Below are 72,089 nucleotides of genomic sequence, written 5' to 3'. Positions count from 1 at the left end.
TGACAAGTCGGGAATCGATGTGACCGTCACCATACCTGGTAGAAGTCCTGTGGATTAACTCCACTGGTCCTGATTTAATTAGGACCCAAGAGACGCCCATGTGAGGCAAGCCTTCAGGTGCTTAGGTCACGTGTGAGTCGAGTTTAACACTGTCTCAGGGGAGACACCTGGACTCACCCCTATGTCTTGAGAGCCTGTGTGGTCCAGCATCTGGCTGCTCCCCGCTGAGGACACCGCAGACGGCCCTGGTTGGAAGAACTCACTAGGGACCCACCAGACGTGGCCACCTCCTCACCATGGCAGCTCCCATGTGGAAGCCTCGGGATGGACTCCTGTAGGTGGGTCCTCTAGGATCAACACACATTCCCACCGCTCTCATCCAATGCACACACACAGACACACACACACACGTCCACACCTCTGCACACACACGCACGCACACACGCCCATCCCTGAGGACACGCCCAGCTTTCTCCACATCCTTCTGTGCCCGTTTCCACGTGAAAATCAATGAGTTGTAGGAGTCGGAAGCCACCAGACCCTCGCTGTGCAAACTCACTCTCCAAACAGCTAAGTAAAAAGGAGGGGCCACGTCTGTAAATTCATACATATTTTTGACTATTTTTTGCTTTTTTATACAGATGTTTGGTATCATAAAGAAAGTTTTGAGAGACATATTTCCAAGCTCTCATAGGAAGTGGGAACAAGGGACAGTGCTTCCTCCTGTGACCTTCAGAGGAGCTGCCCAGGAGATGCCCTGGAGACACAGTGAGTGGGCTGGGCTGTGTCCACATGGTCAGGGTGACGTCAGTGTGTTGGACTGAATGTGTGCAGGCACTTGCCCATTTAGTCCTTACGGTCGTGTAGAGACTCGCCATGACTCAGTTGTATAGTCAGGGGACCGAGGCGTGGAAAGCTTCCTTAAAAAAGAAAAGTGTTATTTTATATTAGAGTATAGTCGATTTACAATGTTGTGTTCGTTTCAGGTATACAGCAAGGTGATTCAATTATATATATATATACTTATATCTATTCTTTTTCAGACACTTTTCCTATTCAGGGTATCACAGAATATTGAGTAGAGATCCCCGTGCTACACAGTAGGTCCTTGTCAAATCCATCTCCGCGGAGCTCACAGACCACACAGGCCTGAGAAGCACGAGGGGGACCCGCTCAGCCCATAAGTTAATGGCAGGGTGTGCCAGCGTGTGTCCTCCCCTCTACGACCACTGTCTGTCACTGAGCACCCAGCCTGGGCAGAGGCTGTGGGTCGGCACAGAGAACGCAGGGCAGAGTCCAGGGAGAAGCGCCAATAAACACCTGCAGGAGTCCTTACCCGGCGGGGCCGCAAGAACTCTCGGCCAGCGCTGAGCAAGGCAACATGGGAAGGCACCCCACCAACGCAGCAGCCGCCAGACTAAGAGGCCTCTGCCTTGGACCTCAAAGGGCAGGTGGAGCGCGGCCACGGGAGCAGGTGGAAGAGGATCCCGTGTGGGAGCAAAGGCATCCCTTCCTCCCACGTGGGAGAACCTCCCATGGTTCTCCGCTCCGGGCTGTGTGCCGGGGGTGCGGGACCAGTGCTGACCTTGAAAGGCTCCTGAGGGCAGTCGGGCAGAACCCACGGTGGATGTGGTCCCTCTGCGAGCATCGCCTGGCTCTTCCCTCCTGCCTGCTGTTCTGGTTCCAAGCAGAGGGGAGCCAAGGTGGACGGGCGCCTCCCGTGGACGAGGCACATTCACCCACAACCTCCACCCGCCCCTCAGGGACGTTTTCACCAACCTCCCGGCAGACGCACTGCCCCAGGCTCTCTGTGCCACGGGTCTTGCCAAACGTGTGGGCAATTGTTTGCTGCTGTGGGTCCCTCACCAGCAGGGCTGCGGGGGCACAGGCATCCCCCATCCTGACGCAGAGCCCCACCTCCCAAGGAGTGTCTCCAGGGACCCTCGGGGTCTCTCCTCGGGTCTGCTGCCCTGGTCCCCTAGAGGTCCTCTCTCCATACAGCTGTTGGTCAGCACAGTTGGTCCGTGCCAAGCTCATCTCTCAGACAGAGCCTGTCGCACACCCAGGAGCTGGTTCCAGAGGCTCCCAGGCCATGAGCTCTTCTAAGTGCCACGGAGGCCGGCCCCTGTGGACTTCTGCCCGGACCCACCCCGGGCTCTGGGCAGACACATCCTGTGGTCTCCATCCCACTCCGTTACAGTGGGCCAGCTGAGTTTTGAGGCAGCAGGATGGGTGCTCCCTTAGCTCCTTGTTCACCATGGACCTGGGCCAGGTGGGTGGGGGACAAGTGCCAGGAAGCCCTATCTTGTCTCTGTTCAGCCCCTGCTCCCTAACCACACCCAGCTCTGCAGGAAAAGGCAGACTTTGTGAGCAGGCCCCTGAACTGATCCAGCATCCTCTCAAAGGGCTGGACTCTGACCCGCACTTCTGCTCAGTTCAGGAAAGTCTCAGCTGTGCACGGAGGCACGGAGGGACCTGCCCAGGGACCCAGTCCTGAAGGTGGTGGAGGGGAAACAGAACCCAGCTCTGCCCAGCTGTCCAGCCCACCCCCTCCCCTGGGAGATCCAGGCCGTGGTTTGTAGAGCACGTGGGTGTCATGTCCAACTCCGCTCCCTTTCCTGGGCCTCATGGGGAGACTTCCCAGATTCCCTGTGGTGAGTTGGAGCCCAGTGACCACATGTGACCAGTGAGCTGTGATGAAAACAATGCCACTTGGGGTGGGAAACGGTGAGCCTGCAGGATGAGGGTCCTTGACAAAGCTCCTGGGTCCCTGAGTCACTGCCTGGAAGGGAGCTGCCCTGACTGTAGCCACAGACCTGCAGTGGACTAGCCAGTGAGGAATCTGAAAAGTGGGGCTTACTCATTACCGCAGCACAGCCATGCCCTTCCTGGATGATGCAGGCTCCAAAGGAAAGAACCCTGAGCCCTTCATGAACCCCAGGAGGACCATGTCTGAATCTAGGGACCCATCTGGGAAACTGGGAAGCAGGGTGGGTCCCAGGAGGGGAGCCAGGGGTGCAGATCATGGGACCCAGGGTCTAAAAGCAGACCTCCACGAGGGTGTGGAGAAAAGGGAACCCTCCTGCACTGTTGGTGGGAATGTAAATTGATACAGCCACTGTGGAGAACAGTATGGAGGTTCCTTCAAAAACTAAAAGTAGAGCTACCATATGACCCAGCAATCCCACTACTGGGCATATACCCAAGAGAAAACCATAATTCAAAAAGACACATGCACCCCAATGTTCATTGCAGCACTATTTACAATAGCCATGTCATGGAAGCAACCTAAATGCCCATCGACAGACGAATGGATAAAGAAGATGTGGTACATCTATACAATGGAATATTATTCAGCCATAAAAAGAAACGAAATTGGGTCATTTGTAGAGACGTGGATGGACCTAGAGACTGTCATACAGAGAGAAGTAAGTCAGAAAGAGAGAAACAAATATCGTATGTTAACACATATATGTGGAATCTAAAAAAATGGTACAGATGAACCAGTTTGCAGGGCAGAAATAGAGACACAGATGTAGAGAACAGACGTATGGACACCAAGGGGGGAAAGCGGGGCCGGGGGGGGCGGGGTGTGGTGTGATGAATCAGGAGATTGGGACTGACATGGATACACTGATGTGTATCAAATAGATAACTAATAAGGACCTGCTGTATAAAAAAATAAATAAAATAAAAGTCAAAAATTAAATAAACAAATAAAAGCAGACCTTCACAACCTTGGAGCTGCCCCCTAAACGTCAGCTGATCGCCTGCACTCCCGACAGCCTCTTGGCCAAATCAGTGTCCCAAGTACCATCTGGGGTGACATTCCTGACGCCACAGACGCTGCGCATCAGGGCAGCACTGAGCACCTGGTGGTGTCCAGGTGGTTGTTCTGGGGAAGCTCTGTTGTTGGTTGGCGCCCAAGGGCAAAGAGGGCAAGTGAGGGGCCGGGGCACTGGTCCCTCCCAGAAGCCTGGAACCTGAGTCACCTGCTTCGCCCAGCACTGAGCCCGAGCGGGCCCGAGGCTCTAGGCCACCAGGCTGCAGAGGGTGTGGCCAGACGGCCCGTTTGGCCAGTCGCTGACTACTCATTGAGCATTTCAGGGGGCAAAGGTGAATCCAGCTTCGCCCCTGCCCTGCAGGAGACCCTTTCTGGTGGGAAGCAACTGGAGACGGAACTTCCCCCTGCAAAGTAACCCACCCAGCCCCAGCCCCTGCTTCCCCTCAACTCCATGCCTTGCCCATCTCCCCAGGGGAGAGCAAATCCGGTAAATCGTCCGGCTCAGGAGATGCAGCTCTCAGAGGCTGGGGTCTCAGTTCCAGACCATCCCCCCCAGACTGGAGCTCCCCCCGCCAGGCAACGTGTGCTGCCAGCACCCAGGATGCGTCTGGTCTCCACTGGTACTTATATGTGATGTGAGCTCTTGAAAAAGTCCACATGTGGAGTTCTTATTCTCGATTTGGGGTCCTTAAAGCTAGGAACCGAGTTTGCTGTTCCCTAAGCCACTCACAGGCCCTGACACAGGCTCAGAAAACACTGCGCAGTCAGTCTGATGGTTATGTGACTGGATGGATGGGAGAAGAAATGAACGAAGGAACACTAACAACGTTTCCCCTCAACTAGCCCAGGCTAATGAGCTGAAAATGTCGATAGAGGAATGTACCTCGGATTTCTGAGCTACCACGAAAGAACGGGATTGCAGATAAATGAGAGTAAACCTGGAAAAAAAAATCACAGCCTAATCCTTCAGAGAGTTTATTTTAAAAGACAGACAAAAAGCACATTTAATTTAATGTTATACTAAAGCAGCAGCAATGTTCAAAGGCCGTGCATAGTCAGAGAGCAGTTGCTTCTGCGCCTCTTGAAATACTAAACCTCAGGGAGAATCAGCCAGCTCCTCTGCGTGTTCCGTGCAAGCATCCTTCTCCTCCACTCCCGCACGCCCATCGCACCCCGACTCCAGAATATCCCTTCCCTCAAGGCCAGCGGACCCCGCCCCCTCAGGAGCCTTCATAGGCCAATCCCTAAGCATCGCTGACATCAAATGCCTCCCATTCTTCAGGGGCCTCCCTTCCCCTCCTCCTCTCCCTCCTCCGGGGCAAGAGATGTCCAGGAGCTGTCTCACTTCTTCCTTACACCAGCCTCCATGCAACCTCTCAGCTGTCCCCTACAGCCAGAGGACAAGTTAGATAGTGCGTTGAAAGCCTCTAGAAGAGGCACGGCCCAGAGTAGGTGCCAGGAAATGGCAGTGAAATGCAGCCGCGGTGGTGGCGCAGGAGCAAAGGTGCCAGAGGCGGGTGGGGGCCCAGCAGGGATGGAGCCAAGTGCAGAAGCCCCTGTTCTCACGGAGCTGAAATTGTAGAGGTTCGCTCACATTCTTGCAAAGAAGTTCTCGCTGTCCCTATCTGGGGATTAGAGATCGCTTTCCCCAGACTGGGGCATCCTTCTGGAGGTTCTCGCGCTGACATGTCAGCCTCTGGAGGCTGCTCCGGATGTGGAGAGTTGGGTCGGGTCTGATTGATCTTGGTACAAGTAGGCAGCTTAAGTAGACGGTCATTGAATGTTTCACTGGGTGAATTAGTCCAGGGACCGGCTGTGGCCGCTCAGGCAGCCGACGCCAGCAGACAATCGACTTTTTCTCCAGTGACTGCCCTGCACTGAATTCCTACCAGGAAAATTAAACTCCAGCAGCTCTTTGTTTCAGTCTGGGTTTAAGTGGTTAGTAACCTATTAGTCAAAAATGGTAGAACCAACATTCTGTGATTTGGAAGAAAGTTCAGACCTGAAGAGAAAAACACCTTGGCTCTACCAGACCCTGGGCGGCCAGGGTCACGTGGCTCGGAGGATGCTGACAATTTGGTACAATCTTTAGCCTCTCTGGTGCTAATATTACCTCAGCGAGATCATTATTTGATGTGTTCTTGTACATTTTGCATATATCCTTCAGTACTCTAATACTTAAAACAAGTTTTTGAAGCTGCGTAGGTTTCCCTACATGATGAGCGTCATAAAATTTATTGGAACCCCTGTCTCATCAAAACGCCTCATAAGCAACAAGCAGCTTTGCTCCAATGTGTTTGAGGTGGGAAGACCCGCGGGAAGGGAGTGTTGGCTGTAAGGCTTATAGATAATAGAAATTGACACTCTTGGTGGCCTGGGTGTGCAGAGGAGATCTCTCTCGGCGAATCAGTGTGATTGTCTTTTAATTAACCTTGAAATAGAAATATGCTCAAGCATGGAAGCCATTTCCGGTGAACTGCGACAGAATGGAGGTGCTCTCTTACTATAATAACATTTTAAACTCGATAATGTATTTAACATTTGTCCAGTGCAAGTGTCTATACGTGCTAGAATATGCTGGTTGTGTTAATAAAATCAAACAACAGTCTTGAGTTAAGGACGGTGATGAGATGAGGACATGTCACTCAGGTAAGCTCCCCGTCTCTCCTCTCAGGGTCTTGAAGCGGGTCCTGTGCTGGGAAAGTCTCTACCTGGCCTCCTTCCAGCTTTGAGAGGCTGCCGTGCTCTGCACCGAGCCTGTGGAATGTTTCTGAGCCAGGCTGTGCTCCTTCACAGATATCAGCAAGCTGGGTGGCCCGCCCTCTAGGGTCCTGCCAGCAGGGGTGGCGAGGTGTGTCCACCGTGGCAAAGAGAAATCCAGCCTCCCCTGGAGGGAGGGCTCTGACTCTTGCCTTCATCTCCATCCTGGAAGAGCGTCCTGACGTTGCTCAAATCCCAGTGGCTCAGCTCCAAAGCCAGTCACAGCCCCTCTCTGGCTAGAGCTCGGGGAATGCTCTCCTCCACCCGGTCATTCAGGGACTCGGCCCCTGTTCTCTCATGCCCCCTCATTCTCCCAGGAAGCCCCCACTTCGCCCTCTGCAGCCAGCTGGCAAATGGAGAAAGAGGAGGCTGCGAGGGGCAGTGTAGGGGCAGGTCTAGAAGTGCTGGACCCCACCTCTGCTCTGGTCTCTTGGCCATAAGTCAGATGTTCAGCCCTGTCTGTTCGGAAATGTGCATCCAGGAAGAAAACGTAGGGTGTTCTGTGGACCAGAGCATCTTCTCTCCCCCTCGACGCCTGTGTCTGTCTCCACTAATGGGTCCCAGCCAAGGCAGGAGCGGGGCCCATCATGTCTCTACCCAGAGGCCCAGCCCAGGGAGGCATTCAGTCCAGGACATGTGAGTCTTTACGTGGGCGAGTTAGTAAAACAGGTGTCTCTGATAACAAATAGAGGGCAGGGAGGGAAATGATGGATATACGAGGCTGTCCCAGTCGACTCTCTGCAGTGTGACAGGAGACATCAGAGCCCTGAAGGAACTTGCTAAGATCACGTGTGCCGTCCTTGGTGAAGCCGAGAATGGAACCGGAGCGTTTGCCCTTTCCACCGATGTTCCCGCGGCTGAGCTGAGCGCTGTGGGGAGAACAGCTGCCCTGGGGAGGCCCCAGGAGGAGATGCAGCATCTCGGGCACCCTCAGAGAGGCAGTGATAAATTGCTTTCCTTCCCTCTGTCTGAACCCAGAGAGACCCCTGCCCCCAGCCCACCCTCCACACACCTGATGAAATGCCAGGGCTGCGTCAGCCCAGGCCCCCCCAGACTCCAGGCTTCTCTTGGGGAACTTCAGTCTGTTCTGTGCGCTAATTACGGCCTGTCATCTGGAACAAATACCTCCTATGACAAGCGAGATAATTAATATGCTGAGAGAAAACTTTCTTTTTTTAATTAAAGCACGCAATTCCCTTTAAACGCCAGAAAATATATCTATTGTCTCGAGTCAGCGCACATATGTATCAGAGTCTGCGGAACACTTCTGTTTTATTATATGGTGCTTTCAAGGGTTTTTTTGGACATACATAAATAGTTAGCAGTTAACATTTTTTTGGAATAATAATCGGCCCGAAATTGTCAGAAGAACAATAATAATAACGATGACTATTGTTATCATGGCTATTGTTATATTGAGGGACCATCTAATATGTATGAGACATTTTGCAAACATTATCTGTAAGGACCAGTCCCTCCACCTGGAATTGGTATTATCCCAAGTTTACATGTAAGAAAGTGGGGGATCAGGGAATTTTAAGACCGTCACGTTGTTATGAGCTTGGAAATGGCAGAACAGGACTCAAAGCACAGATGCTCGAGACCTGAATCCTGGTTCTTCCTTCCAGGCCATGCTGCCTCTCTGGGATTGGCACTGAAGCAACTCAACAACCCCAAATGCTTTGGGGCTCCGTTTGGTGCCAGGCGCTGCTCTGCTGTCTACCAAGCATGTGAGCAGACAGGCCTGTCCTCCTGGGGGGTGTAGGAGGCATGCATGCAGCAGGAAAATGAAGGGCCAGAGAACCAGAGCTCTCCCTCTGACCCTGGGGGTTACTGACTGTCCCCCTAGGGCAGGGAAAGGCTCTCTGTCCCCATGTCCAGCACAGAAGAAGCCAGGGGAAAGTGAACCGGCAAACAGCCGTGCCAGCAAATCCCAAACAGAAGATCACACCTGTCACTTCGGGAGAGACTACTCAGTCCTGATCCGCCCCTCGGGAAACAGAGTTCATGCACTGGTTGCCCTGCCCAAGGTCACTCCCGAGAAGATGGGGCTAAAGTTCTCATATCTTAACATCAAGTGCTTTATCTCTTCCATGTGGAGACGGGCAATCCAGGCTTTGTACGTTCTGATTTATGCTCTTTCCTCTTCTTGAAAAATGTTCAACTGTATGGCTTTAGCCATCAAAAGAGAGAGAAAAACCCACAATTTCTTGTAAAGGTCTCTCCCAAGCTCACAATTCCTTTTATCCTCTTAAGAAATGGAGAGAGCGGAGCGCCAGCCCCCCATGAGCCCCAGCTGGCAGCGCCCACGGATCCACTGGGTGTCACGTGGCAGAAACCATTGTATCTGGGGGCCGGAGGGTATCCAGGAACTTGGAGAACCACCATCATCGATCTGGAGTCCTCAGGCTGGATTGGGTTTCCATGGAAAGGACCAGGTTCATCTGCAAGTCGCACACCTGGAGGGGCAGGTGCAAAGGACTCCCTAGTTCTGCATCCCTAAGAGGGAGCCACCCAGCCTGGCCTCAGGTAAGGGGCTCAGGAAAGGCAGCTAGGTGTGTGTGTGTGTGTGTGTGTGTGTGTGTGTGGTCTGAGGTGATGGGGACTCGGGGATCAGGAGGAGGTTAAAGTCCATGCCCCCCTGATGGAAGGGTCCAAGAGTACTGAGGGACTCCCCTCAGGTAAGGGGCTCAGGAAAGGCAGCTATGTGTGTGTGTGTGTGTGTGTGTGTGTGTGTGTGTGTGTGGTCTGAGGTGATGGGGACTCGGGGATCAGGAGGAGGTTAAAGTCCATGCCCCCCTGATGGAAGGGTCCAAGAGTACTGAGGGACTCCTGGGCTTAGCCCTAGCACAGCCTGTCCCAGGAGGCTGGCATTGCCCATCAAAAGACATCATGCAGTAGAGAAACAGCAGGGCCCAGCCAGGAAGGACAAAGCCCCAGTTTTAGATTAAGGGTCCATCATATTTGCTCCTGCTGGAAGCTGAGGTCAGCCAGGGAGGGGAGATGAGAGGTAGGGGGCCAGGTGAGGGGTCCACAGCCCTCTCCATGACAGAGTGCAGCCTTCCCTGGCACAGGCACTCTGGCAAGGCCATGGGTCCAGTCCAGGAGCCAGACAAAGGAGAAAGATCAGAGTGGACCCCCCAGAAAGAGTGGCATCAGCCCTACACAAGGCCCAGGTGAGATCAGCAAGAAGGAAAGGGGAGAGAGTGATGGAGAGCCGAGAATGGGAGGCCTGGGGCTGATGGTGATCCTGGTCAGTGCAGGGTGACCCATAAACACCCTGATTCGGCCAGGGGTCAGCACTGTTCCACAAGGGATCATACTACGTCCAGGTGGAGAGGACTGAGCAGTGCTAGGCTTGACAGGGGCAGGTGCATGGGTGAGTAGGATGGTGGTACATGCTCCTGAAGGCTTTGACCTTGAAGAAGACCCTTCCCTTTGCTGAACCTTCAGTTTAAGAATCCCCCCATCCACTCAGCACCACTTCCCAGCTCTAAATATTATGGCAGAAGGCTTGTGCCCTGGCCTATTTGGACACTTACTGAGGGAAGAAGAGACCTGTCCAGGTGATGAATTCTATCTAGCCACCCAGACACGCCCACCTGGGCCCAGCGCATCCTCCGAGCTCCATCACGGTCAATCAGGGCTGACTCAGCACCTGGACGGAGGTTGCCCAGTGCACCTGGCCTTCGTTCACAAATTCATGGAGTCAGTGCTGCCCCCAGTCCCTGAGGTTGGCCTGTCATGTGATCAACTAGCTCAATGCCCAGAACTGCCCAGTGAGGAGTGGGCATGACCACCAGGCAACATTCATGAAACAAAGGTTAACATTACTTATTTTGTGGGTGGTTGTGGGAAGTACTGACCCATCTGTTCACCCACCCACTCATTCATCCACCCATTTATTTAGTATATACTGAGCACCTGCTGCATGCCAGGCACTGTTCCAGGCACTTGTGAGGTGAACATGAGCAAAGAGATAAACATCTCCATCACCAAAGAACTTATACTGTGGTGGCAGAAACAAACGACAAACAAGATAAGTGAAAAATAGGAAGAGAAAATATGCACACATATATTAGAAGAGGTGGTGAGCCCTGTGGTGATTAGGGAAGGAAGAAAAGGGACTTAGGGAAGGGGCTTCAGGGGGTTTTTTCTTTCCTTTTAAATAGACTTTTTCTTTCCTTTTACATATTTTTAGAGTCATTTTGGGTTCACAGCAAAATTGAGTGGAAAGTACAGAGATTTCCCATGTTCCCCTTTGTTCACATGCATGTGCACACACACGCAGGCACACATGCCCCCGTTGTCCTCATCCCTCAGTAAAGTGGTGCATTTGTTACAATTGATGCACCTGCACTAACACATCATCATCACCCAAACCCACAATTTCCATTAGGATTCATTCTTGGTGTTGTACTTTCTATGGGTTTGGATAATTGTATAATGACATGTATCTATAATTATAGTATCATACAGAGTAGTTTTACTGCCCTAAAAATCCTCTATTTTCCATCTGTTCACCCCTCCCTGCCCCTTCAACCCCTGGCAACCACTGATCTTTTTACTGTCTCCATAATTTTGCCTTTTCCAGAATGTCATAGAGTTGAGTCATATAGTCCATAGCCTTTTCAGATTGGCTTCTTTCATTAAGTAATATGCATTTAAGGTTCTCCTATATCTTTTCATGGCTTGGTAGTTCATTTCCTTAAAGCACTGAAGAGTATTCGATTGTCTGGATGGGCCACAATTTATCCATTTGCCTACTGAATGACATCTTGGTTGCTTCTGAGTTTCGTCTATTATGAGTAAAGCTGCTATAAACATCATCCATGAGGACATAAGTTTTCATTTCCTTTGGGTAAATACCAAGGAGCATAATTTCTGGATCATATATAAGAGTATATTTAGTTTTATAAGAAACTACCAAGCTGTCTTCCAGAGTGGCTGCACCATTCTGCATTCCCACCAGCCATGAATGAGAGTTCCAGTTGCTCCACATCCTCACCAGCATTTGATGTTGTCAAAGTTTTGCATTTTGACCATTGCAATAGGTGTGTAGTGGTGTCTAATTGTTGTTTTAACTTGTATTTCCTTAATTATATATGATGTGGAGCATCTTTTCATATGCTTATTTGTCATCTGTATATTTTCTTTGGTGAGGTCTTTTGCCCATTTTTTATCAGATTGTTTATTTTCTTAGTGTTGATCCTCTGAAAGAGATTGTAGAGAATTGGTATCATTTCTTCCTTAAAGGTTTGATAGAATTCACCAGCGAATCCATCTGGGCCTGGTGCTTTCTGTTTTGGAAGGTTATTAATTATTGATCTAATTTCTCTAGTAGATATAGGCCTTTTCATATTGTCTATTTTTTGTGTGTGAGTTGTGGCAGATTTGTGTCTTTCAAGGAACTGGTCGATTCCATCTAGGTTATCAAATATTGGGGTATGGAAATGTTCTTAGAGTTCCTTTATGATCCTTTTAATGTCCATAAGATCTGTAGTCATGTCCCCACTTTCCTTTCTGGTATTAGTAATTTGTGTCATCTCTCTCTTTTTTTTCCTTAGTCTGACTAGATGCTAATTGATTTTATCGCTCTTTTGAAAGAATCAGTTTTTGGGTTTGCTGATGTTCTCTACTAATTTTCTGGTTTAATTTCATTGATTTTTGTTCTAATTTTTTAATTATTATTATTTTACTATTTACTTTGCATTTCATTTGCTTTTCTTCTTCTAATTTCCTCAGGTGAAAGCTTAGATGATCAATTTTAAACCATACTTCTTTTCTAACATATGCATTCAATGCTATAAATTTCCCTCCAAGCACTGCTTTTGCTGCATCCCACACACTATGAAAAGTTGAGTTTCACTTTCATTTAGTTGAAAATATTTTTTAATTTTTCTTGAGATTTCTTCTTTGACTAGTGTGTTATTTAGAAATGTGTTGTTTACTCTCCAAGTGTTTTTTGAGTTTTCCAGCTGTTATTGATTTCTAATTTAATTCCATTATTATCTGAGAGCAGACATTGTCTTATTTCTATTTTTTTAAATTTGTTAAGTACGTTTTATGGACAAGAGTGGTTTATCTTTGTGTATGTTCCATGGGAGTTTGAGAAGAAGGTGTACTCTGCTGTTGGATGAAGTCATCTCTAAATGTCAATTACATCCAGTTGATTGATGGTGCTGTTGAGCTCAACTATGTCCTCACTGATTTTCTGCCTGCTGGTCTGCCCATTTCTGATAGAGGAATGTTGGAGTCTCCACCAGTCATAGTGGGTTCATCTATTTCTCCTTGTGGTCCCATCACTTTTTGCCTCATGTATTTTGATGCTCTGTTGTTAGGTGCATACACAGTATGGATTGTTATGTCTTCTTGGAGAATTGACCCCTTTATCATTATGCAAAGAGGTGCTTCAGTTTTAAGTGAGGTGGTTAGAAATGGCCTTTCAGGAAAACTGGCCAAATAAGTGTGAAAGGTGAAGGAGGAGCCACCTAGACACCTGCTGGTAGAGCTGACCTGGCAGCCGGGACAGGAAAGGTGAAGGCTGGTAATCATGTGTGCCAGAAGCAGCCAAAGGGCCCATTACAATGCAGATTGGATCCTGCCTCTGCTGGCTGAACCCCCACTCCTGGGTTTTCATTGATCCTAGAATAAGCCAATCTACACTGACCCACAAGACCTGTGGGATCCAGCCCTGGGTGCCCCATCTATCCTTCTCCAATGACTCTTGCCCTCCTTCCCTAGGCTCCAGCCACCAGGGCCTGCTCTCTCTGCCTTTGACCCATCCAGCTGGTGCTCACTTCTGGGCCTGCATCCCTTTCTTTCTGCTGGGGATGCAGAGTCCTCCTGCTCGATACCCCATCAACTCATGGTTCTACAGGTCTCAGCTTCTAGCCACCTCCTCTCAGCAGCCCCCACTAATGGCCCCATCTCACATTTGCTTGCACGCCCCAACTTGTTTCCATCAGAGGAACCACACAGTTGAGACAGATCTGTCACTAGATTGCTTTTTCCCTGAGAGCAGGGATGTGGTCTGCTGTGTTTTCCTGCTGCAACCCTCAGGGCGAGGAACACAGCAGGCCCTCAACTTCTGTGCTTGGGATGAGTGAACGCCTGTGAGGACAGAGCCTAGAACAGCGCCCGGGATGGATCAGGCCCATAAGAGTTGCTATATATAATGTCATTCACGGTGGAGGGTGGTCCTCAGAGGGTTAAATCCTCTTCCTCAGCATCTCCCAGCTTCCAGGAGCAGGGCTGGGATTATGAACCCACAGCTCTGGACCACATCCTGCACCTCTGCAGCAGGGCTGCCTCAGTGCTGATTGGAAGGATTGCTGACCGACTCCTCAGGACAAAAGGCAGCAGCCCCTCTGCTGCTGAGTGGGGTCTCCTGAGCCAGGACTCCCACCATGGTGACAGGCGTGTCTATCTGGACACACACACACACACACACACACACACACACACACACTGTCCTCCCCAAGGCTCCCTGCAGGGGCAGCTGTCTCAGCATTTCTGTGGCAGGATGCTTTCCTGTATGTATCCCAGCCCTGCTCCCTCTAAATAATTCAAAGCACCAACCCTTGCAGATCCTGCAGGCTGGGCATCCTCCAGGGAAGCAGACACACACTGTCCTCCCCAGGGCTCCCTGCAGGGGCAGCTGTCTCAGCATTTCTGTGGCAGGATGCTTTCCTGTATGTATCCCAGCCCTGCTCCCTCTAAATAATTCAAAGCACCAACCCTTGCAGATCCTGCAGGCTGGGCATCCTCCAGGGAAGCAGTTGGAATAAGAAGAAAGGGCTGCTGCTCAACCCTGAGTTCAAGAGCTGGCCAAAGCTTTTAATTTAGTTTGATTGATTTAATATCCTGCATCCTGGGAGCTGCGCTCAGTGTGATCCTGGCTGCCTTTCTCTGAGCTCAGCCGACAGTGGAGCGGTGCATCATGGGACCTGGAGCAGTAATAAAACGCTCTCTCCTCTCCTCCTGGCCCATCCATCCGCCAGGGGCTATTTGCAGGGAGGAGTGATGAGCTCAGTCACCCTGAGCTGGGCGAGCCCCTCCCCTGTGCTGCAGAAGGCACAGCAGGACTGTGCCACCTCCTCATTCTGGAAAGATGCTTGGAACCACTTTTTGCTGCCACCTGGGCAATTTTTCAAAGGGGTCTCTCCTCCACTTTATCCTCTACCCCCACCAATGAGGACATTTACCACTGGGGTCTCCCCCAGTGCATGTGCCTCTTCCTCCAGGAAGCCGCTGGAGACTTGATCCATGCTTTGCACTCTGTGGACCAGACCTCATCAACCCACCAGCAGACAGGTACTTTGCTCCCATTGGCTTAGACCCCATCATCTCCTTCTGGAGCCAGAGGGTGTCCTGCAAGTAGGACAGGCCCCAAGCCATATCATCCTGGTGGCTCAGACTGAGCCCACATCCATGGCAGGAATTAGGCAAGGTGAGGCCAGGGAATGGTCACAACTGCTTTGCTGGACAATCCTGTGGGGTCAGTGAGGGGAAAGCAGGCTGGACCCCAGCTGCAGCCTCCTCTCCAGGCCTCTCCTCCCAGCTGGGACTCCCCGATCACATGACCTGCCTCTAGTAAGAGACAAAGTAGTGGGGGGTTGGGGGGAATGGATCGGGAGTTTGGGATTAGCAGATGCAAACTATTATCTAGAGAATGGATAAACAACAAGGTCCTACTGTAGAGCACAGGGAACTATATTCAATATCCTGGGATAAACCATAATGGAAAAGAATATTTTTAAAATGTATATATATAACTGAGTCAGTTTGCTGTGCAGCAGAAATTAACACAACATTGTAAATCAACTATACTTCAATTTTAAAAATTAATTAATAAAAAAAAGAAACATCCACGTCAGTCTCCCCATGCCTCTTCCATGAGGGCAACCCCTCGGCCTCAAACTCTCCCCCTCCAACCAGCCCATCTCAGCCAAACAGTACTTCTCGGCCTCCCTGGGCTGCCAGCTGTGACATCAAGGACCCAGGAGATTCCCGCCCTGCCATCCTCGGCAGGTCCAGGGCGCTCCGTGTGTTGAGCGGGGGGTCCCAGCAGTGCCAGTGGTCCAGGGAGACACGAGGCCCCAGAAAGTGGAAAGGGGGTGCCCTCTCCCCTGTACACGCCTCGTCATGAACCCTCACCCTGCAGGTGTCCTGGCAGGGGCGTGTCACTGTCCCCATCAACACGGTCACACCACACGGAAGGAGAACCTGGGAGGGTCCTTCCTGGGCCCACAGGGGAACTCCCTAATAAATCAGGCTCTTCCAGCTAAGGAGAAGGATCCATGGCTGCCAGGGCTCCTCCTGGAAGAACCATCCATCCCTCGTTCTCAAATCTCCAAATCTTGTCCCTCATGAACCCACTTCCACGGCCAGCCCCTTATCCACAGCTGACCACTCCTGAGCTGGCCATGTTGACACAGCAACAGGAGGAAAGCTGCACCCTGCGAGCGTGACCTCTGCCGGCAGGACCCTGGGTTTCTCCTGCCGGTGGTCTGCGTCATGTCTGTCACTGCCAGACTCAGGTCCAAGGACCCCACCCTGAGTGTCCATGAGGCAGCTGGTCTGGTCTGCCCGGGATGCTGCCATCAGCGAAGGAGGAGCTGGGCCAGCACTGATGCTGTGTGACGCTGTGACGTGACACAGGATGAGGGGGCCCAGGGCACCTGGCCAGGCCCACAACTGCGTCTGTGAGTCCCAGCCAGCCCCCAGCCTGTGGATCAGAGGCAGCTTGTGTGTGTCCCTCCCTGATGAGCACATGAGTTACTTGGCCCTTACTCAGCCCCCTGTGCTGGGCATAGGGAGACAGACATGGCCTTACTCTTTGGGATCCTGTATCTCAGTGTGGGGGGGGGGCTTCACGTGGAGGCTGCACCTGCCCTCATTGTCCTTGCACCCCTGGGAAGGCGCTTCTGTTACCCTGTTGTCACCACCTTGGACAGAAGGAAGCTCCACTCAGAAAGGCCAGCCAAGGGCAGAGTGGGGTTTGAACTGGGGTCTGGCCGGCCTGTCCAGCCACTGCTGAGCTTTCTCTCAGGACACCTTGTATTGGGAAGAAACAAAATATAACAAGTCATCTTTGAGCCATTTTGCCGGTACCATGCTTAGCAAGGCCACAGAAGCAGAGTTCATCATATGAGTGTAAACAGGCCTTACTGGGTAGTGCGTGCTCCTCGAGGTCTGGCCATTGCTGCTCTGTCCCATGTGTCCCCATCTGCAAGCTGTAAAGGCAGTGAGACCAGGCAGATGAGAAAGACCATGGCCAGGGGTCCTGCTACCAGGATGCAGTGGGCCCTCCCTGATTGATGACCAGTCCAGACAGGTGTCCAACATCATCGGGGCTGTCTGGAGCCCCAGGTGTCCCCCAGTGTCTGGTCCCAAAAGGTCTACAGCACAGGGTAAGGGGGCCGAGGAAGGACACCTCTCTCCAGGCAGGATCCTGGTGAGAGTGAGGCTCCTCTTAGCCTGGAGTCGAAGCATCCAAAGTCAGCTCAGGGTCAAGCGCTGGGCTGCTTACTCCCCATGAGACTTGGACAGGTTACCCCAACTCTGATGTGGTCCCCTCATGTGTCTGATGGAGAGGGTAATAGAAACTCCACCTTAGATTCGGGGATAAGACAAGTAAAAACTAAAATAAGTATGCCAAGCATAGTCATACTCAAGGAGCATGAGTGTGGTTAACAATTATTCTTGACGCTGAGAACACTGGGGTGATTTTTCCATGCAGGGGTGGGTGAGTGGGTCCAAGGACTCTGCCCAAGCGTGGCAGTGGTGAACTCCATGATAAAGAAGGAGCAGGAGTGAAAGCCTTGGGGACCCCACCCAGGCTGCAGAGAGAGGTGGGGAGGGGGAGGTGTGGTCTGGGGGGAGGAGCCGGGAGACAGGCAGGGCACTGCTGAGAACCAGTGGAGAGGTTGGCCATGCGAACAGCATCAGGCAGGTCCCTTCCAATTCTGGTCTCCTGCCCGAGGCAGTGGAGGCCCTTTTCTAGGAGGAGACTCCTGGATAAAGCAGCTATCCCAGACGCAGCCCCGATGTGTCCAGGTCTAAAGATGAAACATTCATCTTCCCAGGATGGGCCCTAACAGAAGGGCCCCTGCAGGCTTTGAAAGATGTGCCAAGTGTCAAATCACACCTTAGTCTGAGGAACCCACGGGAGACGAGTGGCTCCCAGTGGCAGTTCCCTGGAAGTTGCCAGGAGGAAGCCTGGGTCCCTCCAGACAAGGTGCTTCTCACCTCAGCCTGAGTGGCCAAGGAGGAGCTGGTCAGAGTCAGTGGGGTCCCTCAGCCATCCCCTTCTGGTTATTTTTGAACCACATTTTGCATCTCTCCTCCAAGAAGACCCAAACTCTACGCAACGCTCTGGTGTCTTATAGAGGCTGTTTCTTCAGACAGAAAACAAGTGATGTGACTGTGACCTTTTCCCAGGATGCAAAAGAAGAATCATTACCCATTTGACCAACATTTAAGCCCCTCGCTTGGGTCCACAATCTCTTACCTGAACCCTGGACCAGACTCATTCCAGGGTCAGAATCTTCTAGAAAGGGAACATCTGCCCTGTGCCATTGAGAGGTCCTCAGCTGGATCTGGGTGAGCCCCCCTCCACCAGCATTTCAACATGTCTGCAGCAAATTACACCCATGTCCTCGACACACAGGATAAATTAAGACTATTTAGGACTTCACGGTATTTCAGAGCAGCTTTTCTTGCTAAAGGAATTTCTTTATTTTCCATATGGAAAACCAAGTGGTAGTTCATCCTTGTGAGACAGTAATATTGACAAACCTACTTTATATTTTTAAAATACATAGATTTGACTAGATTTTTTTTTTTGAATATTTTTGGTCTGTATTATTTTGCTTTAAATATGCCTCCTTAAATACCCTTAAGCCTGTCTCCTCAGAGTTATTTTCCCATTCTTATTCTAAAAGGTTTATATTTGTAACTTGAAAAATTTAGATTGACAATCTAACTGGAATTAACTTTTGAGTAGGGGGCAAAGTAATTCTTAATATTCTTCTCCTTTTAAAAAAAGAATTTGGACATCCAATTGACCAAGAGCCAGTCAGAAACCATTAATCTTTTAACATATATATTCAGCTTACTATTTTTTGTAAAAGTCATAAAAATCAGTTATATTCTTCTATTGAAGAAAATAAGACCTTTAGTGTGTTTTGATTTTCTCCCTTTTTCTCCCCTCTCCTACCCATTTCTTACTACTGTCACATGGAAATCCTCTTTTTTAATATTTAAAATACTGTGTTCTCTATATAGGATCACGTCAACTGCAAATATCTATTTTACTTCTTCCTTTTTGATTTGGATGACTTTTATTTCTTTTTCTTGTCTGATTGCTCTTGCTAGTACATCAGTGTTATGTTGAATAGACATGTTGAAAGTGGGCATCCTTGCCTTGTACCTGATCTTAGAGGCAAAGCTTTCAGTTTTTCCCTATTGGTTATGATATTAGAGGCAACTTTTCATAACTGATCTTTATTGTGCTGAGGAAATTTCCTTTTATACCTATTTTTTGAGAGTTTTTTTTTATCATGAATGGTTGTTGAACTTTGCCAAATGCTTCTGCATTTATTGAGATCATCATGTGATTGTTATCATTCACTCCATAATGTAGTGTATCACATTTGTTGATTTGAGTACGTTAAACCAATCTTACACCCAAGGGATAAATCCCTCTTGGTCACGGTGTGTAATCTTTTTGATGTGTTGTTTAATTCATTTTGAACCTATATGCAAAACCCTAAAGCTTCCATTAAAAAACTATTATAACTAATAAACAAATTCAATAAAGTTGCAGGATACAAAATCAACATACAAAATTCAGTTGTGTATCTTTACACCAAGAATGATTTATCTGAAAAGGAAATCAAGAAAACAGCCAAAGCAATCCTGAGAAAGAAGAACAGAGTCATCATACTTCCTGATTTCAAATCATATTACCAATCAAAATGATATGGTACTATCATAATAACAGACACACAGACCAATGGAGCAGAATAGAGAGCCCAGAAATAAAGCTAAGCATATACAGTCAACTAATGTTCAACAAAATTGCCAAGAATACATAATGGGGAAAAGATAGTCTTCAATAAATTGTGTTGGGAAAACTGGATGTCCACTTGCAAACGAATGAAATTCTTTTTACCCTTATACTGTACACAGAAATTAACTCAAAAAGAATTAAAGACATAAACACAGGACATGAGACCATAAAACTTCTAGAAGAAAACATAGGGGGAAACTTCCTTGGCATTGGCCTTGGCAATGAAATTTTTGTATATGGCATCAAAGTTGAGGCAACAAAAGCAAAAATAAACAAGTGTGAATACCTCAAATTAAAAGCCTTCTGCACAGCAAACAATCAACAAAATGAAACAGAAATCTATGGATTGGGAGAAAATGTTTGCAAACTACATATCTGGTAAGATAAGGAGTTAATATCCAAAATACATAAGGAACTCATACAACTCAATAGCAAAAAAACAAACGGCACAATTTTTTTAAATGAGCAAAGAACCTGAACAGACATTTTCCTAAAGTAGACACACTATTGGCCAACAGCTATATGGAAAGATGCTCAACATCACTAATCATCAGGGAAATGCAAATCAAAACCAAAAGATATCACCTCATACCTCTTCGAATGGCTATTACCAAAAAAGTAAAAGTGTTAGTGAAGATGTGAGAAAAAGAAAATACTTGTGCACTGCTGGTGGGAATGTAAACTGGTGCAGTCACTGTGGAAAACAGTGGAGATTCCTCAAGAAGTTAAAAATAGAACTACCATATGATCCAGCAATCCCTCTTCTTGGTGTGTACCCAAAGGAAATGAAATTAGTACCTCAAAGAGATATCTGCACTCCCACGTTCATTGTGGCATTATTCTCGATAGCCAAGACATGAAAACAATCTAACGGCACGTTGACAGGTGAATGGATAAAGTATATATACATATATGTATGTGTACATACTTTATAAATATATATACTTATCAGCCTTAAAAAAGGAGATCCTGCCATTTGCAATAACACTGAAGAACCTGGACACCTGTGCACACATACTGTGCTAGGTGCCCCATGTCTAGAACCCAGACACAGTGAATAAGGATCCTCTTAGTTTGAGAGGTAATGTATTTCAGATATAAACAGCTTCAAGGAATATTTAAGTATATCCAGTTATGAGACACACATAAATGATTATTTAGGAAACTTAGGACTGAGGTCCTGATTGAGCGTGATTTTGTGCTCTCAGGAAATGCTTGTTACCCTTGCTTCCTGTTGCTAGATTTGGAGAGTCATTGGTTATATCCTGGATATCCTTAGGATATCATGCTAAGTAAAATAAGCCAGACACAGAAAGAAAAAAAACTGCACAGTCTCACTTATACATGTAGAATCTAAAAATCTCAAATCCATAGAAACAGAGAGTAGAGCCGTGGTTGCCAGGGGCTGGGGGTGGAGGAAATGTGAAGAAGCTGGTCAAGGCTATAAAGCTGCAATAATGGAGGATGACTAAGTCTAGAGACCTACTGTACAGCATGATGACTATACTTAACAAGACTGTAATGAATAGTGGAAACTTGCTAAGAGAGTGCATTTCAGGTGCTCTCATCACATATACAAAAAATAGTAACTATGTGAAAAAAAAAAAGAAGTTGCTTGACTGTAGTAATCATTTCTCTAAGTATATGTACATCAAATCATCATACTGTACACCTTAAATACATACAATTATTATTTAAAATAAAATAAATTAAATAATATGCTCTCATTTTAAATATTATACCCAAAAATTCTTTTACATTAACTACCAGTTTGACTGGTTTCTTCCTTACCATTATTCTTGATGCCAAGTCCATCTTCTTATTGAACTCATGATTTTTGTTTGCTTTTGTTTTGTGTAATGGATTCAAGTTATTTTTCAAAAAGTGCCCACAGAAGGTAAATTTAATTTTCTGTTTCTTCATGCATGGAAATTGCTTTATTTTCCCTTCTACTTGAGTAATAGTTTTCCCAGGCATGGAATTATAGAATCAAAACTCTTTTGGATCTTTAAGGACATTTCTTCGCAAGGTGTGGTGCTGCTTTTAGAAATCTGCCACCAATGTGATTCTTGTTCCGTTACGGGAGTCTGTTTTTGTCACAGTTAAGAAGATCTTTGGACAGTTTCTTAATTTTTGGACTGCTGGCATTTATCCAGACTGTATCCAAGTGCTTGCATTTTTTTCTTATTTTATCTTGTCCTGTAATAGACACTTCGGATGGAAAAACTCATAGCTTTCTCAATACGGGAAAAAGAGACTCTTTTCACCTATGAGCATTTTTTCTCCTTTAATCTCTGCTCTCTCCTTTTCCACTCATTTTTTTGTAAAATTTCATAACAATCATCTCGGTGGGTAATTCAGTATTCAGCTCTAACCGTTCTGCTATTTGGCCATTTGGGGGGATTTTAATGTTATAGAATTTCCAAGAACTCTGATCATTTTTATTGCAAATTTGTTTTTCTTGTGTCCTAGGATACAATCCAGTAATGTCTCCTGAATGGAATCCCAGCATCTCGGCTTCCTGAAAATTTACCTGGAAGGCACACGCTCCCTCCAGCAGAGCTCTGCTTCCCTTCTGTGGACGCTTCTCTGCTTCCCTTCTGTGGACGCTTCTCTGCCCTCATCAGCCTCATTCTCAGGTTACCAATCTTCCCCAAAACAAGCCCAGTAAAAATTAACATCCAGCGATGCTGAGAGCGAACCAGACACCAGGACTTAGACGTTCTCAGTAGTCTCGTCCTAGGGACCTTGGGCAGGGGTGAGATTCAGACGCAGAGAGGCTGTTCTGGAGCAAACAGGCTGCGCTCTGATGCCACGCAGCCTCGCCAGGCCCTGGTTTCGTTCCGAAAGGAGCTTCAGATGCTCTTTCCTGGGCCCATTTGTTCAGAATTCCCTGGAGACGGCTCCCACGCGCCTCCTCTGCCTGACGCTGGGCTCAGGCTCCGTGGGGGAGGACCGCTCTGATCTCAGCAGTAGATTCTCCCGTCCATTCTCACTGACGGTTTTGCTCTGGTTTCCCCATCAGCCTGAAGATGCTCACGGTCCCCAGAAATCCTGCAACACTTTCTGCTTCTTCCCTGACCTCCCTTCCTGGTTGTCAACCACCATTTGTAGCAGATTCTCATTTGTTCTTTCTTATTCTGTCATTTCTATGGCATTTCTGGTGGGGAGGGGAGAGTGATTGTGTTGTTTGGTGGGTCATTTGGGCCCAATCAAGTCATCTTTCCGAAGGTACTACTGCCTCATTCAAGGCGCTGCGGGTTCCACATTGACGCTGGTATCTGGTCTAAACCCTCTAACTGGGCTCAGGGTACCCTGTAGGACTGGACCCCCTGGTGTCCTCTGGCCCTAGTTCACCACGGCCAGCCCCGTGCCAGGGATGCAGGACGTCTCCTAAATGTGTCAGAGGGACCACACGCTGGCCCCATGATGAGCTGAACCGTCACGCACAGCATCTCCCATACCGTGTTGTTGTGGTAGACTAGGGTCTTTCTGCCTTTTCCAGACTTTCCACCTCTGGAAGGCAGGGATCGTGCTTCCCAGGTCCTTTTGCAGGACGCACATGCAGTGGGCATTCACTTTTTTGAACGCCAGTGCCTCTCGCCTGTGAAATGCCTGTCTGTCCCCATGCTATTGACGCCTGTCATCATCCTATTACTTCTGTAATAGCGGCTTGTACGTTGCATTAAAATCATTCCTTCATGCATCTTTATCTGACACTAGGGCGGGGCTGTCTTGGGGCACAGATTTAGGACGGCATTGCTACATTCTTTGATAATAACGGAGCATGCGGTGTGCAGTTACTGCTCAGTTAGCCCCGCTCAGCGGATGAAAACAACTCCATCCTCAGCTCTGCCCCTGCCCCTCCAGTGCCGTGGTCCCCAGCCCACACCTTCACATCTCTCACCCCCAGGCCCTACGGGTGCAAGTCTCTGCCCTGTAGGGCTGCAAACTCTCAGGGCTTGACTGGACTTCCCCACAACTGCTGTGCTTCAGCTGTGCAAGGCTGCCTCCCCAGCCGGTGGGGAGGCCCTTTGGGCAGAGATGATGATGCTTTTGGTGTGTTGTGCTCTGTGCCCTCTCGGCCCATGGAAAATGCCAGACCAAGAAGAGTAGCTCATTACACCCTCAATGCGAGTCGAGCACGGTGGAAAAGGCAACCACATGGAGGTGACTCGACTCTGAGCGTGGTGGGGCTAGGACCCCCAAGCACCACAGCCAACCCCAGAGTCCACGTCCAAGCTTGGCCGTGACGAGGCTCAGACCTCCTTCCAGACCACCAGTGCGTAGGGACGAGTGCGGCCAGGCCTAGAAGAAGGCTGCCCCTGACTCGGGCGGAAATCTTTTACTCCCAGCGACTCACCCATCTGTTTCTCCACCTGCTCAGCCTTTCAACAGAATCGTAAGGCTGGTACCATCTGCTGAGAGCCCCAAATGTGATCTCACAAGGAGCCCCTGGGCCTCACCACCCACTTTAATGATGTAGAATTGGAGGCTCAGGGAGCGAGGGAACTGGTCAGAGGTCTGGCTGAACTTGAATCCAGGACCATTTGATTCCAAACTTGCCATTTCCCCCACTCCAGAGAGCTGCCTCCCTGACAAGTAAAGATCACAGGATGCCTGGCGTTTCCAAGTTCCTTCCTGAATTTTTTAAAAGGTCATAAAAGTTTAATACTCAAAAGCATTAAGAAATACCATAAAAATACTGTCTGTCTCAAGACCAGGGATGTGTTTCTCTCTTGGGATCAAAGGAGAATTATCCTCTTGTGTGAGAAAACGTGTATCGGTTAGATGAATGAAGCCCACCAGTAAAGCAAATTAAAGATTGAAAACCCAGATCAGCTCCCGCGATTCACAGACTCATGATGTCTGAGTCTCTCAGTTTCCGCCCTAACTCCCTGCACCCACACCCCGTGCTCCCCCGTCACCGTCCATCAGGGATTTAGGACACGTGGTTGGCAAACAGCCTATGAGCAGGACTCTCCACAGGCGTCCCTATGGGGAATCCTCACCTTCAAGCAAACGCTCGCTGTGTAAGTGGGTTTTTCTCTGGGGAGGCAACAGAGGAAGGAAGGAGGCAGGGCCTTCCTCCACTGCTCTGTGTCAGGACCAACATCGTCCTGGAACCCTGGAAAGCCTACGACTGATGCGACAACCATGGGACAGGCAGGAGGGGAATGGGTGACACCAGAGGAGGGTGACTCCCTAGCCCCCAAGATGGGCATTATGGGCCGAGATGTGCCCCCCAAGCTCTGTGTTGAAGTCCTAACCCCGAGGACAGCAGAGTGTATTTGGAGATGGGTCTTTACAGAGGTCATCACAGTCAATGAGGTCACAGGGGTGGGGCCCTGATCCACTATGACTGGCGTCCTTATAAAAAGAGGAGATCAGGACACAGACACACATGGAGGGACCCTGTGAGGACACGGGCAGAAGACAGTGTCTACAAGCCCAGGGGAGAGGCCTCGGGAGGAACCAGCCCTGCTGACACCTTGACCTTGGACTTCCAGCCTCCAGAATGTGAGGAAATCATTTCTGTTGTTTAAGCTGCCCCATGTGTGGGCCTTTCTTATGGCAGCCTGAGCTGACGAATCCAAGGAGTAACTCAGACATGTCACAGGGGCCTCTTTGGAGTAATCGAAGCCTGGGTCCTGTAGCCACTCTGGCCCCATGTATGAAAGGCGGTCTTCGAAAGCAAGATCCCTGTGGCCTTATCGGGCAGGACAAGAACTCGGGCGAGGACACTCGGGCAGGAAGAGACACACATCCAAAGGTCTAATGGCTGCTTCCCACTGGAGGAAAAGCCAGGCCAGCAGGATAGGTAAGGGCCATTGAGGGGCCACTCAGAAGAAGATGGGGAAGGAGAGGGTCAGGGCTTGAATGTCACCCTAGAATAATATCACCTGCTAGTTCACGTTGACACCACGGCGTCCCTCCACCACCTTGGGAGGCGTTATGTTACAGGACCCAGTGGCTGCAAAGTGCTCTGGACCCATTTGACCCCGAGAGCCTGGCCCTGCTCCTCCCAGATGACAGGCCTCCCTGATGCAGGGTAGCCATTCTGCCTGCTGTGTGACGGTCATTAACCCCGCAGCAGCACTGAAGGCCTCTCCCATGTAGGGTGGCACCACGGAGCAAGCAGAGGTTCCCATTTTTCCCATTGTCTTCTGGGGGTTGACCCCAGCAAGAGGGGCTCCCCAGGCTGTGAGGCGGCACCGGGAGAGGACCTTCTGTGAAGAGGGCAGGGTCCAGGTTCCATTCATCCACGACGGGGTAGCAGAGCAGGGAGGCCTCAGGGAGGCCAAGACCACCCTCGACGGTCCCATTGCAGCTGCTCTGCTTTCCCCGCCGGCTTTCGGGGTTTGGCCCACCGCCCTCCTGGGCAGCTGGTTTCCTGTGTTCAGCCTTAGCGACTAGGGGAGGTGACCTTAGGGGTCCTTCCTGTCCCTCTGTGGCACGATGCAGCTCGGTGGGGCGGCCGTCTGCCCTTCGGCTTTGGGAGTCACACAGAAGCTGGGCCCAAGCCCTCCCTCACTCACCAGAAGTCTGGTCTGGTATGTGGACCCAGCCTGAGCCTCGGTGCCCTCGTCTGCCGGTATGGACTGCCTCAGACACTCGCAGAGGTGCCTCTTGGCAGGTGAGCAGAGACTCCTGTGTAAGCTGTGAACAGGACGCTGTCCTAGGAGGACCTTCTGCCCAAGTCCCGGGGTCCCCTACTGGTGAGCGATCTGCCCCCAGTGCAGCCTGAGGGCCACAGAGCCTTGAATGCTGCTTCTCTGGAGCTGGGGAAGAGCCCTCTCCCCACAGCATCAGGGCCCTGGACTCAGACCCCCCCTTATCAAATAGCCGAAGGGCCGGCTGTCCTGCAGAGAACTGCAGGGCAGGGGGCCCACCTGCAGCCTCTCCCCTGGGGTCCAAGTCTATCCCAGGACAGGGACATCTGGCCTGTCCCACCCCCACCCTGGGGGCCGTTACCCTGCCCTGGGAGCGCTCCCCGCTTGTCGTGATGCCCCGTTACCCGCCCTGAGGGACGGGGGAAAGGCTGCAGTGGGCACTGCTCTCTCCAGGCGGGCCCTGCACGTGAACTCCAACCCTTGACTAAAGTAAATTGGGAGACACCAAGGCTCAAGCAGCAAACAGAAGCTCCAGGAACACAGAACACGGGAGGAGCGGGACGTTGAGAAGGAACCCCCCAGCCCCGCATCCGGGTGGGTCCCACAGGTAAGTTACCTGTTCCTCACCTGATGAGCCAAGTGGGCTTCGGTTGGGCCCTAGGAACGAGGTCCTTCTAGGGAGAGTCCTGCCCACCAGGCTCCACTTGCTGCTTCCCTCACCTCGAGGTGCACCCACGGGAAGCCAGACCCTCCCTACCCTGGGAGGACTTCCTGGCAGCCTATGCAAGGTGTGGAGACACAACCCTGAGAGCCTCACCCAGTCACCGAGGCCAGCTTGGAACCCTCACCCCAGTGGGAGGCCAAACCTGGGTGCTGAAATCACCCTGAAGATGGCACCCGGCTTGCCGGGGTCTCTGGGTCGAGACCTCCCCCACTATACCTGCCTCCTCTGCGCCCCCAGCCCCATCAGATCAGCTCACAAGCTGCTCACGCTTTGTCCTCAGAGAACAAGTTTAAGGAAAAGGCTCGCGAAGCCCCAGTCCCACATCCCTCTCTCTCCCTCACCCTCAAGCTCACCTTGCAGGAATGATCCTGGTGTTATTACCACCCTGTCCTCAGCGCGCACCCACGCTGCCATCAACGTCTGCAGAGAGGTTGTCATCTGGCTCGAAGCGGAAGTCTCAGCGCACCTCACAGGCACACCCAGCAGCCCAGGATGCTGTGGCCGCTCCTGTTTTCCCTCCCACCGTTTCTTCCACTGCTCTGTCATCCCAGGCTCTCTCTGCCCAGCTGCATGGCTCCCCAGAGATCTCTCGAAGCTCCGCGTGCAGTCTTTGTGCTTCGGGCCCCTGCCCTGAGCGTCCAGCATCTCCCCCGGCCGTGTCCAGTGCGGTCCCTCCTCTCCTCTGTCCCCAAACACCGCCCACTCCACCCCCAGCCCCCAGCCCTCTCCCCCAGCTCTCCACTCCTGTCTCCGCTGGCCGCTCAGACCGCCGACTCCATGCCTGCATCCTCAGCCAGCCTCCGACTGTTCTGGTGACTCAGAACTGCCCTCACCTCCCTCGCCCACCAGCCTGCTTATCACCCCGACAGTTCCTCCACGTTGGACAAGATGCATCCCTTAGATCTCAGCATCCCACCTGTGTTTTCCGTGTCACTTCCTGGTGTGTAAAATGGCCACCAGGGACAAAGCCGAGGGGTGCTTTGTTGTCGGATCAGGACAAGTTCATTCACTTGAAATGCTCAGAACCATCCCCAGTCCACGTGAGGACTCAATTCGTGTTGGATGCTATTCTCATGCTGTGTGTTACGCTTCACCATGATGTTACCATTTAAGGCCCGGAGGGGACGCGTCCTCACTAAAGAATCTGCTGTGACGACCCCTCCTCTTCCCCACACGGGATGCAGCCCTGCTCTTCACAGGTCACTGGCTCTCTCGGGCATTCGTTCCTTCCACAGCTACCTGCCATCACCTGCTGTGTGCCAGGCACTGCCCTCTCCACAGCCCCGCCCTATCATCAGATTGATCCTGTGGAGAGGTCAGTGGGGGCCAGCCTTGCCCGACTGTTTCCTATGCCAGAGCCCAGCCTGGACCCGGAGCCTCAGAGCGGGCCCCGGGGCATCGAGGTCACACGTCCAGGTACAGAGTTTTCCTTGTGGGAGTCCCTTGTCCGTGTCTCTGTCCACGTCCGGGGCGAGGGTGTTCGGACAGGCTGCCTCCAGCCCTGAGGCCAGACAAGGACACACAGCTCGGGGTGGACATAGCAACCAGGCCATAAATGCTGCCTCAGCGCCTCAGCCTCTGCCAGGGACGGAAGCTGGAGAAGTGCTCCCGCCCGGAGCCCTAAGCCACCTCTGAGCACAGTAGTGCAGCGGCCAGGGCTTCCCTGGTGGCGCAGCGGTTGAGAGTCCGCCTGCCGATGCAGGGGACGCGGGTTCGTGCCCCGGTCCGGGAAGATCCCACGTGCCGCGGAGCGGCTGAGCCCGTGAGCCGTGGCCGCCGGGCCTGCGCGTCCGGAGCCTGTGCTCCGCAACGGGAGAGGCCACAGCAGTGAGAGGCCCGCGTTCCGCAGAAAAAACGGAGCCTGTGCTCCGCAACGGGAGAGGCCACGGCAGTGAGAGGCCCGCGTTCCGCAAAAAAAATTTAAAAGTGCAGCGGCCAAATCAACCGTCTGCAGGCTGAACCCCGAGAGGGGCACACAAGCCTGCCCCAGCCCAGCCGTTAAGTGGAGAGAAAGCAGGGAATTCGAAGAATGAGTCCCACTCCCTTCATTGCGCTGGGCCCACGTGAGCCCCGTGGGGGCAGAGCCCCTCGTCTCCCTGTGGCCCCGTGTCTAGTCCAGAAGCCACCGCGGGCCGGCACGTGGGCCGCTGGATAACTGTTGTCACCAGACAGGCCAGCGCGCATCTCTCTGACTCCTGCTGTGCCCACGTGCCTCGTGCAGAGCCTGGCGCAGGACGGGTGCCCAGTAAACAGTGGCGAGCGCCAGGCACTCACTCACCATCCACTCGTTAAGCCAATCAGCACTGGCGGCCAAGCACACTGAGCTCAATGGCCGCCTGCGGTCGTTACCTGCAGCTCTGGCACCCTATCGAGGCCCCCGTGCTCCTGTCTGCAAACTGCAGGCCGACGTCAGGGGAGCCAGGGAGGGGCTGGAGCCCGTAGGAAGTCCAGGAAAGGGCCCAAACACCCTTACTGCACAGCCTGGACGTTCAGGGGTTTCCACCTTCTTGGAATTTTCCATCATGTCAGACGCCATGTCTCAGAAGCCAGCCCACTGTAGTGGGGTCCCCACGGTGGCCCTGGTCCTGCCCTCATGGGCGAGGAGGCCCATTTCATCCTTTAATGGGGAGGGGAGCATCTTGCTGACGTCAGGGCCGGGCCCAGCCCAGCCCTCCAGGTGCGGTCCAGAGCCAGAAGTCCATCCAGCTGGCAAAGAGATAAAAGACAGTCCTTGTCAGTGAGTTGCGGGCCACGTGGGGCAAGGCGACTGGCCTACAGAAGGTGATCTGAAGGCGAAGGCGGCAAGGCTGGGGCCGCGCTGGGGTTTGGGAGCCTGTTACCACGGTCTTAGAAAGAGCTGCCGGTGTTCTGAAGGATGAAATGACAGTAGGAGTGGACAGGATATAACTCGCCAACCAATAACCCTCTCTCCAGGGGGAACTGGGAGGTTTCCACTTCCTGCCTCGTAGAGTTGAAAATCAAAGCACTGCCGTGTGGGTTTTACACTTGGCTCTCGTGAGCTGCCCATCTATGTGTGATCAAGTCTGGGCCCCAGGGGGCTACGTCCAGACCCTGACTGATGGCAACTTCGCTGAGACAACACCCACCGCCAGCAAAGCACAGCGCTCCCTGAGCTTCGCAGGTGCCAGGCGCTGCCCTTGGAAACAGGCACACAGCCAGGACTAGGACACATCTGGCCCCAAAGAGCTCGCATTGTCATGAAATGTCTCCTGGGGGACCCCAAACTCCATCCGCCACTCTCTCTCCGTCCCTGCCAGGGAATTATGTGAGCAGCCTTTGCAACTCAGAAGTAGGGTTTCCCGCCCAGAGTTCCTCCCATGATGACGTCTTCTTGGTGGAGATTCACGGGCCTTTCCACTGCGGGGAGGTGGCAGCCTTCAGAAGCCATCACGCCTCGGACGACTCAGAAAATTATTTCCCCGAGGATCAGATAAAGCGCACCGTCACAGCCCCCACTGCGCTGTCACACAGAGATATCCCCGAGCCCCGCAAAAGTGAGGAAGTCCCAAGATGGCAACACGATCAAACGGCCAGTCCCGGCGATAAGGTCCTCATCGCTCCGAATCTGCAGGGCAGTTGCAACTTCTCTGCAGGAGGACGACATTCCTTTTCTCCCCCTCAAGCTGTTCATCCGAATCCAGCTCGTTCCTGGAGACAGGAAACCTGACTTTGTTCAAGTCACAAAACCCGTAGGGCAGGTTTGCTGCTTGCTGCCCTTGGGCCTTGGGCTAAAGGAGGGGATCCAGCCATCCTCCTGATGGGAGGGCAGGGGTTTCCCCGCATCATTGAGCTGAATGCACCTTCTGTCCCTCTGTCTATTCTTGCCAACAGTAATGGGGAAATGTTTTTAACTTGCTTCTTTCAGTTTTCTTATTTCTTCCAGGAGAGGAAATATATTTCAAGGCAGAAGCTGGGGCTGGGACCAGATCTCAGAAAACCTGTGTCATCCCAAGGAGATGACGGCATGAGCTCTGTGGCCATGAGGAATCACCCAAGGGTTTATGCAAAGAAGAGATGGTCAGATGTGTGACCCAAGGACTGTTCTGGCTTCAGCGTGGACATGGCTTGGCAGAGACAGCCAAGAATCCATTGCAGTGGAATACTACTCAGCCATAAAAAAGAACGAAATAATGCCATTTGCAGCAACATGGATGGACCTAGAGATGATCATACTAAGTGAAGTCAGTCAGAAGAGAAAGACAAATACCATATTATATCACTTATATGTGGAATCTAAAATATGACACCAATGAACCTATTTACTAAACGGAAACAGACTCATAGACATAGAGAACAGACTTGTGGTTGCCCAGGGTACCTGGGAGAAGGATGCATTAGGAATTTGGGATTAGCAGATACAAACCACTATATATAGAATAGATAAACAATAAGGTCCTACTGTATAGCACAAGGAACTATATGCCATATCCTATGATAAACCATAATGGAAAAAATATAAAAAAGAATGTGTATATATATATATATATATATATGTATAACTGCATCACTTTGCTGTACTGTAGAAATTAACACAACATTGTAAATCAACTGTACTTCAGTTAAAAAAAAAAGAATTCGTTGCAGCCTGGGAGCATCTATTCAACTCAAGCAAGGGACACACACTTGCTGAGCTGAGAGGATACATTCACTTCCTTTTTTCTTTCATTACTGTATTTGATTTTTAGATGCCATCCTAACAGCTAAACATGGCAGGCAAAATTATTCTAACTTTTCAGAATTGAAAAAAATATCACTGAAATGTTTAAGTAGCATTTATATTCTAAGGAATGTAAAATCAAGTTTATATGCCTCTTTCTCACTCAACCTTATTTAATCTTTGAAAAACCCCACAGGGCAGTCACATTACTCGTGTGTGACTGATGGAGAGGCTGAAGCTCTGAGAAGCCACATCATGTTTCTGGTCCAAAGCCGGGCTCATCTCCCTGTGAAGCCTGGACACGTTTACACAAAACCGCAGGGCAGTCTGACCCCCACGCTGCTGTGCCCAGATGGGAAGAAAACAGACAATAATCGATTGTGAAGGATTTCCCTCTGGAAGCACCCTAAAAGGAGCCTCTGCCATCCCCTTCCTGCCCTCATCCTGTGCCCAGGCCCCCTGGCCCAATGAATACATGTCTCAGCCATCCTGAGGCGCTTCGTGTCACTGACATCGACCACGGGGTCTTCTATGGACTCCAGGGAACCGAGACAGCACAGGACCCCCAGGCAGCAGCGGTACAGGCAGGGGTCCCGTGATTTCGTTCCGTTTCGTGCTCTCCCAGTGGGCTCCCCCTCTTCCAGGATGCTCTCCCTGCACCGATGAGAAACAGAGATGATAACTGTCGTTAAGTACCGGGCGCACACGCATGCTACCTGTTCCGTGCGTTATCTCGTGACGGGTCAATTGTAGTGTTTCCTAGAGGCCCTGGGTACACTCAGATCTTAAGACACAGTGATGAATGGGTCCTGGATACTGCCCTCTGGGGGCTTGGGAGCCAAAGCAGACAAGGTAAGCAGCACACTGTAAAGCCAGACGGGCTGACACCCTTGTCACACTGTGTGGACCTCAGACGTCACATGGGTCAAAAGGGAGCAGGGACGATTGTGATGCTGGCGTGAGGGACAGGGAGAGAACCTGCAAAACTGCAAATACCGTTTAAAACGCTATCGCTACTAAAACATGGGGTGTTCATTTGCAAGTTGGGCAGGAGCTTCCCAGGCAGAAGGAACGGAATTTGCAAATGCACTGAGTTATTAAAGTACTTGAAATGTCTGTGGGACTGCAAGTGAAGGCAGCTAATATTAATTTAGTTCTTGCATGACGGCGTAATTTGCAAGGCAATACAAAAGCAATATAATAATAACAACAATATAGCAATAGGAGCCGCAGTGACTGATTTCTCATGGCCAGGCAGGCTCTTGCAAAGTTCTGCACAAGACTTTATCCTCCCAATGCCCCTGCAACCCTGCGGGGGAGGGGATGCCGTCATCCCCGTGTTCCCTGGGCTCCGTCACGGTCTGAGGACACACAGCTACACACCAGCTATGGCCACTGATCTGTCCTGCAGTCCGTACTCCCCTCCTGATGGCGATCACTGCCCTTGCTAAAGCCCAAAGTGTGCTGGTGCCATGATGCTTGATCCCGGTCTCAACCTCCGGCCTTGCCCATTCCGTGCCATTTAAATGATGCTGACCCAACCTCTCCTTATCCCCACCCACCCTGACGTCAGGCAACAGAGGTGGCCACATGACCTCCACCTGGCCAATCAGCTCATGGACCAGAACTCAAAATCCCTGAGAGAAAAACACCTGGTGCAGGAGAGATGGGCATGTGACCTAAGCAGGACCTTCCTCACAGTGGTCTTAACAGAACTTATGGGAAGTTTTGCGCCCATTCACAGATACAACAATGGACCTTGGAGCTGCTGGTGACTATCTTTCCCCATTGTAGAGAGGATAAGACCACACAGTCAAGCAGGACCAATGGAGGGATAAAAAATAAAACCAGAGTCCTGATAATGCCAGTAGGGATGCTGGATCAAACCATGCCTGAAGGCAAACTGTCCTTTGGACTTTCCAGTTACATGAACCAATACATTTCATGGTCGGTGTTGTTTAAGGCAATTTAAATTCCATTTCCTTTCTTGTAACAAAGAGTCCTAATAGCAAGGGAGAATCAGAATGCAGACCCATAGCAGCACTATTCATAACAGCCAAGACATGGCAACAACCTTAAAGTCCATCAACGCATGAATGGATAAAGAAGATGTGAGATATATATACATATATATATATGTATATATATATACACACACAATTGAATACTACTGAGCCATAAGAAAGAATGAAATGATGCCATTTGCAGCAACATGGATGGACCTAGAGATTGTCATACTATGCGAAGAAAGTCAGACAGAAAGACAAATACCATGTATCACTTATATGCCGAATCTAAACTATGACACAAGTGAACCTATCTATGAAACAGAAACAGTCTCACAGACATAGAGAACAGACTTGTGGTTGCCAAGGGGGAAGAGAGGTGGGGGAGGGGTGGGTTAGGAGTTTGGGATGAGCAGATGCAAACTATTATATATATGTATAACTGAATCACATGGCTGTACAACAGAAATTAACACAGCATTGTAAATCAACTATATCTCAATAAACTTTTTTTAATTAAAAAAAAAAAAAGAATGCAGACCTAGAGCCCATGTTCCTAGCAACGATAGTAGAGAACAGAAAAATTTGATGCCTGCACCTGTTTTTGGTAATAATAGGAGTTCCAGGATTAGCTCTGCATGAGAAACAGCAAGGAGCCTTCACCTTCTGTGCTAACCTGAGTCGCCATGGTTTCCTTTTTGCCACAACTCTGGGATGCGGTGGTTACAATGGTCCCATCTTACACATGAGGATGCTGAGAAGGAGCAGGGCTGGAGTGGAGCTTTTGAGGGTTTCACATAAATGGAATCGTAGAGAATATAAAGCTTTGAGATCGACATTCTTCCTTCAACATAATGTCCTTGAAATTCACCCACGTTGTTACGAATATCAGTAGTTCATCCCCTTTTATGGCTGAGTAATAGTCCCTCGTATGGGTATCACAGTTAGTTTAGCCATTCACCTGCTGAAGGGCTTTAGGGTTATCTGCAGTTGGAATGATTACTAATGACTTGCTACGAGAATCAATCCCTGCACATGTGCAAATATAAGTTTCCTTAGGAATAGAATAACGGGGTCATGCGGCAGGTGTTTGTTTAATTATGTAAGAAACTGCCAATCTGTGTTTCAGAATGGCTGCAACAGTTTGCATTCCCACAGCAGAGTATGAGACACCCAGTCTCCCCAACCCTTGGTATGGCCGTTATTTTTTATTTTGGCCGTTCTAATAGGTATGTAGTGGTATCTCGTTTAGTTTGCCCTTTACGAATGGTAAGTGATCTAGAAATCTCTTCATGTAATTGTTTTCCATCCTTATGTTCTCTTTGGTGACATATCTGTTCAAGTCAGTTGTCTATTTTTCAATTGGGCTATTTGTTTTTCTTACTGTTGAGTTTGGGAAGGTTTTAGAAAACGTCTTCTGGATACAAGTATTTTGTTGAACATGCAGTTTACAAATATTAAGTATTTTACCCCAGACTGTAGTTTGCTGTGTAAGTTTCCTGTGGCCACTGTAGCAAAGTACCACAAACTCGGTGACTGAAACAACAGAAGTATTTTCTCACGGGTGTAGAGGCTGGAAGTCTGAGATCAAGGTGTCATTTCCCTGTGAGGGAGAGTAGGAAGGATGTGCTCCAGGCATCTCCCCTGGTTTGTAGAGAGCCATCTTCTCCCTCTGTCTCTTCATATCATTCTCCTTCTGTGAGCATCTGTTTCTGTGTCTATCACTCATCAATGATATTGTATTACACCCCACTCTAATGATCGTATTTTAACTGGATTACCTCTGTAAAGACCCTATTGCCTAATAAAGCTACATTCTGAGGTCCTTGGGGTTAGGACTTCAACACGTGAATTTTGGTGGAACACCATTGAACTTATAACCCTTTTGCCTTTTCGTTCACTTAAGTGTCTTTTATAGCAACAGCTTCAAGTTTTGATGAAGTCCCATTTATCCTCTTTTTTTCCTTTTGGTGTCATGTGATGTCTAAGAACACTTTCCCAGCCCCTGGTCTCCGACGGTTTCTTTCAAAGGTTTTAGACTTGTATGTTTTACACTTAGAGCAATATTTTCTGAGTTAATGACTGTATAAGGTGTGATGCTGTGTAGGTCCCCGTCTATTGATAATGATGCTATCATCCAGGAACGCCTGGCACACTCTCCTGGGCCTGTATTACCCTTAGGAAGCCCCACAGACACTCCTCACCAGTGTTGTGGCTGCACCGGGCCTCGTGGGTCTTATTATGATTGCAGAATGCACTCCTGCAAAGACCATCAGGAAACTTTGAGGAATAACATTTATTACTCACAAGTGCTGGAGGGTACACGGCACCCCCGGGGACCCACAGGGAGGTCGAGGGGAGAGAGAGAGAGAGAGCACCTGGGGAGCTGGGGCTCTGCCTTTATTAGGGTCCAGAGGTATGATATCTAGGGTTGTGTGGGTTCACTCTTTATCAGTGAATTTATTTTTTTAATTAATTTATTTTATTTTTTAAAATTTTTATTGGAGTAGAGTTGATTTACAATGTTGTGTTAGTTTCTGCTATACAGCAAAGTGAATCAGTTATACATATACATATACCCCCTTTCTTTTAGATTCTTTTCCCATATAGCCCATTACAGAGTATTGAGTAGAGTTCCCTGCGCTCTACAGTAGGTCCTTATTAGTTATATGTTTTATATATAGTAGTGTGTATATGTCAACCCCAGTCTCCCAATTTATCCCCCCCCACCTTTCCCCCTCGGTAACGATAGGTTTGTTTTCTACATCTGTAACTCTATTTCTAGTTTGTAGATTTCATATGATATTTGTCTCTGTCTGACTTACTTCACTCAGTATGACAATCTCTAGGTCCAACTCTGTTGCTGCAAATGGCATTATTTTATTCTTTTTTATGGCTGAGTAATATTCCATTGTATACATGGACCACATCTTCTTTATCCATTCATCTGTTGATGGACCTTTAGGTTTCTTCCACGTCCTGGCTATTGTGAATAGTGCTGCAGTGAACATTGCGGTGCAAGTATCTTTTCGAAAAATGGTTTTCTCTGTATATACGCCCAGGAGTGGGATTGCTGGATCATATGGTTTTATTGGTGAATTTAAAGCATAAGAGCAGGAACTGGGATATGAGAAGGAAGAAGTTTGGTCCCTCAGATGGTTAGTTATCCAGATCACCCAGGGCTTTCTGAGAAAGGAGCTTCATGGGTGGTGGCGGTCTAATTCCCTATCTGGTCGTTTTGCTAGTAGCACTATCGCACAGCTGGTTGGCAATGTCGTTCACTTCTCTATCTTCCCTGAGCTTCTGTCTCTAGTTCTGTATCTACGAGAGGACTGCTGAAGACTCGTAATACCAGGACGGACTTATTTATTTCTGCTTTTCTTTCCTCAGTTTTTGTTTCATGTATTTTAAAACCCTTTAGTTAGATGCATACATATTTAGGATTGCTGTGTCTTCTTGGTAAATTAACTCCTTTACCATTATATAATGCCCTACTTTATCCCTGGTAAATTTATTTGCTTTGAACTCTATTTTGACTGATAATACAGCCAATCCACTTTTTTTCGTTAGTGTTCACATAGATAACGTTTTCCGTTCTTTTACTTTTAAACTACTTGAAATGAGTTTCTTGTCGGCAGAATATGGGTAATTCTTGCTGTTTTACCCATTCTGACAACCCCTGTCTTCTAATAGGGGATGTAGACCATTTTTTTACTTATTTACTGTTAATAATTGGTATATTTGGATATAGTTTTATCATTTTATTAATTGTTTTCTGTTTGTTCCCTCTATTTTACGTTTCTCTGTTTCCCACTTCCCTGCCTTCTTTTGGGTTATTGGAACATTTTTCATATTATCTATCGTGTTTCACTACGTCTCTGTGAAGATTAATTTTTCAAATTGGTTGTTCCAGGGATTGCGTTGCACATACTTCACTTTTCAACTTAAAAACAATATGTTATCAACTTCCAGTGGAACGTAGAACTCTTACCTCCATATAGGTCCCCTTAGCCCCCTCTTCATGTGATAGTCATCTTATATATTATATTATGTAAATTGAAAATTTCTTCAGACAATGATACAATTTTTTACTTTTGACTAAGAAACATATTTTTAGTTACCATTTTTTTATTGAAGTATTTTTGATTTACAATGTTGTGTTAGTTTCAGGTGTCCAGCAAAGTGATTCACTTATATATATGTATATAAAATTATATTCATGTATAAATTGTATACTATAAATAATATATATATAAAATTTCTCAGATTATTTTCCATTATAGGTTATTACAAGTTATTGAATACAGTTTCCTGTGCTATACAGTAGGCACTTGTTGTTTATCTACTTTGTATATAGTATTGTGTATATGTTAATCCCAAACTCTTAATTTCTCCCTCCCCAAACCCTTTCCCCCTTTGGTAATCATAAGTTTGCTCTGTGTGTCTGAGAGTCTATTTCTGTTTTGTAAATAAGTTCATATGTATCATTTTTTAGATTTCACATATAAGTGATATCATATGATTTTAAAGAATTCAGAACATAAAACAGTCTATTTATTTACTGACATGTTTCCCATTTCTGTTTTTCTCTTCATTACTGACATTCCAAGTTTCTTTGTGCTATCATTTCCTCTCTGTCTGAAGATTTTCCTTAAGGAATTCTCTTGAAGCAGTTCTGGTGGCAATGAATTTTTTTTTAGCTTTCCTTTAGCTGAGAACATCTTCTTTTCTTCTTTATTCCTGAAGGTATTTATCTCTGGACATATATATCTGGGTTGACAAGTCTTTTCTTCCAACACTTTAAAAATCCTGTGCCACTCCACCTTGCCTCCATGGTTTTGAATGAGAAATCCACAGCCAGTTGAATTGCTTTTCCCCTATAGGTAACACATATTTTTTCTGGCAGCCTTCAAAATTCTGTGTGTGTCCAGTTTGCATCAGTTCGATTATGATGTGTCTGGGCCTGAATTTCTTTGAGTTTATTCTCTTTGGGGTTTGCTGAGCTTCTTGATCCTGTTGGTTTATGCATGTTCCCAAATTTGAGAAGTTTCAGTCAATATTTTTTCAGCATCACACTCTTTCTCCTCTCTTTGATTCTCATGACACAGATGCTAGAACTTTCTTTTTGACCCACAGGTCCCTGAGGCTCAGTTCATTTTCCAAATATTTGTCTCTGTTATTCAGATTGGATAATTTCTATTGATCTGTCTTTGAGTCCAGTGACTCCTTTTTCTATCATCTCCATTCTGCTATTGAGCCTATCCGGAAGGTTTTTTTTGTTTGTTTGTTTGTTTGTTTTTTAAATTTTATGTACTTTTCTTCAGGACTTAAATTTCCATTTTCTAATTTTTTAATGATTTCCAACATGTTTGTGATTGCTTGTTGGGAATATTTTAATAACTAATTTAACATATATACACTTCTATGTATAAAATAGATAACTAATAAGGATAATAACTAATTTACATTGTCTGTCAGACAATCCCAATATCTGGTCATCTTAGTATTGGTGTCTGCTGATTGTCTTTTCCCATGAAAAGTGAGATTTTCCTGGTTCTTCATAAGCCAAGTAATTTTGGATTGTATCCTGGACACGTACAGTGTTATGTTGTGAGGCTTTGGGCCATTCTCTTGTGGAGAAGGCAAGTTGGCCACAAGTTCCAACTTGCCTTCTCTGGACCCTCTGTGGTGCATGGTCAGATCAGGCTTCCAAGCCTTTGCAGTTCTATTATACCTTTTCCACACACGTGTCCCTCAGCGGGACCTGATCTGTGGTCTCTCTGTTAGTTCAATCCTCAAAATGTTGGAAGGCTCTGCAGGGTGCAACCATGTGTGCACAGTTGGTTGGTGGAGGGAGGTGCTGAGCCAGGGCATTCAGTAACTATCCTATAGTGTCATTTTCCCAAGGTCCTCTGGCTAAAAAACTGAGACCCTGCTCTCCGAGCCCCTGAGCTGCTCTGCACTCCTTCAACTGCTCTCATGAGAGGTCAAGCAGCCCAGGAACGGAGAAGGAAAAGCAGCATTTGGTATGGCCTCCCGGTCCTAGAACTCCAGATCCACAGTGTGGAGAAGACAATTACCCTGCCTCCAAGTACAGGTTCCTGCGTACTCTTGTTTCCAGCTGTTGCCATTGCCTCCAAGTGATTGCTTGAGGAATTGGGGCATGGAGAATTTAAAAACAGGGAAGAAAATGGGACTCATGAATTGTCTCTGTGATAGGAGTCCCCTTTCCTGCTCCTTGAGCCGTAGCTTGAATGTCTCCTGGAGCGCTGTCTACCTGCCCATTTCTGGGTTTCCAGTGCATTGAATTCAAGCTGGAGCAGACCAGAGGGGAGAGAAAAACAGTAAACTCTCCTTTCATCTGGTGGCACATTAAATTTTGGGGTTCTTTCCCAAATTACCTGCTACTACCCACTTTCCCGAGTCTTTAAGTAGTTGTCTCACATATTCCATCCAGCTTTTATGGGTATAGTCAGTGGGAGAATCAAGGAGGAATGTGCTTAATCCAACATACCCAGATCCAGAGCTGAGTCTGCTTGACTTTGCATCAGAGACGTTTGCACACATATTTTTCTTAAGCTTCTTCTGTACAGCCCTCATGGTTTATGTCTGCTCAAACCAGAGCTGTGAAGCTCTACCTGGTGGTGTAAAGTAGCATGTTTGGATGAAATTTTCTACATTTGTTCTTTGTAAGATTAAAATATATATTTGTATAGTTTTATTGATTTTGATTTGGAAACATTTTGGAACACTTTTAACGGGATTCTTGTTCAGTGTGTCCCAGACCCAAGTGTCTGGTAATAAGCTGAGAAAAATTTAAAAATGGATTTACTTTCCTTTTAAGAAAATCAATAAATCACAAGAGATGAATTTACTTAAAAAAAAACACAGAGAAATGAAAGTTTCTGCCTTATTATAACGTTCATGTTGGAATAGGAGACGGTGTCTGTGAGTCCATCCACGTGGGGACTGTGGAGGTGGCCGCCTGAGTTCGGAAGACACAGTCGGGAAGACTGATGACACTGGCCTCTAGTCTTATTGGTGTGACCTCACCTCAGATGAGAAGCGTTAGGATGCAAGGGAGCCGGCTGACCCTGAACATGGGATCCAGAGAGCAGGAGGAAGAACGTCAGGAATGAGGAGCAAGAGGAATAAGGTCAGCCAAGAGCTGACCACAGAGCCTCCCACGGTCTTGTGCTGAGCGAGGCAGACAGTGATGAAGGACCCGTGTAGTCAATCCTGGAGGCCCCAGGGCAGGAGGAACAGGAGGTCACTGGTGTCTGGCGAGAAGCAAAGGATGAGGATTCACTGGAAGTGCACTCAACTACGCCTCTCTCACTTTATTCCCTGGATGGAGACGTGGATGCCAGAGGAGATGCGTCTTGACCAGTGCACGTGGGGACCGTAGAGCCACCTCCACTCCGTTTGCTGGAGCCTCAGTTCTCCACCCCCTCGCCATCCATTCCCCTTACAATGTGCAGATCTTCTTTAATGAGAGGTTGTGGGAGCTACCTATTTCTAACTCATGAAATCAAAGAAGGATCCCTGTAAGAGGAGTTATCTAAGCCAAGTCCTAAAGGAGAAATAAGGAGGCAGCCAGATACAGCAGAGAGAGGAGTTAGGGAGCCCAAATAATGACTCTCTTTCACTGAGCACCTACTGTATGCCAAGCACTGGGCTAAGCAGCATTTACTGCCACCATTTCTAATCTCTACCAAACAGCAGCCCTGGAAGGTACTCACCATCCTCCCCAGTGGTAAGAAGAGAAAACTATGGCTCAGAGATGTCAACTGACTCACTCAGGGCCACTCAGTAAGTAAGTAAGGCAAAAGAGAGCAGGACTCATTCAGGGAACTCAGGTAGACCAGATGGCTGGAATGTGCACTATGGAAATGAAGGTGGAGACTTTCTCCCTGAGGACTCAGTGGCACGCAGGAGTGGGCAGGTGGGCAGGCGATGGAGCAGGCAACAAATTCGGAGCCCAGCTCAGTGGAAGTGGGGCCATTAAACAGAGGCCGGATGTGATCTGAATTGCACCTGAGACAGAGCCGTCTGGCAGACTGGAAGGGGCACTGGTGCAGAGGTGCAGGAGTCAGGGCTGAGTGCTCAGGGTCATTTGGCATTGGATTCTGCACTATGGGCTGCAGATGGTTCTGTCCCACTGGCCTCATCAGGGCCCAGCCTGGCTTGAGGACAGGAAGGACCTGGCAGGAGGCAGGGGAGGTGACTGACAAGGAGGACCCTGGCTTCCTGCAGGGGCTTTGTGGGGGCCCAGCTTGGATCTCCTCTCTCTTTTTCCCTTCATCTGCCTAAAAGTGGAATCCCTCATTTTATAGCAATCTGTGAACTCCTGACTTCCGACAGAAATCTTGCTCCCAGGAAGGAAGTCACGGTGGGGAGAGCAGTGCTGTCTGGAAAGCAAAACTGAGGCCAGAGATTTTCAAAGATTTCAGTCCATGGAGAGCGGCCTTCCACCCCACAACCTGAGTGCAATTAATGGAACACACGGTGAAACCTTCCTTCTCCAACTCAGCCTTTGTGGTCCAGCACGTTCCACGTCCTCCAAGGTCATCCAATCAGCGCCGAACCAACTTCCATGCTCAGACCTACACTTACTCTCCATCGATCTTGTCCTACCTTTAAATATCACCTCTACTCTGGGGACCCACAATCACATCTCCAGCCCAGACCTCCTCCCCAACTCCACACTTGTGTGACAGCGGGTCTGCCTGGCTGTTATCTCTGCTGGGCTGACTTATGGCCATCTCAGTCTCATCATGACCAACAGGGCTCTCGACCCCTGCCCACCCAACCACTGCACCACAGCAGCAAAAGACAAACTTATCCCACCCACCCAGTAGCTGGAAGCCCTGGAATCATCCATAACTTTCTCTTCTTTCTTTTCTTTCCACAACCCCAAGACCAACTCATTGGCAAACACTGTCAACTCCCCCTCTGTGATAGATCCAGAATCCCAGCATTTCCTCCATAACTCAGCTTCTGCTGCCTCAGTCAGGCCACCACAGCTCTCAGCTGGACCATTGCTGGATGCTCTGACCTATTTCCTGTGGTCCTTTCTGGACAGAGCAGCAGAGTGTTTTTCAGCCAATATAAATCAGATCATGTCATTCCTCTGCACAAAGTCCTCCATTGGCTCCTACAGGAGAAAAAGAATCTCCAGGATACACATAGAAGATCCCAGACGATTCATTCTGTGCTTGAGCTGGGAAATCCAACCCCTGAGCTCATTCTTTTCTTCCCTACTTTGTCCAGTGACATCAGGAGCCACCATCCACTGTCATTATACTCATTAGTTTTCCAAAAATATTTGAAAGTATCATATACAGAACAACCTAGCTCCTTGCTTTTTATAAGCAGTTGATTAAGAGTATCCACTGCAGATATGTTGTGTGTCTACTGCTACTTCACACCACGTGGGCTACCTATGCTCTCTTTTCTACCAGAAATAGAGTCACTGGAGTGACATCTTTAAATCTAATCAGATTAGAGAGCAAATTCCAGAAACCCCAGAACCAATTCCATAAAACTCATCCTTAACATCCTTAAAAATCCTCTGGAATCCCTCTCAGTACCAAAATCTGTATTAGTCAGGATTCCCCAGAGAAATAGAACCAATAATGTATATAGACATCTAGAAAGAGATTTGTGATGAGGAATTGGCTCATACAAATGATGGAGGCTGAGAAGTCTCACAATCTGCAGTCTGCAAGGCAGAGGCCGAGGAAGGCCAGTGGTGTAATTGGAAGGCCTCAGAGCAGAGACTTGAGATGTGGATTCCAGTCCATGTCTGAAGGCCTGAGAACCAGGAGATGAACATTTCAGCTCAAGCTGTCAGGAAAAGGGAGCAAATCCCCCCTTCTTTCACTTTTTTGTCCTATTCAGGCCCTTGGTGGATTTCATAAGACCCCATCACATTGGGGTGGACAATCTGATTTACTCAGCCCACCAATTCAAATGCTGACCTCTTCTGGAAACACCCTCACATATACATTCAGAAAAAATATTGGGCCTTGTATCTGGGCATCCCAGACCCAGTCAAGTCAACACGTACAATCAACCATTGCACCATCTCACTCAAAACAAAATCCAAACTAGTGAGCACAGCACAGCCGGAAGCCCCTCCAGCATGCCTGGCCCACCCTCGCCTCACTCTCTCCCTGTGGGTCCTGCCTCTCTCTTTCTCTTTCTATTCTCCGTCATTGTGTCATCAAGTACCACAAACTTAATGGCTTAAAACAGCACACATTTGTTACCTCACCATCTCCAAGGGTCAGGAGTCCAGCATGACTTAATTGGATGCTCTGTTTAGATGCTGCTAAATGCATTGGCCAGCTGTGGGGTCTTCCCTGGAGGATCAAACCATGAAGGCTCTGCTTGCAAGCTCCCTGGGGTCATTGGAGGAATTCATTTTCTTATGACTGCAGGACTGAGGTGCTGGTTTCTTGCTGACTGTAAGCTAGAGACCACCCTTAACCCCTAGAGGCCACCCACAGGTCCTTTTGCCACAGGGGATCCCCCAAATGGTCACTGAGATCTCCAACCAGCAAAGAGTGTGCTAGCAAGACAGGTCTCACCATATCGTAGGAGTGGGAGGGATGTCCTACCAGCCTTGCCATATCCCATTGCTAGTAACACTTCACAGCCCCCCGACCCAAACTCTGGGGAGGGGATGATACAGGGAATAAACACCAGGAGGCAGGATCATGGGAGCCACCCTAGGGTCTGTCTGCCCCACCTCCTCATTTCCCTCTATCTCATGGAATCCTGCATGTCTCGGCCCATGTGTCATCTGCCTTAGAAAGATGTGAAAATAGCCGAGACCCTAGTCAGATTGCTGGGAGTCATGCCACATGCTCAAACCCTATGGGAGAAAACCTCAGGCTCAATCTAAACAAAATAAAGTAACACTGACAATTTTATCTGTCTTCCAAACTTAGCAAACATGATATGAAAGATTCTCAAATAGTTCACAAATTTCTCCTATAGGTTCATTGTTCAGGATACTCTATTTAGTTCCTATCAGAGGTAACTTGAGTTTTTACTTGCTATTAGTTCTTGTCTAGACGGTTGAAGATGGGGTTTTGGATGGTGATAAATGAGATTTCCAGTGTGGTCCTTGTCATGTTTAAACAACCTGAGACTTAAACTTAATTTCACCAGATTTTGTTTTCCAATCTCTTTTTCTGTATTAACAAGTCTTCATATTTTCCACCCTGGGAATAGCTTTTCACTGTTCAGCTGAATAACACGTCTGAAAGATGTAATTTGTGCTGGGCAGTCAGTCGCATATGTGGAATTTAATACATGGTAACTCAGACTCCTTAACAAAAAAGAAAGTGCCTAGTCCATTAGTAACTTCTATAAAATTGGGCTGGATCCAAAAGGACACAGGGATGAGGGCCAGTATCCAGGTGTCAGGTGTCTTGTTACTAAATTCTTACCTCAGTGTCTGATGTCATCATGTGGACTTCAGGTTTATGTCAATCTAAAATGCAAGTCATTTGACTTCTCTAATGCTCATTTTCCCATCTGTAAAGTGTGGATTAAATGATACCTACTTCAGAGACCTATTTTCCACATTTTGTGAATTTTAATTTGATGGCTTTTATGATCTACAGAAGTTAAGTATTTTATGGAGTCAAATCTATTTTAACTTCCTCTATGATTTCTTCCTTTATCCCTACAAGGTCCTTCCCTGCTCTAATATAAGTTGATTATTTGCACCCATATTTTATTCATAGATTTGTTTACTTTAAACATGTTGCATTTTTAATATATGTGTACATTTTGGTGCATAGTGTTAAGTGAGGATTATCTCTTCCAACCATTCAATCTCATCAATGCCGCTCATTGTTTAATCTTCCTGCATTAGTCAGTTTTTCTTGTAATGATGTCGTTTAACAAAGAGTCCCTCAATATTTCAGCAGGTTAAAAACAACAAACACTGATTTCACACTAACAGCTCAGATCCTGATACTTCAGCTCTGGCAGGGGTGAGGTTCAGGTGTGTTCTGCATTTATCCAATTCCAGGGCCTGGGCCAAAGGATTGGACTCTCTGAGCTGTGATTTCTCCTGGTAGAGGAAAGAGCACAAAAGGAATAGTGGAAACTGGTCTCTTAAAACCTTCGCTTGGTTTGCTGTCATCTCCATGCACGTTCCAGTGGCCAAAGGAAATAAGATGGTCAAGTACAGTATCAATGATGCAAGAAAGGATTCTCATCTTGGGCAGGAGAAGGCGGGCAGAATGTCAGTAGAAGACAGCCCATGTCTTCTGACTAATACCACAATCCCCAACGTCAGCCTCCTGGTCTGGCACATGCATCTCCTTCCTCTCTAGGTAAGACATCCCAAAAGGATCAAACATCAAGGATCAAGGCTTAAAAGCCCAGATGCTGTAATTATCTTTTTTTTTTTAACATCTTTATTGGAGTATAATAGTTTTACAATGGTGTGTTAGTTTCTGCTTTATAGTAAAGTGAATCAGCTATACATATACATATATCCCCATAACTCCTCGCTCTTGCGTCTCCCAGATCAAATTTCTTAACTACAAAATTTTAAATTCAGTTAATAATCAATTGCCAAAAAACTGTATGATTATTACATATTTCCCCATATCTCTTCCCTCTTAAGTCTCCCTCCCCTCCCACCCTCCCTATCCCACCCCTCTAGGTGGTCACAAAGTACCGAGCTGATCTCGCTGTGCTCTGCGGCTGCTTCCCACACTAGCTATCTATTTTACGTTTGGTAGTGTATATATGTTTATGTCACTCTCTCACTTTGTCCCAGCTTACCCTTCCCCCTCCCCGTTCATCAGGTTTGGATGTAACTCCTCTTGACCTGGGGACCTGGGGATTATTTTTTTAATTATCTGCCTCCCAAACAGCCAAAACATAACGGTGGCCCAAAGACAGGTTGGCTGTCTTCAACACCTGCATTGGAATGGAGAAGAACAGAAAGTACCCAGAGTCTCTGGTCCATGATCATCCTGAAATCCAGGTGTCTAGTGATGTGAGTCTTCTAGTCTAGGGTGAATTTTTTGCTTTAATCCCAAGATGTGTTCTATTGTGGCTCTTGGCTTCTCCCTCAAAACATTTCTTCTTTAATTATTTTTCTTCCAGGCACCATCTTGAGAAACACTAGAAATGAGGGCTCATCATCTTTTTTATCTTTCTCCCTGCCTTTAGAAATGTGGGTGTCAAAGGTCATTTTTCACATCAAAACTTAGAGGAGGCACTTGGAACTTATCTGGCTTCTCAGGACCACAATCTTTCACTGAAACATTGGGAAATATTCCACCACAGACTCAGCTGAGGCTGTAGATCTTTCCTTCACAAGGATTGTTTGAACAGCATGCACACTGGTGCCACACAGGTGGCCTTTGCACTCACCTCACTAGAGCATCCTACAAGGGTGGGACAAAGAAAACAAGAACTTTCTACAAGTAAAATATTATTAGTAGTAATATGAAGATAAGCTCCAAGAGAATAGAATATAAATATGTGCACTTTGCTATCACAAAAAGAATTAGTGGATATTCCACAAGAGAAAAAAATATTAGGAGATTTAGGGCTTAACTACTTCTCCGATTCTCTAAAATTTGCAACTCATTTCTGCTCCCTCTTTGACCCCAGTGAGTTGGTGTACTTGTATATCAATTTACATTTCCTTGCTTAACTCTTCAAAAACAAATTACCCCAGAAGCTTTGGAAAATGCATTAAAAAGGGGAATCCATGTTGAAGATAAAACAACCAGAGGCGAGAATCAGATTCTGAATGTCTGGCTCACCTGTGACTGTACACAAGGCTTTCAAACGTTTCCTTTGGCACACAGTGAAACTCATGTCCTTTCATTTCCTAACTCTTTTTGAAATGAGCAGTATCTACCAAAACAGGGAATTTTTTAAAAGGTTTTAGAATCTTCACAATGTTTTTATTTATTACCAATATGCATTTTGATAAAAATTTTCAATCCAGATAAATAAATGAATACATAAACAGGTAGATAAGTAAAATGTGAGAATGAAAAAGAGGGAGACTGAATTGTTGATAAGAAAATAGAAATTCTTGGGGGAGGGATAAATTAGGAGTTTGGGCTGGATTAGCAGATACAAACTACTATATATAAAATAGATAAACAACAAGGTCCTACTGTATAGCATAGAGAACTCTAATCACTATGGTTTATTATTGTAATAAACCATATTGGAAAGGAATATAAAAAAAGAAACATGTTTTTCTTCAGCTTTTTATGAAATACAAGAGTAAATATTATCATTGCCATTAGGTGTAAAAAAAAAAAAGAAAATAGAAGTTCTCATGTCAAAAACAGTTAATCTATAAACCTTTCTTAAGTGTTCATGGTGTGGATTAGACAAGAATGTTTGGGCTATTAAGCCAGAAATGGGAGGCATTAAGGGAACACCTCCTCTTACTTCCAAAGAGGCACTAGTGAATTAATAGCAATCTCAGGATTATCTTGTGTTTGGAGAGTGCATTTCCCAAGATCTCATGTCATCCCCACACCCTAACCAGGTGAACTGTTATTAACCAATTTAGCTGATAAGTAACTGAGGTTTGGGCGAGGAACTAACTTGGTCACATAATAAGACCAATGAAAAGCAAAGGTGAAACAAGAACCTAGTGTTCCAACTCCTCCTACAATACCATGTCACCTGTTTTCTTGTTATTATGTGTCATTTCCTTCTCTCCTTTGTTATTTTAAATCCACGTCTGATACCTCCAATCTACTGGTCACCCATGGGTCTGATTCTATTGTCAGTGTTTTCTCTTTTTCCTATTTCCTGATATTCCTGCTAGTATTTAAGCTGGTCCCAGATATGTGTGTGGAAATTTTAGAGGTTCTGTATGTTGTCTTTCCCCAGAAAACTTTCACTTGGTCCCCTTATAAGGAATTTGAAGAGAGGAGAACACGTCAATTCAATCAGGCCGTGAGCTGATTTGAGGCTGGGACTCAAGTGTTTCCTGGCCCAGACCAGCCCTGGTGTGTCTCTGATGCTAAGCTTTAGCCCTTCAAGTTTCGGCTGATATCTGGGGTTGCCTGCCAGGGTCTGTTCTTCTTGGAGTGTTCTACACCCACCTTTGCTTGCCAACTCTGTGTGACCACCCAAACCTCTGCCCAGCCTTTCTGCAGCTTTCACTCTCAGCTACTTAACATTTGGCAAATGCCTTGGGAGAATGGTCGAGAGCATTAGTGTTACTTTTCTCTACATTCTTTCTCTCTGGGAACTTAGCCCCTCAAATATGTCTACCTCTGTGTCTTCCTAATGCTTCCAAACATTTTTTAATCCCTATCTTCAAGTTTTTAACTGGAAGGATGCTCTGTTACTGCTACTTGGTCATAGCTGGAAGGGGACTTCATCAGTCCCAGGGTTTCTTTGATACTAAAATGAGAAATGTGATTTGTCACAGAAAATATTGTAGAGTAGGTGTCCAATAACATAACCAAAATAGAATTAAAATAATAAAAAATTATTACAGTGATAATTACTTCTACTAATTTTTAATGACAATATTTTAAAATCAAAACTTCTGATTAAATTTTTTACTGCTATAATTGAGCTTCACATAGACAGCAGATATTGGTTTTTCCAGCTTACTTGATAGTTGTATTTCTCATTGTGATTTACTACATTAACATTATGATCGATGCAGTTATTTGTAAATTTGGTATGTATAATAGCAATATTAATAATGATAATTATAACACAGCAATAACAACTAATATGTATTAAGCAATTAATGTATGTCAAGTTTGGTTCTAAATATTTTATATCAATTACTTCTCCTCACAGCAAACCTATCGTGCAGATACTATTGTGATCCCCATCTCACTCAGAAAGAAAGAGACACAGAGAGATGAAGAGCTACCCTTAAAGTCACACAGTTAGTAACTAGCAGCGCAAGGGTTTGTGCTGAGGCTGCCTGACTCCAATCCCAAGCTCTGAGCCACCAGCTCTGTTGCCTCCCCGGAGTCACACAAGAGCCCCAAAGACTGAAACTTTACCGTGCAACAAAAAGATGCAGATTTTGAAATACAATCTTTGGTATCCTGGGAGGTCCCATGCAGACAAGCAACAGATCCTTTTGTCCTCTTTAAGTCCACAAATATGAAATAAAAGTACTTACTAAACATATTTATATGCAATCACAGTATTAAAATCTAGATAACAAAATAATACATGGTCCCTGTCCTTAGTGAGTCATCATCCATGGAAATGAAACACTTCAATCAAAACGTATACCTTTTAATTGCAGTTAAGTAGAGAATGCCAAGAAGGAGCATGACAAGGGTCCACACCGCTCTGGAGGGTCAGAGATGGCTTTCTGAAGGAAGTGACATTTCAGCTGAGTCCCGTTAGGAAGGTGAAGAGGAACAGGGTTCAAGAGCATGGCAAGCAGGTGAATTGGCGTGCACAAGGGTCTGAGGCTGGAAGGCGCCTGGACCACTCAAAGAAATGGAAGAAGGTCATCCTACTGCTGGAACCTAGTCGGGAGGAAAACCCTGAGAGAAATGGAGGAGAGCTCAGCTGGGGCCAGATCATGTTACAATACAGCCAGGTTATGAATTTGGAATTTAGCTGAGGGGTACTCCCATGAGCCCTGAAGGGATTCTAAGACAGGAATGGTATGATCAGAAGTGTGAAGTTGCATTTTTAATGGATCATTCTGGCTGTATTGTAGAAAATACATTGGAGGAGAGAAAGACTTCAAGCAGTCAGTAGCCCAGGTAAGTGAATAACCCAGGTGAGCAAGTAGCCAGATGAGTGAGTAGCCAAGGTGAGTGAATAGCCCAAATGAGTGAGTAGCTCAGGTGAGCGAGTAGTACAGGTCAGAGTAAGTATCCTGGGTAAGTGAGTAGCCCAGGTGAGGATGCAGCCCAGGTGAGGATGCAGCCCAGGTGAGCAAGTAGCCCAGGACAGAAGTCTTGGTGGCTTAGACTAAGGAAGGTGCTGGCAGTGTTGATAAAGAGAGGAAGAACAGCACAAGAAAGATTTAAGAAGGGCAAGTAGCAGGATTTAGTCATTTGTCGGCACGCCTTCTTCTGCCATCACAAGCTCTCTGATGAGACCCTGGTGCTGGTGGCTGTGCCCTCAGCTGTAAGAGGAACCGGGGAATTCAGTTGGATCCCAGAGAGAAGCAAAGATGATGGTGATGAGACAGAGTCCCAGCACAGTTTAGTCCTGGAACCCCGCCTGTCCTTTCCAGGTACCTAAGGAATAAGTCCCTCCCTTCAGAGAACATAGCTGGAGTCAGCAGGGTTATTCATCTGGAACCAAAGAGCTCTGATTAATACAGACAAGCTGATATCAGAAATGACACACGACCCTTTTTCTACCTGCTCATTTTGCCAGACATATGAACCCTCAGTTCTCAGATGTACCTTCAGTGCTTCCCAGGGATGCACCTCTGGTGTGCAAGAGGTACGAGGTTCATCTGCTGTTTCTTCTGGGTTCACCTTAAGATTTTCTATGGAAATGTGTGTTTGTAGATGATGACAGGGATATAGATAGATAGAGATGGAGAGACCCTGTATGTGTACTTTTAGCCATCCTCAGCCCTTTGTTTCAATGATTTGAGATTTCTCATAAGTGTGCAATAGTAGTACATGATAAAGTTAACAGAAAAGAAAATCACAGCGTTTGCTTTAGTGTATCAGATTTGTCCCATACATCCTCTGCGGTCATTAGAGCTGTTTTCAGTAAAGTTCAAAAAAACTGTAAAATAATTATTTACTACATGTTCAAAGTACCCAGCCTAAAATTCATCTATTTCTTAACACAAATATCTAGTTTTTAGAGATTTCAAATCTCTTTGGATCAAGCACTGCCAGGAAAATTCCTTACTGTTTTTTTTTCACTCTTTCTTTTTACTTTCCAAAAGGATGCAGAAGCCTGCCCCTTTCTGCACAAGTACGGAGAATTTGAGAAGCCTTCCAAAGTGTAACTGTGTAACTCCATCCATTTTATATGAGAGTTTTAGAGTCATGAAAATATCATATTGCCTCATCTTGGGTCAGGGAACATAATCTGAATGAGGAAGTTATTCAAATGTGAGATATATTTGTGAAATTCATGTGAATTACTGGTAAAATTTTTTAATTAAATCTTGTCCAATGTAATCAAGCATTTGTTTACTCTAAGCATATGCAATGGTTCCAACAATAAAAATTAATAATTCCCAAATGCCTTTGTATATCCTGAAGCCCCATCTGACTGGTTAGAAATGTCCACCGCTAGAAACTTCCAAGGGCTGTCAACAGCTCGTGCAGAAAATCACAGTGGTGCTAGGATACACCAGCATCATTCTTCTTCAGGAAAAGTCTGTTGTGGAAATTTACCTGTGCTATGATTTGGGTTGAAAAAAAAGTATTTTCTCTGAACAAATAAGAAAGAAAAGTATAATAAATATATCAATATTGGTGATTTTTTTCAACCTTTTTGAGAGTCTGGCAGAGGAAAAGAAAAAGTCATGAGGTTCTCCATCCACTTCACTGGCAATTATTTCATCTTTGTGAAAACACCAGCAAAAGTGAAGACCTGGGAAACAGCTTTGGGATCAAGTGGGGTGTGTGTGTGTATGTGTGTGTGTGTGTGTGGGTCAGAGTAAGTATCCTGGGTAAGTGAGTAGCCCAGGTGAGGATGCAGCCCAGGTGAGGATGCAGCCCAGGTGAGCAAGTAGCCCAGGACAGAAGTCTTGGTGGCTTAGACTAAGGAAGGTGCTGGCAGTGTTGATAAAGAGAGGAAGAACAGCACAAGAAAGATTTAAGAAGGGCAAGTAGCAGGATTTAGTCATTTGTCGGCACGCCTTCTTCTGCCATCACAAGCTCTCTGATGAGACCCTGGTGCTGGTGGCTGTGCCCTCAGCTGTAAGAGGAACCGGGGAATTCAGTTGGATCCCAGAGAGAAGCAAAGATGATGGTGATGAGACAGAGTCCCAGCACAGTTTAGTCCTGGAACCCCGCCTGTCCTTTCCAGGTACCTAAGGAATAAGTCCCTCCCTTCAGAGAACATAGCTGGAGTCAGCAGGGTTATTCATCTGGAACCAAAGAGCTCTGATTAATACAGACAAGCTGATATCAGAAATGACACACGACCCTTTTTCTACCTGCTCATTTTGCCAGACATATGAACCCTCAGTTCTCAGATGTACCTTCAGTGCTTCCCAGGGATGCACCTCTGGTGTGCAAGAGGTACGAGGTTCATCTGCTGTTTCTTCTGGGTTCACCTTAAGATTTTCTATGGAAATGTGTGTTTGTAGATGATGACAGGGATATAGATAGATAGAGATGGAGAGACCCTGTATGTGTACTTTTAGCCATCCTCAGCCCTTTGTTTCAATGATTTGAGATTTCTCATAAGTGTGCAATAGTAGTACATGATAAAGTTAACAGAAAAGAAAATCACAGCGTTTGCTTTAGTGTATCAGATTTGTCCCATACATCCTCTGCGGTCATTAGAGCTGTTTTCAGTAAAGTTCAAAATAACTGTAAAATAATTATTTACTACATGTTCAAAGTACCCAGCCTAAAATTCATCTATTTCTTAACACAAATATCTAGTTTTTAGAGATTTCAAATCTCTTTGGATCAAGCACTGCCAGGAAAATTCCTTACTGTTTTTTTTTCACTCTTTCTTTTTACTTTCCAAAAGGATGCAGAAGCCTGCCCCTTTCTGCACAAGTACGGAGAATTTGAGAAGCCTTCCAAAGTGTAACTGTGTAACTCCATCCATTTTATATGAGAGTTTTAGAGTCATGAAAATATCATATTGCCTCATCTTGGGTCAGGGAACATAATCTGAATGAGGAAGTTATTCAAATGTGAGATATATTTGTGAAATTCACGTGAATTACTGGTAAAATTTTTTAATTAAATCTTGTCCAATGTAATCAAGCATTTGTTTACTCTAAGCATATGCAATGGTTCCAACAATAAAAATTAATAATTCCCAAATGCCTTTGTATATCCTGAAGCCCCATCTGACTGGTTAGAAATGTCCACCGCTAGAAACTTCCAAGGGCTGTCAACAGCTCGTGCAGAAAATCACAGTGGTGCTAGGATACACCAGCATCATTCTTCTTCAGGAAAAGTCTGTTGTGGAAATTTACCTGTGCTATGATTTGGGTTGAAAAAAAAGTATTTTCTCTGAACAAATAAGAAAGAAAAGTATAATAAATATATCAATATTGGTGATTTTTTTCAACCTTTTTGAGAGTCTGGCAGAGGAAAAGAAAAAGTCATGAGGTTCTCCATCCACTTCACTGGCAATTATTTCATCTTTGTGAAAACACCAGCAAAAGTGAAGACCTGGGAAACAGCTTTGGGATCAAGTGGGGTGTGTGTGTGTATGTGTGTGTGTGTGTGTGTGTGGTGTGTCTGGTGTGTCTGGTGTGTCTAGTGTGTGTGTGTGTATGTGTGTGTGCGTCTGGTGTGTAGTGTGCCTGATATGCGTGTGTGTGTGGTGTGCGTGTGGTGTGTGTGTGTGTCTGATGTGTGGTGTGTGTGTGTTCTGAAAGAACGTTACTTCCTGAGATTTACGGCTTCCAGAAACAAATGCTGTTGTGGAAGTCTTTTAAATTCATATAAATCACAATTAATGGGAATAGAGAAAAGCAAAGAACATTTATTTTGGTTAAAAAAAAAAGCGCCGTTGCAATAAGTAAACCTCTAGGCTATTAAACACGGAAGGAGGGAAGGAAGGAGGAGGGAAGGAAGGAGGAGGGAAGGAAGGAGGAGGGAAGGAAGGAGGAAACACTGCATTTCTCTCTTTGGGCCTCTGGATATTGATTGAATCAGAGTCGGCAGAGAGGGAAATGAAGAAAGACGCCTGTAAATTCCTGGGAGACCTTCCTACTTCTCCAACACAGGTGCAGGCAGGGCAGGGCACTCAGGAGTGTGTGTGCCCTCACACCGGCCTGTTCACACACACACACATGCGCACAGCTTTCCCCGACCCTGGACAGGATGGGATGCGATGCCCAGGAGTCTCTGTAAAGTCAAGGTCGGGCAGGAACTTGACAAGACAAAGCAGCCCATGCGGTTGCACTTGAAAAGTGTCCCCTGGCACAGCCCCGCTTCCCACAGGGGCGGGGATGGGGTGGCCAGGCCACCCTCCAAGCCGCCCTCTCACCAGGCTGGCTGCACCGGGAGCTCAGCCCAGCGAGGAATGATGGGCTGGGGTTCGTGCATCCAGGATGGGGTGCGAAGGGGGCGGCCCTGGAGGCTGGAAGGCTGAGGAGCCGTCAGCCGTTCACTGTATATGGGGCAACACGGAGGGGATGGAGGTTCAGAGGAGCTCCCAAAGCCCCCCTCTGCAGAGATGGCCCGTTACTTCCCACGGCCTCGATCCCCAGAATCGGAGTAAACAAATTCCACATGTCACAGGTCTGGGAATGCCCGGCTCACAGAGAGCCTCTGTGCCCTCCTCCAGACAGCGTGGCCCTCCGTCCAGCAGCCGCAGGACGTAGTTATAAGTGCAGAGTCTCAGACGCCACCCTGGCCCGAGGCCCAGATTAACACAGTGCCCAGGGGATGCGTAAACGCTCCGGAGTTTGAGAAGGGCTGCTCTGTACGTCTGTCACTAATGTTATTTTTCACTGCACACAGAGAGAGCTCATGCGTGTTTGCCACCCTGTTAAACCCCCAGCCCCCGGGAGGTGGGTGCCATGCCCCCAGGACAGGAGACACCTTGGCTTCTCCCCCCTTCCACCATGGCTCCGTGGGGACGTGGACATGACAGTCTGCCTGAGGCTCTGCTGCTCTGGTGGTATGTCACCCACCCTCCTGGACAGGGTTAGATGGAGCCCACGCTCAGAACTCCCTGACACACACAGAATGGCTTATAGAGATATCATTCTACAATTAATTCTGATTCTACAATCATCATTCTTTTATAGATGAGGCAACTGGCACGCAGAGACCTTCCATTTTTAGACACAAGTGACCCTTTGTGGGTAATGGAGCCGAGACTTGAACTTGAGTCCATCAGACCCCTACACCTCAGTGGTCTCCACTGGACCCTGCTGTTTCCTAAGTGCCCGGGTCATGAGGTGGCCATCTCGCAGCTTGGAGCTCCCACGTCCTTCCCCTGTCCCCATCCCCACAGGTCAGATCTCGGGGGTGGAAGACAGAATGAGTACAAGTGCTCCTGGGCTCTCACCTGAGGGTCCGTGTCCACCTGGGACCAGTTCCAGAGCCTGGGACCCCCGCCCAGGAGACAGGTGACATCATCAGGAATCAAAGGAGCGGATGGAGATCCGGGGACCTGCTTACTACCTAGATTTCCCCCACTGAGTCCAGCCGCTAAAACACGCTGGTACCTCCTGCCCTCAGACCACAGCCGTCCTGCCCCAGCCTAGAAAGCTGAGGACAAGAGAAGAAAAGGGTCGCCAGCAAATCACAAGCTTTCCCCTGAAGTGATGGCCACTCTTGCTCTGGTCAAGGGAGCTGCTCCTGGCTATCAGGTTTTCAGAGCCAAGAGAGCAACCCCTTTAAGAACGGCAGCAACCCTGAAAACTCACAGCAGAGCTCCTTCCGAAAGCGATGAACCGACCATAAAGAGATACAGTTGGATTTGATCTAATGTCCCCCGGGAGGCCACCACCTGCAGTGCGTCTTTGTCAGGCCCGCCGGGATAACATCAAAACCTCATAGAACAATACGGGGAGCACATGAGACTAAGATGCTCGGGGTTTACAGGACAGCGAAAGTTTTGATTTACTGGAAAAGATCAGGAAAATAGCTCACCATTTTCAAAGCAGTCTTCAAGAGGAAGAACAGTCCCTTCTGAGTGACAACCTGCTCCTGGCCCAGGACACTTAAACCCACGGTGATGCTGGGGTGCAGAGCAGAGCTACAAGCTCTCAGTAATCCTGGGGGCGGAGGACAGGATGAAGGGCCTCCTCCCACCCCAGCACTCTGCTCAAGGCAGCCCGGAGCCTAAACCACCGGGGCCAGGCTTCATCTCTCGTGAAAGCCCCACTTTGTGGAGCACAACAAGGCACACACGGAATAAAGACTGACATGGACCAACACTGTCCTCTCCATGCAGATGTCTCTCCAAGGGGAAAGTGGGGCAGACACGCATGGAACCCCTGCTTCAATGGGATGTGCTCCCTCCCAGAATCACAGCTAAGATCCAAGGTCAGATGCCCCCCCACCTTGGGTTCAGAGGTGCAGAGAAGTGGTCCACGGCACACCCTACCTCTGCTCTCCTTCTCTGGGCTACACAGCTAAGGAGAGGGGGCCACTTACCAGCCCAAACATGGACATTCCTTCAGAGAAAACTGTTGGAAGCTTGTGTTTCTGCCAGGCTGGCTGCCAGGAGGGTGGGGAGTACATCTTCTGCCAATCTGAGTGCCGGGGCTTCAGAGGGCGGGTGGGGGAGAAACCGTCACCCCAGAGCTGCCACAGGCAGAAGTCATTCTGGGGGTCAGACGGAAAAAGAGTTTAATGAGGCGTCCACACAAGTGCCTGTGAAGTCCTGAGAGAGACAGACACAGAGACAGAGAGAGCTGGGGGAATGCGCCAGCTGGGGTGTGCAGGCTATGTCTCTGGAACGGGACCCCTGTGTGATCCTGGCTCCTTCACCTGAGACCTCTGGGGCCACAGGTAAGTTACTTCCTCTCTTTCCATCAGTTACCTTGTCTCCAAAGAGAGAGAATATAACAAGGAATGAAATAATGCCATTTGCAGCCACATGGATGGACCTAGAGATGATCATACTAAGTGAAGTAAGCCAGACAAAGACAAATGTCATGTGATATCGCTTATGTGTGGAATCTAAAAAAATGATATAAATAAACTTATTACGAAACAGAAATAGACTCACAGACATAGAAAACAAACTTATGGTTACCAAAGGGGAAAGGGGGTGAGGGAGGGATAAATTAGTAGGCTGGGATTATCATATACACACTACTATGTATAAAATAGATAAATAACAAGGACCTACTGTATGGCACAGGGAACTATACTCAGTATTATGTAATAACCTGTAAGAGAAAAGAATCTGAAAAAGAATATATATATATATATATATACATATACATATATATGTATATATAACTGAATTGCTGTGCTGTATACCTGAAACGTACACGATACTGTAAATCAACTATATACTTCTATTAAAAAACATGTTTTTTTAAAGGGAGATTAATAACAGCAACGCTGAAGGACTGTGGAAAAGATGAGCAAATGCAACATGGAAACACCTAGCAAAGATCCCAGAACCTCCAGATGATCCGGAAGTATGCCTCCCACCTCCTGCCTCTGGTGAGGCTGGTTCCAGAGCCAACAGGTGACACTGAAGCTCCGCGGATTCTCTCAGGCTCCTCTGCACACTTTGCTGACCAGTCTCCTGACACCCCCGCTACGGCCTGGGCTCACTCACATCTCTCTGACCACAGACGAGTCCCCTGCCCCTGCCCCTGGCGCTGAGCCCACCCCTCACAGCCTCCCTCTGCATTTTAACTGAGCTGTCTAGCAAGTTAATTTGATTTCCCACGTCCAGTTTTTTTCCCCCTTTAAATACCACTCAAGTGTGACTCCTGCCAGCAATAAATTGTGCTCCCAGTACGTGGGGATTCACCCCTCAACTTCTCCTGACTCACCCAGAATTAAATAACGGGGCTCCGGGCCTGTCCTAAACTCCAGCCAAGGAGATGACTCAGCCACCCCTGGTCTGAGGGCTGACCCGGGAAGGGGCCAGGAGATGCAGGGCAAGGCTTAGTGCTTCCCCACTGGAGCCGGGCCTGGCCGGGGGGATGAACCAAGCAAATTTCTATGAAATTGCTCTTGTTCTAAGCGGAGACGTGGATCCTATTTCAAGCAAATTGCCCGGTGATTGGAGCAGCTGGTAAGAGCGTGTCATCCTTAATCCTGTACCCTTATTAACGTGCGTTCCTCCACCCCCTGCTCGGCAAAAACAGACCGAGAGATTCCTCATCTTGTTCTTGGTGGAGGGACTAGGCAGGGTGATTTAGGATAACACCCATATTCAGAAGTCTTTTATTTAAGTACAAATGAACTGTTTCTTTTCTTTCTTTGGCTCCTTGAGGGAGTAACAAGAGTCAGAGTTTTTTCTGTCAACACCTCAGAACCACACTCCTGGCCGGCCTGGAATACCTGTCTGGCATACCCATCATACCTGGCATACCCATCATACCTGGCATACCTGGCTTCAGGTCCCCAGGACAATACGGGGCTGTCATTGGCACAGCTCATTTCTCAGGAGCCCCTGAGTAGCAGAGGTGGCAAGGAAAGATCCAGGTGGCCGTGGTCTCCCCTGCAGGCTCCACCTGAGCTCTCCCTATTCTGTCCCCTGAAAGGACCACAGGGACCCTCAGCTCAGTGGTTACACATGTCCCTTTTTTGACACCGTAAGGGTGGGACAGACTCTCTGAATGGATTTGAACTGATGATCCAGCCTATTTCCTTGCGAACCACACTCGTATCTAAGGTACGAATGACGATACCAGGACCATATGATTCATAGACCTGCCTGCCCCCAGCTGTCATCGTGCAAACTCTGCCGCCGGTTCTTGGGAGAAATTGCACCGATGCCAGGGTCTCCTACCCTGTCCTTTTGCAGCATCCCTGGTGTCCAGCTGGGCATTCCTTGGCCTGATAGATCTACCCAGAAACCCCTTTTAGTCTCTCAAGACGGAGCTCCAGCCCCAGGTCATTTGAGGGTCCTTCCCTCACCTTTCCATGCCGAGCTGGCCTCCCCCTCCCGCCACACCTTACACAGCACACACGAGATGGCGAGCCTGACACAGGGCCTGGGGCTCCTCCACCCCACTTGTATCTATCATTCTGCTGCTGGCATCTCTCAGGCCCTTGAACAAAAACGTGGGTTGAATCCAAAGAAGATTGAGTGATTGACACCCCAAGGAGGTTATCTTTTCCTTTCTTTTTGTAAAGCGGGCTCTGAGCCAAACATGTTCCCGGATAACTCACCCTGTCTATGTGTCTGAGCTCCCGGAAACAGGTACCTCTGAGCACCTTCTCACTAATAAAAGCAACCCTCATGTAGCAAATACAAGAGAAGGATTGTCGTTGATATCGTGGTCGTGCCAGGCAAATCAGATACACTCTCTTCCTGAGTCCTCTACAGCACTGCAAATAGATGCTATCCCCACGTACACTGACCAAGTGGGAGCTCAGGAAGTAACTTGCCAAGATTACAGAGCTGGTGAATGAGGAGCCAGATTTCAAACCCAAATCTGTCCGCTTCCATCCACAGCAGCTCATTTCCAGTAGTCCCAGGAAGTGCAACCATGGCATTTATCACTGCTCGATTTTACAATGAGCAGTGTGGTTTTAGAAAGCAGTGTCCATCTTCCCTGCTGAACTGTAAGCCCCGTGAGGACAGGGGTTTTGCCAAAATCTCATTAACCATTTCATGAGGACTGCCCAGAATGGGGCTCTCACTTAGTAGGATCTCAGTAAATACCTGTGAAGAAATAAATGAAAGAATGATTGACCGAGTGAATACTTCGACATAGACAGAAGTCCATCTGGCAGACGGTTAACAAACCCCACGATTCCCAATTCCCTACACCTTTTCTTGCAGTTCTCTGTCTCCATCAATCCTGCCATTGTCCAAATCTCACTCCTTTATTCAAGGCCCAACATAAAGGCCACCTCTTCCCTCAGCGTCCCTTTGGTCCCTAGCTAGAAACTGACCCATCCTCCCTGTGCCCCTGCAGTGTTAGATACTTCACACCGCTTCTTCCTGGTGCTGTGATTACACGTGTTCTTATATTTCCCCCTAATGGACTGGCGTTGGGGGCAGTGCAACTGCAGGAAATCATGAGAGTTACATACAATTGGATGGGGCAGACTTGAGAGAATAGGGAGGCTGTGTCGAGAAGCTTGCCTACCCCTTGGCTGGTATTTGAGTGATTGGGGGTATTTAAATGAGGGTTTGACATGATACAGGTAATATTTGCTTCAGTAGAAAGAAAATTCTTTGTAGTAGGATAGATAGTTCTTCACCAAGAACAAATTTTCAGACACTTGCCTGTGAACCTCGGGGGAAAATCTCCTGCTTAGGGCTTCTTTGGGTTCTAAGGAGTCACCACAGTTCATGCTGGCTTTTCCAGCAATCGACTTACTAAGTAAGTGCCTGTCATAATACCCTGAAGGGTTCAACTGCATGCAGATGTCTTCAGCCCCGCCTGTAGACACTGCCCAGTCAGTCTGGTGCTGCCTGGCCCACCTAGCATGATGGGGACTGGGCAGGAACATCTACTGTCAAGTGGAAATAAATAGAAGAGACTGGGCTCCGGCAGGTCAGCACAAGCAGGTGTCTCACACTCACCTGGCACCAACTCCTGTTGCATCACTCCCTTGTCCTGAGGCCATGCCCGTGGCTTCCTAGGGTTTTGAACCAATCCCTGGGGAACCAACAGGCCACACGGTGACAGGTGGATTACATTAAACCGCTGCCACCATAGAGGAGGCAGAGAGTTACCCTCACAGGAGTAAACACACATTATGGCTATGGATCTGCCTTTCCTGCCTGGAATGCTCCTTCCACCACCATCATTCCTGGGCTCACAGAATGCATTATCTGCCACCATGGCATTCCTCCCAGTATTGCAGCTGGTCAGGGAACTCATTTCACAGCAAAGAGTGCAGCCAAGGGCTCTTACCCATGGAATTGAGAGGTCTTACCCCATTGTCCATCATCCATCTGGAAGCAGATGCCCTAATTGAAAGGTAACTGAAGGCACCGTTTTGGTGCAGTGAGATTCAAGGTCCTGAAAGGATGGGTTAAGTCTTATAAGATGCAGTCATGTTTTAAGTCAGACTGTTATACGGTACATTTTCCCCATAATACATGGGTCTGGGAATCAAGGAGCTTAAGAAGGAGTGGCCACTCTCACTACTACACCTACAAATCTAGCAATTATACGTGAGCAAACTCATATACCTAAAACTAAAAGATGACTAACACTTAATGTTGTCGATTTAAAACTATAATTTTTTAAGCAAAAAGTTCAATTAATATTTTCATTTTCACTCCCATGACTATTCATGACATTGATCATCTTTTATGTTGTTTATTGTTATTTTGTATTTTCTCAGATGAAATTTATGTATTTAGCCAAATGTTTTGCCCATTTCTACATTGGGTGACCTCTTCCTTGTTAGTTAATAGGTGTTTCTTTGTTTTTTTTTACATCCCAGGTAATTATAATTTTCTCTCAGATTGAAACATTTCTTTTCATTTTTGTTTATGTTGTCATTTATTATTCAGAGATTTTATTTTTATTTTTATTAGGTCAAGTCTTTATTTCTCATTTCTCATTTTCTCATGGTTTCTAAATTCTGTACTTTGTTTTGGAAGAACTTTTATATACCAAATAATTACAATAAATTCTAATCTTTTCTTTTACTCTTTCATGATTTGTTTTCATGTTTAGCATTTCATGTCACCTGTTATTTATGATATTATATTTCATTATATGATTAGACATTTGTTCCAATGTCATTTACTTAGTAATCTAACCTTTCTCCATGAATTTGAAATGCCTCTTTTACAACCTCACCATACACTAAAAGTTGATGTTTACATGACTATGTTTCTTACCCTTATTCCATTCAATTTAATATTTTTATAGCATCAATAGCATGCTGCTTTAACTACTTCAACATTGTACTACATTTTGACATCCTATAGGGTATCTCTTCTCTTGTTTTGCTTTTTAAAATCAAAACAAAAAACAATGATTTTGGCTACTTTGTCTCACAAATTTTCTTTCATACAAACTTTAAAGTTAATCTGTCAAGTGGCACACAAGTTTCATTGGAATTTTTTAGAAGAGGGATTTCTTTGATCCTGTAGATTAACTTATGGAGACCTTTCATATTTGAAATATATTGATAAGGAAAGTCTATTTAATATGCTCAAACAGGAAGACTTTTCTTAGGAGGTGAACTTTGAGCAGAGACTGGAATTAATGAGCTAGTGAATGTGGAGGAAGAACATTTCCTGCAGATGTTACAGAAAGCAGACGGTTTTAAGTAGAGAATGAGCTGGGGTGTTTGAGAGACAACAAGGTGGACAATGATTCAGAACTAGAGTGAGTGGGGCAAACAATGGGAAGAGATGAGGTAGGGAAGGCAACAGGAGCAAGATCCTGTATCCCTTTAAGTCCATATTAAAGAATATGATTTTTTTTTTCTTCTAAACATGAGAAGCAGTTGGAGAGTTCTGAGAAGGGGGAATATGTAGTTTGGTTTTTATATTTTAAAGAACTGGGAGGTCCAAGAAGGAGGGGATATATGTATACATATAGCTGATTCACTTCATTGTACAACAGAAGCTAACACAACACTGTAAAGCAATTATATTCCAATTAAAAAAAAAAAAGAATCACTCTGAACAACTCCATGAAACATAGAGTGTAGATGGTCAGGAATGGAAGAAGAAATATAAGTAGTGATCTTGAGTAGGCATTGTGTATATATGAGTCTAGATTTCAAGAAAGAAATTGGGGATTTGTGTATGAGGAAACATTTTATCATATGTTGATTTTTTTATCCAGCCCCCTTACTGAGCTCTTTTATTACTAAAATTCACTTCGGGTGTGTTTTTGTTTTCTTTTGTTTGATACTTTTAACTAGACAAACAGTTTATCTGCAAAAAAAATGGCCACTGGGGCTTCCCTGGTGGCACAGTGGTTGAGAGTCCACCTGCCGATGCAGGGGATATGGGTTCGTGCCCCGGTCCGGGAAGATCCCACATGCCGCGGAGTGGCTAGGCCTGTGAGCCATGGCCGCTGAGCCTGTGCGTCCGGAGCCTGTGCTCCGCAATGGAGAGGCCACAACAGTGAGAGGACCATGTACCACAAAAAAAAAAAAAAAAAGGCCACTGATTCCTTGCTTATTACATATTACTTCTTTTCTTGTCTTATTGCATTGGGCAAGATATTCAGAAAAATGTTGAGTAGCAGCATATCTGCATATATATGTCACTTCTCATTAAGGATTCTAAATTTTCACTGTTTGATAGGTTATATACCATGGTTTCCTGCAGAAGACCAAGCTGAGTCATTGTATTTCTTATATCAGACTATGAAGTTAAAGACTTCATCGTTGTTATTATGGCAGTTGTTGTTGTGGTTACCTAACTCAACCAAAGGGTGGTTTGATACAACTGTTTGTCAATTCATAATGTTAATTTTCAAAATATCTAAGTGTTCTTGGTGGTTGTAGACTTACATTTCCAGCAGATGACAAGGAAAGAAATTCCCTGCTTGGAGGCTTTTGAGTTCACATTTTCCTGCCAGAACTCATTTGCAGTTAAAAATCCTAATCAATTCTCAATTTAATCAATTTGAAAACTTCTGCTAATGGGGAAATGATAGCTTTCTAAGGCAGCTATTTTGTTGATGTGTAACTCTTCCTTTGGTACATTTTTCTTTATCTTGAGCCAAAATATTCTTTCATATGATTTCCATTCCTCTGGAGCTTTTGTACACTCTGACAAATCCCTGCTCTCCCAAACTTCACCCAGATGTTTCTTATCTTTTGGTTAACCTTTCCCAGTTCTTCATGTCTTCATGGCTACTAGACTCCTAATAAAACACATGTTTATTGACTTTGGCTAGAAGAGGTAAAACTGTCAGCTCTACACTGTAATCAGGCCAGGTTCCATCCCATACACAGTTTGATTTCCAATATCTCTGGAAAGCAAATTCCACAGATAGCCAAGTAAGGGTAAACACATCAAACACCCAGAGAAAGACAACAGAAGAACTAAAGGAGGAGAAGGGGGAAGAGGAGGTAGATGGAAAAGAGAGAAAAGGAAGATGAGGATAAGGAGGAATGTGTTGGGTTTTATCTGCTGAGAACTAGACCCCAAAATGGGATTTGAACAAATGCCTGTGAAGGACAAAGTGGGGAGCAGGAGAAGGTAAGGAGACTCTTCAGACCATGATGTAGGTCAAACACGTGAAGGAGAGGAAGTATAAGGATTGAGTAGAAAGAATCTCGGGCTGCAGCACAATTCTAAGAAAGTTTTGGCCAGGCTCATGGCAAGTCCTCAAGCCAAAACTGCCCATCAGATGAGTCCCCTTCTTGCATCTGTGGTCCTGAATTTGTAGCCCTGTGGTGCTCAGCCATTGGCTGGAAGCAGCCTGAGAGAAGATATGGGGTCACCAATGGTGGTGCACCCACAGAGGCACCATCTTGGTCCATGAGTCAATCAGGATCCCCTCAGCAGGAGAGCTGAGCAGTGCATTTTCATGACTGCCACAATGGAGAAAAGGAGGAAGAAGAGGAAAAAATTAATAAAGTGGAAAGGATTTATAGAAGAAATCATAAATGTGTGTATTATTTTCATTCCACTTACATTCTTGAAAAATGGCAATATTGGACTTCCCTGGTAGCGCAGTGATTAAGAATCTGCCTGACAATGCAGGGAACAAGGGTTCAAGCCCTGGTCCGGGAAGATCCCACATGCCACAGAGCAACTAAGCCTGTGCACCACAAATACTGAGCCTGCGCTCTAGAGCCCACGAGCCACAACTACTGGGCTTGCATGTCATGACTACTGAAGCCCGTGTGCCTAGAGCCCATGCTCTGCAACAAGAGAAGCCACGACAATGAGCAGCCCGTGCACCGCAACAAAGAGTAGCGTCCGCTTGCCACAACTAGAGAAAGCCCGCATGCAGCAACAAAGACCCAACACAGCTAAAAATAAATAAATAAATACATTTTTTAAAAAGACAATGTTTATACCTTTATATCAAAGTTTATCCCCTCACAAAAGGAGCATGGTTGGCTGCTTCTTGTTTCCTAATATTAACATCAGAAAACTCCATCATCATGTGTAGAGTCTCCCAGAGAACTGCTCCCAGGAAGGATAGGACCTGGACAAGTGGTCCACCACTGAGACAGAGCTGGGAGAATGAGCCGTGGATCCCCCTTCCTCACTGTGGAGGAAAGAACGGCATCTGCATTTTAATTAATTAACTTATTTATTTTATTTTTGGCTGCGTTGGGTCTTCGTTGCTGCGCACGGGCTTTCTCTAGTTGTGGTGAGTGGTGGCTACTCTTTGTTGCAGTGTGCGGGCTTCTCATTGCCGTGGCTTCTCTTGTTGTGGAGCACGGACTCTAGGCGCGGGGGTTTCAGTAGTTGTGGCTCGCGGGCTCTAGAGCGCAGGCTCAATAGTTGTGGTGCACAGGCTTAATTGTTCCGCGGCATGCGGGATCTTCCTGGACCAGGGATCGAACCTCTGTCCCCTGCATTGGCAGGCAGATTCTTAACCACTGCGCCACCAGGGAAGTCCCTGCATCTGCATTTTAAAGAAACTTTCTTCCAAAGACATTAGCATCACTTTCAAGGGAGAATCCATTGGTTCTCTTCACTGAAGAGCGAGGTTTTAAACAAAGTGCCACTGTGGTTAGGGGTTCCCTCTGAAAAATGGTCTAGAAGAGCAGCCCTCCTCAAAGGAATGTGATGGGGAGAAAGAAGAGATGATCCAAGGAAAAGGGCCAAGTCCTCTTGCCCTAACTTCAGTGCTCAAAATATTGAGATTTTTATTGGGGGTAGAGGCAGAACAGTGGTTTATGTTTGGCCATAGTTTCAAAGGGAAATGTATAATGAAAATTGAAAAAAAAAAGTAGGCTCACTCTAAGTTATATTAGACCATCCACATTTCCTTTTTTCAAAAATTTGAGGTAAAATTTACATGCTTTGAAATGCAGAGATGTGGATCGTATTTTAACACACACACCTCTCAAGGTTTAAAACATTTTCATCACCTCAGGAGGCTCCTCACCACCCTCCAGTCACTCCCACCCTTATAGGCAAATCACTGTTGATTAGTTTTGCTTTTGCCTATTCTTGAACTTTGTATAAATGTAGGCACAGAGTATGTGCTCTTTTGGGGTCTGGCTTCTTTCACTCACCACAATGTTTTGACGTTCATCTATGTTGTTCCATGTAGCAATAATTCATTATTTTTGTTTCTAAGGAATACATTATTGTATTAGTGTTCCAAAAATTATTTCTTTCTCCAGTTGATGGCTATGTGGGTTGTTTGCAATTCTGGGCTTCTATGAATAAAGGGAATAGAGCACTCATTTATAAGTCTTCTGAGAAAGTGTATTTTTATTCCTCTTAAAGCAGAAATTGCCATATCATAGGGTAGGTATACACTAAAATTTACAAGAAATTGACCAATAGCTCTCCAAAATGATAGTATCACTTTCCACTTCCACCAGCAGCATATGGGAATTCTCATAAATCTACATTCTTGACAACATTTGATGTTGTCAATCTTTAATATGGAAGGGAAGTGGTGTTCAGTTGTGGATTTAGTTGTATTTCCTTTACTATTGAAGTTTTTAACCCTTTCCATGTGCTTATTGACACATATTGGTATATCTTCGCTTGTAGAGTAGCTATGCAAGTCATTCATCATTTTTCTACTTTTTCTTGACATTTTATAACTGATTTAAATGATATTCTTATATATCATGTAAAATAAGCTATTTGGCTTGAGATAAAAGTTTGTACTGTATCATCATATTGTATTGCCAATATTTTCTCCCAGTCTGTGGCTTGCCTTTCATAATGTATCTTTTGATGAGAAAAAGCTTTTAATTTTGAGGAAACTCAATTGTTCATTTATTTTCTTTTATGGTTATTGTTTTTTGTATCTTGACAAGAAATTTTGCATACTCCAAAATCACAATTACACTCTTTGGTTTTCTTTTAAAAGCTTCATACTTATAGGTTTTACATGCAGGACTATAATCACAATTAATTTTTGTGAAGGGCGTGAAATAGGGATTGTTTCATTTTTTTCTATATGGATATCCAATTATTAGAGTACTATTTGTTAAAAAGATTTTCCTTTCTCCATTAAATTACCGTGACATCTCTGTGAAAAATCAATTGACTTTATATGTATGAGTCGATCTGGATTCTCTATTATTTTCATTGATCTATGAAGCTAAATGTATGCCATCAACACACTATCCTATTTGTTGTAACCTTATAGGAAGTACTGATAACAGTTATGAGGCTTCCAACTTAGTTTCTTAAAAATACTATATTCTAGTTACTTTGCACGTTACTGTAAATTGTAGAGTCACTTATTACTACCAAAAAAGAGAGAGAGAGAAAGAGAGAGAAGAAGAAGGAGGAAGGAGGTGGGGAGAGAAGGAGAGAGAGGTTGGATTTTGAATGAAACTGAATTTAATTTATACATCAGTTTGGGGAGAACTGACCTATTAACAATATTGATCCTCCCAATCTATGAATATGGTATATATCTGAATTTATTTATCTCTTCTTTAAATCTATAAGTCATATTTGTATTTTTCACACAAAAAGGTCACATGTGTCTTTTGTTAAAGTTATCCTTAAGTATTTTTTCTTGTTATAAATTAAATTGTTTTTAAAAATCATTTCCAATTGATTTCTGCTATTATATATTAAAAAGGATTTTATGTTGATTTGTTTCCCATGACCACAGTTAAGTGTACTTAATTATCTGTTTGTTTTTTTTAAGATTGCTTAAGAAATTTCTATGTAGACAATAATGTTGTCTCTAGACATGGATAGTTTTACTTTTTCCTTTCAAATATTTATGCCATTTATATTTTTCTTGATTCCTGACTCTAGTTAGGACCTCCAGTATAATGGTAGATAGAAGTGATAAAAGCAGACATTGTGCCTTTTTCCTGACATTAGGGTAAAAGCATTCAGTATTTCACCATTGTATCACGTTAGCTGTAGGTTTTTCACATATGCCCTTTATTTGCTGAGGCAATGAATTACACTGATTGATTTCTGAATGTTAAACAAACACTGCATTCCTGGGATAAACTCCATTTAGTCATGCCATATCATACTTTTATATACTACTGTATTCTATTTGCTAATGTCATGTTTATGCCTTGTGTGCCTATATGATGAGGACTATTGATCTATAATTTTATTTTTTTATAATACCTTTGTTAGGCTTTAGTTTCAAGTTTACACTGGTATCATGCAATGATTTGTAGCATATCCTCTTTTCCTTTATATTTTGAAATAGTGTGTGAGATTGGAAATACCTCTTATACTAGTGTTAAAGTCATTATTCAGACTACCCTGGCCTAGGGTTTTCATTGCAAAAAGGTATTTACTTGTGAATTCAATGTTATTATAAGGCTATTCAGAGTTTCTATTTCTTCTTTTTTTATAAGTAATGTGTCTTCAAGAAATTTATTCATTATATCTGATTTGTAAAAACAACTGGCATAAAGATGTTCATAATATTCTCTTACTGTTCATTGAATGTCTGTAGACCTTTTAGTGATATCCTGCTTTCACTGTAATATTGATCATTTGCAACTTTCCCTACCCCTCTCCCTTGCATGTGTGTGTATGTTCTTTATTATCTGTCTTGCTAAGGTCTTACCAATTTTGTTAACCTTTTCAAATAACTTTTTTTTCACTTTGTTAATTTCTTTTACTTAATTTTTTTTTATTCTGTAGGTTCTTATTAGTCATCCATTTTATACACATCAGTGTATCCATGTCAATCCCAATCTCCCAATTCATCACACTCACTTTGTTAATTTCTCAACTGCTGGTTTTCTATTTCATTTAATTCTGCTCTTACCTTTATTGTTTTTATTATACTACTTTCTATGAAAGCAATTTGCTCTTATTTTTCTAGCTTCTTAAGGTAGATCATTAACTTAAAATTTGTATTCCCTTCTAATTATGCATTTAAATTTATCAATTTCTTCTAAGCATTGTTTTAACCTTGGCTCATAAATTTTGATATGTGTGCTTTCATTTTGGTTTATTTTAAAATGTTTTCTAATTTTCACTGTGATTTGTTCTTTGATTCATGGGTTATTTGTAACTGTGTACCCACTTGCCAACTATTTGGGTATTCTACCGTTATTTAATTTCTAATTTAATTGTAATGTCTTAGTCGTGTTTTGGTATCATGGTTATGCTGGCATCATAAAATGATTTGTAAATTACTCCCTCTTCCTCTATTTAATGGCATTGTGACCAGAGAATATATTTATTATTTCAATCCTACAAAATTTACTGAGACATTTTATGCCACAGCATATGGTCATTCTATCCTGTGAACTTCCTATTCACAGAGGAAAAGAATGTGTATCCTGCAATTGTTAAACAGAGTGTTTACAAACATCAATAGATCAGGTTTGTTGATAGAGTTGTTTTTTCTTAAACCTTCCATAACTTTATTGATTTTGTGTCTATTTGTTCTATCATAGTGAAATATGGGTGTTAAAATCTCCACATAAGATTATGGATAATGAGTTAATTGAAAATGAAATTTAAAAAAATAATTCCACTCAAAATAACATCAAAAAGAATAAAATATGTAGGAATAAATTTAACAAAATAGCATAACTTGTACACTGAAAACTGTTAAGCTGATGAGATAAATTAAAGATCTAAATAAATAAAAAACATTCCATGTTCATAGATTGAAAGACTCCATATTGTTAAGATGGTGATTTTCCCTCAGACTGATTTGCAGATCCTATGAAATCTCAAATAAAATACTCCCAGGCCTTTTTTATATTATGATATGTTGACCCTAAAGCATTTATGCAAATGTAAATGTCCTAAAATAGCAAAAGTAATTTTGAAAAAGAAGAAAGTGTGAGGACTTATTCTTCCCAATATCCAAAGTTACTCTAATGCTACAGTAATCAATAATATGTGAGGGACTTCCCTGCTGGTGCAGTGGTTAAGAATCCACCTGCCAATGCAGGGGACATGGGTTTGATCCCTGGTCCAGGAAGATCCCACATGCCGCAGAGCAACTAAACCCATCCACCATAACTACTGAGCCTGCGATCTAGAGCCCACGAGCCACAACTACTGAGACCACGAGCCACAACTACTGAAGCCTGTACACCTAGAGCCTGTGCTCCACCACAAGAGAAGCCACTGCAGTGAGAAGCCCACTCACCACAACAAAGAGTAGCTCCCGCTCACCACAACTAGAGAAAGCCCAAGCAGCAACAAAGACCCAACACAGCCAAAAATTAATTTAATTAATTAATTAATTAATTTTAAAAAATAATATGTGATATTGGCATAAGCATAAACATATAGAGCACTGGAAGAGAATTAAGAATCCAGAAATAAATCCCAACATTCAAGGTCTATTGGGGGGGAGGGGAACTTGGATGTTTACCTCACACCATACGCAAAATTAACTCAAAATGTATCAGAGGCCTGATTGTCATCCTTTTAAGTTTTCTTTGAGAAGAAAACTTAGAATAAACTCTCTGTGATCTTTGCTGAGGCAAAGATTTCTTAAATATTGTGACACCAAAGGCACAATCTATACAAAGGAATTTGATGAATTAGATTCCACCAAAATTAAAAACTTTTGCTCTTTGAAAGAAACCATTAAAAGACAAACCAAAGACTGGGGGAAATAGGTGCAAATTCTTATCTGGTAAAGAACTTATAGACAGAATATATGAAGAATTTTTACAACTCAAAAATAAGACAACCCAATTTTTTTTAAAGGGGAAAAATTTGAATAGATACTTCAATAATGAAGAGCTGCACGGTTTTAAACACATGAAAAGATGCTCATCATCATTAGGCATTAAAATGCAAATTAATGAGATACCACTTCACACTCACTAGAATGGCTATAATCAATAAGACAGACAACAACAGGTTTTAGAGAGGAGAAAGAAACAGGGACCTTCATATGTAACTGCTGGGAATATAAAAAGGCACAGTCATTTTAGAATAACTGGCAATCTCTTAAAAAGTCAAACATAAACTTATTATAAACCCAGCAATTCTACACAAGAGAAATGAAAGCATCTATCTACACAAAGACTTGTACTGGAAATTTCCCTGCAGCTTTGTGAAAGCCCAAAGCTGGAAACAAGCCAAATGTCCATCCACTGTTGAATAGATCATCGAAATGTCATCTAACTAAACAGTAGAATTCTCCTTAATGAAAAGTGTCCCAAAGTTTCCTCTTTTCTCTCGTTGTTTCATCTTGGATGGTTTCTATAGGAACGCCTTCAAGCTAATGTCTTCTGTGAGGTCTAATCTGCTCTTCACCTGTTCCAGTACACTTTTCATCTCACGCATTGTAGTTTTCATCTCTAGAAGTTTAATCTGGGCCTTTTTTATATCTACTGTGCCTCTGTGTAACTTTTTCAACATATGGATTCCAGTTATAATAACCGTTTTAATGCCATACCTGCCATATGCTAAGGGCCATCACATTAATGCTTCTCATTAGACTAGACAAATGGACACCAAAAGCACAGCATACACTCCTGGCATGTAGGCAAACGATGCCACATGTCTTTGTAAATCATCTCGTAGATCCCATGGAGCCAAAGCTGTGTC

This window comes from Physeter macrocephalus, chromosome 6, assembly GCF_002837175.3.
Source record: "Physeter macrocephalus isolate SW-GA chromosome 6, ASM283717v5, whole genome shotgun sequence".
Lineage (NCBI taxonomy): Eukaryota > Metazoa > Chordata > Mammalia > Artiodactyla > Physeteridae > Physeter > Physeter macrocephalus.
The sequence above is the reverse complement of the archived record's forward strand: the minus strand, read 5'-3'. Positions refer to the sequence as shown.